The sequence below is a fragment of the Numenius arquata genome, chromosome 7 (assembly GCF_964106895.1).
Source record: "Numenius arquata chromosome 7, bNumArq3.hap1.1, whole genome shotgun sequence".
NCBI lineage: Eukaryota > Metazoa > Chordata > Aves > Charadriiformes > Scolopacidae > Numenius > Numenius arquata.
Genome location: NC_133582.1, coordinates 10,454,421 through 10,526,509, shown reverse-complemented (window position 1 = coordinate 10,526,509; position 72,089 = coordinate 10,454,421). Strand labels below are relative to the sequence as shown.

The 72,089-nt window shown below is 39.0% G+C and overlaps 1 protein-coding gene across 1 annotated transcript; it reads left to right on the top strand.

Moving 5' to 3' along the window:
* The first annotated feature begins 20,184 nt into the window (after positions 1-20,184).
* On the top strand, positions 20,185-69,403 carry FBXL4 (F-box and leucine rich repeat protein 4). The gene is made up of 8 exons (XM_074150651.1): positions 20,185-20,356; positions 21,163-21,752; positions 30,435-30,780; positions 38,589-38,833; positions 47,819-48,032; positions 58,814-58,885; positions 60,182-60,494; positions 68,352-69,403. Exons 2-8 carry the CDS (start codon positions 21,244-21,246, stop codon positions 68,513-68,515), a joined length of 1,863 nt encoding a protein of 620 aa, XP_074006752.1. The 5' UTR covers positions 20,185-20,356; positions 21,163-21,243; the 3' UTR covers positions 68,516-69,403.
* Positions 69,404-72,089: the final 2,686 nt, after the last annotated feature.

Sequence of the window (72,089 nt, the reverse complement as noted above, 5' to 3'; positions counted from 1 at the left end):
ATTCTTCGCTTTCTATGCAATGGTTTATACCTTAAGTCCTTCAAGTATTTACCATGGCATAAAGTACATGCTTCAGAACGATCTCACAACTTACTCTGGATATCACTGAAAATGAACTGGTGTGTTTGCCTGAAACTGGGGATATTATCATGTGTGGTAAATCTAATGAAATATTTACTTTTGCCATAATAACTAGAAGTGATCATACTATACAATTTTCAAGATGAACCTCCCCAGTGAATTAAAAGGATAGGAAATCGCTTAACATATATTGATATTTTTTCTGTTTGAGAAGTCATGTAAGAGACTTTGTTGGAAAGTTTGTCCTGTAACACTTTGCATCTTCAGAACAACCTCTTTCATACGGGACACAGAATGATTTGGTATCTTCTTGTGATAAAACTACAAGCTGCATATCATTGCTGCTTCACTAAAATATGACTTGAAATAGTCAGAATTAAACTGTAAAAACTATGAATTAAATGTTAGTGTGCGTGTTCTCTTCATTCTGATGTGTAAAATGGACTGCTCTGGAAAGCAGTATTTCTTTTAACTGAGCTTTCACTATTCTTCATCGCAAGATAGCAAGCTCCTCTCAGTCTATCAAACATGGAACTACCAGGAGATGTAGAAAAAGTTCTTCGCAATTTTTCATCTCTACATGGCTCCAGCCAATTCTTTTTGTTCCTTAGCTCTATCAGTACCAAATTGGATTAGAAAATTAAAAAAAAAAACGTCAAAAGTGAATTATTAAGGGATTTCTTAATTTCCTTCTGTTGTTGTACTTGAGAAGCCAAAAAGGAAAATGAGAAATAGTCTATTTCATCTAGGTACTGACTACAGATTAGAGAATAAAGCAGGAGGAAATAAAAAATATCACTAGACTAGGCTGGACTTGAATGATCTTGACTGGGTGAAAAAGAAATGTCCATGGACAAACTTAGAAAGCTTAAAGATGGCGTACAATTTATCTAAGTAACTTTATTCACTTGAATTCAGCCCACAAAGCTTGGTGTTTAAATAAATATATAATCCCAAATTTGGGTGTTGTAATGGGCAATTATCCTTGGGTGAATAAAAATGAGGCAGAATTTGTGCCTCCTATTGCAAATACCTAAGTATGAAAGGTTGGGTTCTAAATATTTGCCTTCCTGGCTCAAACAATTATCAGACATTATATTTTAAGGAGTACACTTTATAGCTTGCAAATAACAGTCATGTGTTTTAATGTATTTAATTTTACTGGCCTGACTTTCACATATTTTAAGAGCTCTCTACCTCTCCTTGGCAGCAGAAGAAATTTATCTTGCCAGAGGGATATAAAGGGTCTGTAAATGAAAATCAGGGCTCAGTTATTCTATTTCTGAACATCAAGGTCTCAGGTATTAGGCTGTTTGAGATTATTGTTACCTACCCTACCTTAATGTGAAAGTGAAATCATGCAACGAAGAATGTGTTGTGATGAGTGAAATATTCCCCCCTTCTGTTGTCGTGTTTTGTTTCCTTGCAGTTAAGAGAAGCATAAAATGTGCAATTGAGTCCTGTTTGGTTGATATTAAGATAATAATTCCACACACATACCCATACAGACAATGCTGCAATGAAAATTGAATACATTCCTGCAGCCTATGAACACCCATGGTAAATAGCACTACTCTAAATTAACTAATAAAACTCTTCTAATTACGCACGGTAGAAGGGGTAAAGGAGAATGATAGCAGGAAATTCCTTTTTGCCTCATGCTACGGGTTTGGAAATGTGGTGACATCATTCCTATTGCCAGGCACTAGAGGAGATCATAATGGGATATAATTGTTGCTTGCTCATTTGATTGAACTCCAAAACTATATCAAATAACACTTAATTATACACACAGAATATCATTACAGAAGAGAACTCAGAACTGAGAGCTCAGTGTAAGCAGAAGCATTTAATAATTATACAACTCCTGTAGATGCAAATAGATAACTTGCTGCTAATTAGTCTGGAATTTTACGCTCACGATATCCTAAGTAAATCTAGTGAAAATTAGTCGGGAGCCTGAACATACAGTTTTACTATAGCTCCATCTGGTACGTGCCCTCTGATTACCCAGCACGTTGGCTAGCTGTTTGAGGGACACATTTGATATCTGGCCAAGTTTAAAGGTCTGCTGGAGGTAAAACAATGCCCACCCTTTTACAAGGGGATCATTGTTGCTCAACAATAAAGCTCTCTGGCTTATTTGAATGTCAACAATTCAGAAAAGTTGATGTTTTGAGCCATCAAATAAAATGTTTTTGTGAAACAGTTTATTATTTCAGTGGTAATTATTTGAATCATTCATGGTAAAGGATGTTTGCTAATGAGAGCTTGGCTGCTGTAAATTCCAGGGAGACTGAATGCTCTTTGTGCTGACAAAAAGGCCCAAATCACTGGAGAGCGACTGACTGGACAAATCATTCATCTATGCAAATGCCAGCTGAAATGGTCAGATGCATTTATTACCCTCCTCATTATAGTAAACAAGGCAGGAATCGTGACTGGCAGTTATCAACTTGCCCTGAAGTGTGATTTGTTCTCCTACCACTATTTAAATGAGAGGAAGAAAGGCATGCCACCAGGGACTTTGTTGGTTTATAAAAGAGTAAATGTCACATAGCCCAGTGCTTAAAGACTTTTGATTGACAAATGTTTTATTTGACATATCAAACAATAATGGTTTTCATATCAAATAGTCCATATTTGTTAGCAGAAATTTAACCCTTGGAAGACTGAGAACTGATCTTTCAGCCTGCTCTGAATCCAGACGGAAAGTTACCAGCGAAAAGAAACTCTAACTGGGTGGACTGGAAAGACTCACAGTACTGTGAGTACCTCCTAAAGGTTTTTTAAGGGAGGCTTCAAATGAACTGCTGTCTTAGTTGCACCAAAGAAACATCTCACATTGGGAAGGCTAAGTAGCATATAGCAGAAGAAAATAAAAGCGATTTTTTTTTCCTAAAGGAAATACAACAGTAGTTTGAGAGATCTAAACTGGATCTGCCTCATCCTCAAACTACATTCCTAGGACATTTATTCTTGCATTTGGGCAGGATATAGCCTGATTTGTTTGAGTAATGAATGGGTTTGATAACCAGAAATATTACTGAAAAAAATTAAAACAAACAAAAAAGCAGCAAAACAGAACACAAATGGGAATTCTTATTTGTATCAGCAGTGTGTATTTGTTGCTGACAGAAGCAAAACAGAACACAAATGGGAATTATTTGTATCAGGAGTGTGTATTTGTTGCTGCCTTTCATTTTAACAAGTACAGGATTTTGTGTTGGGAATCTGTCATTATTGAATATGAACCTATTATTACATAGGTGGCTCTAAGACTCGTATAAATATTTACAAAATCATAGGTCCTCTGGTGTTAAACAAGAAAGAAATGACGTGTGATTAAATGATGCTTTGCATCATTTGCTGATGATGTCTTTTCATCTCTGTTAGTTGGTGCAAGGACCAGATGGAAAAGGTATGCATGCTCTACCCAAACGTGAGTGTACACTTTGATCGTTTGCGGATGATCTCTTTCAGCTTTATAGAAGCGGAAGGACAAACCCTGAGTCAGATCCTTTAAACCTTTTCAATCCAGAACAGTAAACTGGTTCTCAAGAATGAGATCCTGAAGCCGAGGAAAAATGAGAGATCGTTAGGTGTTGTAAGAGGAGAATAAAGCTCTTTGATGATGACTTTCAGGGAGGGGAGCAGGGAATGATCATCTAACCTATGCACGCTGTTGAGCTGAGATTCTGCAATCCAGGTACCTGGCAGAGAAATACTAAGTGGAAAAGAAGCTAGAAAAAGCATATTGGAAAGATGCTTTGGGTTATCTGGGAAATATAATGTGATTTTAATAATAGTATGAATAGGAATAATACTGCTTATTAGCTAGCATGATAGAGGGAGGAATTAAAAACAAACAATGTCTATATAATGCTTTATGGCTCTTGCAAATCAAACATTAACCGATTCATTTTCTCATTAGCTCTGTGAAGTAGCATCATTAATCCTCCTTTGTGATGGGAGAGCATCTGCACACATAGATAGGTGGCAGATATTTAAGGTCACTCGGCTGGCTGCAGCAGACCTAGGTGTTATTACCTAGAGCATCTGATTTCCACTTGTGTGCAGAGCTATTACTGCACGCCAGGTCTACGCAGAGAGACATTTCCTACGGGCTGAAAAACGATCACCACAGCATTTACTTGTACTGCATACCTCTGCTATCAACATTTAAAGGTCCCTGCCTGTTAACATCCTAAAAAAGCATTTTGTGTCATGGTAGCTATCACCACTGTCATTAGAAATATAGGATTTTCCATTCCAATCTGAAATAATGATTCTTAATTCTAGTATCCAGTGTCCAGAGGCAGGTCAGCCTGGCGCTTCACAGTAATATCCTTGGCCAGTTGGGCTGTGCTGCCTTGGATATGGAAGGAATAATCCTCCACAGATATCCTGGAACCACAAGGACATCTGGTGATATATATATCTTGCAGACAGAGGACTGCAAACATTCTTGCTGATCACAAAATAATCCAACAGTAGTATTTGATTTTGTGTCATCATACAAAGATATCAGAAGATAATTATTGCAAATATGGGGAAGAAAATATTCCCATTTTTTTCTAACATGGCTTCTATTATTAGATATGTGCCCTCTTCCATTCTGTTCCTAATGTAGTCAGAATACACATATAAAACATGAAAAGTCATTTGTTACCAGCATCCTCCTTATAGGCATTTTGAGATTACCCTTCTGTCTTGGGATCCAGCTAGCTCTTATTTATGGGAGCCTCTGCTTCTCCTCCCTCCTATGCCCCCATATTCCCCTTTTATCATCCTCATGCTCCCGATTTCTTCCTCAGTCTCTCAGAAGCTGGTGTGTTTAAATGCTCCCGTCGGTCCACCATTCTGGCTGCCATCAATCTCCTTCAGAGCTGCCACATTGTTCCAGAGCCATTGCGTCTGCAGGTCTTGAGGGTGCTGCCACAAGGGGCTGATTTAACACGGTGGAAGAGGCAGACAAATGGTTCACTGCAGAGACAGGACAGGCCAATGGAGCTTTGGAAAAGCTATAAATAGCATTCTTGGTTTTGAGGATTTTGCAACTGAAGAAGGCAAGGTGCTAATGAGGCAGGGAGGAGCACCTGCTCTTCGATGACATTGCTGGCCTCCACCTTCTCCACTGGAGAAAAAGTTAAAGGAGTTGATTAATATAGTTCAGGAAGGTTTCAGGATTAATTTTCAGGAATGTGAAGTAATCAACATTTTCTCAAGCAGTTAGTATGTTCAGTCAATAACAATGCCACCTTCAGGACTAACTATGTGCCCAGAATAAGTGATCACCAGGAAGACAGGGCCAGGACAACACTCAGTCTAAAGGGTTATAATAATAGGAGAGGCAAAAATCCAACAATGCTGAACATCTTTCATTTTAACGCATACTGGAAAATAACAGTAGGCAGCAAAAATTTCATTTTGCCAGTTATTCCAAGTAACTTGGTGTCCCCTGCGTGGAGGTGAGTGGGCTGCACACACATAAGCAGTTTTCTGTGCATCCCAAGCCTCCTTAATCCGTGCAGGAGCTGCAGATGTCACTGCAGCTTCAGGCTTGGACTGATGATCCCTAGCTATGCCCTCCAAACAGTTAGGAAAGCTTTTGGTGTCAGGAAGCAGAGAAATCAATGGATTAAAAAAAAACCAAAAAACAAAAACCAAAAAAGATTCAAACCAAACAGTGCTCTTCTAGTGAAATTGTTGTATTTAAAAGCTAAGAATGAAATCGCTCTGCCATGAAAAACATATTCCATATTCCAGTGTTCTTAGCAACTGCACACTGTTACCTTTTTTTTTTTGGATGAACTAATTAATTACAGTACCAGCAACCCACTGGCAAATCTCAGGCATGAAATGTTGGAGGAAAAAGCTCCAGGAAGAACTGACCTACCTAGGATCTTCCTTAAGTGACTTTATAATGGGGTAATTCCAGTCACATCAAAGGAGTTACCCTCATTCAGAAGTGTACAAATCAGTACAGAAGTAGGCCAAATATTTTATATATATTTGTAGTCAAAAACTATTTAACAGTCATAGTTATGTGAAATCATTGGCAGATATGCTGAATAGCCTGAAACTGAAGGGAGAATGGAACAAATAAAACAAACTATGAAGACATTTCTACATTAAAAAAATGTTCCTTACACAGTCTGATCTGTGTCCAATACCAAGATATTAATATCAGTCCTTTCATTATTCAGAACTCTTTCAGCAACTGCATCCAAATTAACATAACCATCTATTTCCATGTAAGCAGGAATTCATGCTAATTGTACATTAATTCCCAGGATGAATAATTGAGGTATCAGATGCAACAGCTGAAAAACCTAAATCTTGTTTAGTGCTAAAGTAACAAGGTCTAAGCCTTAAGTTAATCAAGAAAACTATACTTAGGTCTTCATTAACATACCAGGAATCAATCCACAGCTGATAAAATCACAGACCATGCAGGTTTAACAGTATGTGACTCTATCATACTTAACTCAGTCTGAACACATCTGTGTCTTTAAAGTTTCACAGCGTTGGTTATTTCATAGCTAGGAACCATCACCTTCCATTATGCTATGAGTCCTCTTTCCAAAGTGATAATGATGTGTGGATGTGGAAAAGGGATTATTTTAAAATGATGCCTAGTTTTTTTCTTGTTTGGGATCAGCTAGCATTTACTCACGCTTCCCTGTATTTCTCCCTGGCAATGCTGCACAGAGAACTTATATGTGGATGTCCCATCCATCACGATTCCTCTGCATACTGGTATGACGCTATGTTGCTTGCTATTGCTGCCTATTCACCATCTCTCTGTAAATATTACCTAGATTACAAAGCCACTTCATCAACTATGTAAACCAGCCAATTCCTGCAAGAAAATGTGGTAATTTCAAAAGCTAAACCATGCAAACTAGAAGGGAGCTAGCTAAATAAACTAAGACCCAAGGGTTGGAGAACTACTTGTAAGTAACAGCTTGCTTGTTTCTGACTAGCTGTCAGAAATAGAGCATTCAGTTCACTAAGGTAGAAAATTCCAGTATAATTAGTAGGCAAGAATGAATAAAACCCAGACTCTTGGCTTTTATATTCTGATTGTTTGAATGCCAAAATGGTGTCCGCGCATGCTTCAGAAGTGACTTAGTCCAGTTGTTTCTATTGCTGGAGCAAATTCATCCCTAAACAGAGACTGCTTGGGTCAGACATCTGGCTGTGCTATTTTGTATTTGCAATGTATCCACACTTAACGGGACTTTCACAAATTAAGGAGATCAAAAGCACTTTCTGCAATGGCATCAGTGTGTGTTTGTGTGTATACTTCCTTATGCACGTTGTGCACAAGCACACACAAATAGTACTACTTTTAGCTGTTGGTATCACCGGGAAAGGAAGGTGGCTACAAGCTTCTAGTTAGAAGCTGAAGCTCATTAAGTCTGTCCTGAAATTGTCTGCTAAAAGCTTATATATTTAGGGAAGTGAGAGTCTCTTTTCTTATACATTATCTGCTGGAAACAAAAAGCAGAAAGAACACAACTAGACTTCTTGCCAGTTTTATGCACCCACCCTAGCAATGAGTCTTCTTTCTCAATCCATTTTCTTTGTTTGCTCTACTTTCTGGAAACATGTTTGAATGTCAGACTCAGTTGGATGACCTGAAGTCATTTATCCTCAACTCTGGGAGGACTGAACTTCTGCTGATGAATAGACCTTATCTCTTTGAGAAGATAGGTTTCTTTTTGTGCCCTTGCCTGCTGAAGAGGACTCATTAGGTTAACCAAGAGGTCATTAGGTCATTAACTGCCCAAGTTGTGGTAGATTTCCCATGGCTTTTTAGGGCTTGTACACATTTAGTGCTCCCAGACTTTCCTTCACTAACATTCAGGAATACTTTGTTTTAGAAGAAGGGAATGATATAAGATGCTGAATTCAAATGCATATTCTGAACTCTCCCATCAAAAAATAAGCTTTGCAATGTGTTTTGTATATTTCCTCTCCTTTTTTTTTGTTTGTTTATGGTTTTCTGTTGGTCGGTTGTTTTTTTTTTAAATAAAACACTGCAATCAGTAAAGCCTCCTTAATTTTTATGGATAAATTTTCTAATATTGTCTTCTAATACATCACTTTTTATATTTGTATGATATCTTTAGCAGTGGAGAAAGGTACTAAATAAGCATATGGTTTTACTGTTGGCATATTTACATGGCTGAAAGCAGCTTTTCTGCATGCAGCGGATGCACATGTTATTTCTGAAAGAAAACGTTTGCACCTCTGATCCATCACTTTGGAAGTCTAAGACATCAGTTGCAAAGCACCACTACCAACTTCTCCATTCATTGGCATTGATAACGATGCTCACATCGATCTGATTGGAACAGCGATATGAACTTCACAGTACTTCTCATAGTTCTCCAGGTTTCTAACCCTTGGGCAGCATTATCTTAATGTTTAGCATCTTCAGCTCTGCTGAGCTCTGATTTGACTGATCGTGCCATTATGAAATGTGGCAGCAGTGGATGAGCCACAGGCAGCTTTGTAGCCATGGAACACAACTGACCTATAAAAATACCTCTGGTCATATGAACATATTATAAAGGGTTTAAAATAGTTATGTGATGCTTGATGAGAGCCTAACAATGTCTTTTTGTGAGGCTAAATGACACATCTCTATTGAAATCAATATGGCTCAGGTCTGCAAACACTGAAGTACTGCACTGCAGCCGTACATATTCCCTTGGTTTTTGTGCTAAAAAACCACAGAGTGTGGACATTACACATGTCTGTCTCAAAACTACCAGTCACCTGCTCCTTGCTGCCAGTCAGTTCATACTGCCATCATGCAAGAAAATATGAAAAGGCTGATACATTTCTAAAGAAAAAGTACTAGCATGATAAAGAGATTTGAGCTGATTAACAATTACTACCAATCAATATCATAAACCTGATAAAACAGTCACACTAACTATTAGAACTTCCATGAAATTACAATACGATCTTGTTCAAATGTACCTTGCAGCTCTCTAGTTGTGAAGAAGGAATCAATTGTCCCCGTTCCTTGAGCATACATGCCTGCTGCCTGTGATACTCTCCTGCACTCCTAGCAGGCTGCAAGGAAAGCTTAGAGACTAGAAGCAGCCGACAGTGCACCAGAAGCACTGAGCTTTAGAAATCTGACATTCAGAAGGTGAAAGCAACGGGTCCGGTTTGAAGAAGGTAGGTGCTTTGCCAGAATTGCCTCTGGGAAAGTTTTTATGGCATAGACACCTAGAGCATTTACTTGTCTGCTGGAACAGAAAAATGGAGGTAGCCCAAGGGCTAAGGGAATTTCCTACTTCTTCTTTCAATTGTTATTCAGGTTTCAATGTTACTGTATATCTTGCTAAAGTGTTATACAGGTTTCACATTCCCACTCTTAAATTTCAATTGAATGCAGTAACAAGCTGTGCAGTGTCAACCCAAAAGCTTAATAAGATTGTATCTATCTCTGTCTCTTTAGATCCCTATATGAAGCCTATTGCTGGTTAAAATTAGCATATTATCCTTACTGAATCCTACTGCTGCTGACAAAGGATTCTGATTTAAAACTTGTGTGAAGATTCCTGCACAACAACCTCCTTGTGTACAGTAGATTATACTATCTCAGATTCCCTAATCCTCATTAAAAACCTCACGAAGACTTTAGTCAGCACATCCCTTCCAGGTTTGAGGATTATTGCTCATATTTCTGCAGGAAGACAAAAAGGAGAGAGGAAAGATTTTTAGCCACGATATGTCCAGGTGGTACAGTATAGGTGATACAGTATTTTGATAAATTGGGATTTTCTCATTCTTTATGCTTTTTCCTTAAAGCTTAATTACATATCATGTGGAGCGCTTCCACAGTAAGGGCAGCGCTTAGCCATTCAAATGCTGAAACTGTTATTGTTCTCTAATTTGATAATGTAATTCTAGGTACTTCACAGGAGACATAGCAAGACATTGCCCTTGCCCTAGTGAGTCCATAGCCTAAATTCTGTGTGATCTACCAAGAACCAGTGCCAAGCAGCAGAGACACAGATGAAATACTGCAGTAGTTTAATCGTGCATAAAATTTATGCACATACCTGTACTCTGGCACATCCTTCTCTTTATATTTTAATAAAAATACAGGAAAAGAAAGATAAAATGCAGCAAATATGATTACCTAAGCAACATTTCATTTTCACAGAGCACAGCAGAGAGAGGATGCTACGCAAAATATGGTTACATCAAAAAAGGGAATTAAAAATGTCCCCTGAAAATACAGAGTTCAAGCTGACACAGAAACCAGTGACTTGTTAGGCCTGGCTCATGGAAACACCTACAAACATGTTTAAATTTACTCAGTGAGGAGTTTCATTGACTTAGTATACTTCCTCTTCCACTTCAAAGAATATATGTAATTTCACATATCAAAAAGCAGTAATGCCGGTCCAAGAGGCAGTGAGATGTTTCCCACACTGGGTTAATATCCTGGGATGCAGAGGAAACCAGAGAGAACAACTCACACCAACGGCAATGGTGGTGTGCATACGCATTCAGCGCTGCTTTGCAGTTAACACTTGGCCAAGTTTGTTGTATTAAAAATAACTCACTGATTAAAATGATGCTATTATTTTGGGGGTTCAATTTAAACATGTAGAAATACAAAGCTTTGCAAAGTGATAACAAAATTCAGATCAGTTTCCTGCTGGGAGCAGGACCTGGTGGCTTAGAAGCCAGGCAGTTTTTTGCATGATTTGTTTATTTAAAAAAATGTTTTGTCAACCAATATGTTAGAAATAGCAACACAGGCCTCTCTTTTTTTGCAAACTTAACTAAAGTGTTACCCTGTTTTCAGGAGGAGCTGTCACCTAACTCCTTCCCCACGGCTCAGCTAAGTTTCATTGCTTAATCAGTAGATTCTTCATTCTCACTAAAAATCGTTTTGCTATGTGATCTTTTTCAGCAACCACCTTGCCTGAAAAAGTGGATCTGGACATCTTCTAAGAGTGCAGAACATAACAGACCCTTGGAGATCCCAGCCACAACAGCTAATATGGTGGGTTCTTTACCTCCTTCTATGGAAACTTTCCCTCTGGACATTTTTGTCAGTCATCACAATCGCGATTTGTGGTGACGGGCTAAAGTACCTGACTGTGGATCCAAGACCCAGCCAAATGTCTTGGGAGTCAAAAGTAACTGAAATGTCACCAGTCATATCATTTCCTTATGTGCCTTTTGTGTGGACACAGACATAACTTAATCACATTTAACCATGCCAGTTATATGGCTTCCCATTCCTTATACCTAATTTTGAAATAACAATATTCCTACTGACTTCAGTAAGATTTCCCCCTAATGAGCAAGCCATAGCACCGCTTATCATAATGAGCAAAAGCTGAAGGAGAAGCAGGATGCTCTTAAGATGTGAATTTGGTGGTTACAAAGTTTGATTAACACACAGAAGATAAGTCTCACTGTTATTTTACAAACGGAAGGTTTCCTGTACTGTTCACAGAATCACAGAATCCTCATGGCTGGAACGGACCTTTGAGATCATCGAGTCCAACCACAAAAAAAAAAAAAAAAGAAACCCATACAAACAAACCACAAATGGACACAAACCAACAATCTTGGGCACTAGAGCATGCCCTGAAGTGCCATGTCTACACGTTTCTTAAATACCTCCAGGGATGGCGACTCCACCACCTCCCTGGGCAGGCTGTTCCAGTGCCTGACCACTCTCCCAGTAAAGTAATTCTTCCTAATATCTAATCTAAACCTCCCCTGCTGCAACTTCAGACCATTTCCTCTGGTCCTGTCATTATTCACTTGGAAGAAGAGGCCAACACCCACCTCTTTACAACCTCTTTTCAGGTAGTTGTAGAGGGCAATGAGGTCTCCCCTCAGCCTCCTCTTCTCCAAACTAAAGATGCCCAGTTGTACTGGTGTATTTCATTCCAACAGAGAGGACCCTTTCTGGAACATATTCTACCCTTATCTTTATTGCGGATGTGTATGTAGAAATGGGTATAAAGTGTCTATGTGGAAAATTATCTGCCAGTTCCAGATGTGGATAACTGTTGAATATAAACACAGATCATCAATTGATTTTTACAAAGGCTGTGGAACGATAATTTGACAGTAATTTGGAGCACATCTTGAACGCACACAGCTTGCTTTTGAGACAGCAGCCTAGACAAAAAGGACACTGTCACCCAATGTCCTCTGTCCCCTTCAATAAATACTAGCATGTCCCCGTAGTTTTAAAATGCTACCTGCTGTTGGACAACCTCTGAGAATAACGATGAAGCTGGTTCTGTAATTTGTCTAGCCTGGCAAGGATGCCTTCATCAATAGTGCATATTTGCTGTTTGAAAGCTTGGGGATGGTCTACGCTAAGGGGAGAGAGATGCACCTCCAAACAGTGATATCGCCTGTGTCTCTGAGGCACCTGTCATAGGAGTGAATGAGATAGATAGGCTGGATCACCTGGAGGCAGCCATGTCTCCCCATGGGTTATGGAATGCTCCTAGAAGACTAGATCAAACACAAAGCTAAATTTTACAAAGCTTTATTTACAAAGCTAAATTTTAGTGATAATTCCAGCATTTGTGAACTGGAGAGTGAATGAAGAGAAAAACTTTTCTTACCCTTCTATCTTCTGCACTAACACAGAACTCAATTTCAATATCTGAGCCAGCTGCATGCTTTCCCTGTGTAGCCGATAAACAGAAATGGATACCCTTAGATTCCTGTTCCTAGGTGATATAATTCATGCTAAAGTAGAAGTCTTAAATGGGTTAGGTAAATTGTGCTTTCAAAGCGTTCCCCTTCTCTTAATTGACCAGAAATGGGGCATAGCATGATACTTACAAAAGCCAAAATGAAAATAATGAAACGAAATAAAAACCAAAAACTCAGCTTCATGTCTAACCAATTTTCTGATTCATCAAACTCATTCATAATCTTATTTCAGATTTATTTTATTTTTTTGGTTATTACGAATTCAAATTTTGAAGTGGCCACTGTCTGGGGAAGGGAGTATTGAAAGCACCTTTATAAGCACTGTGTAGCTACCACCCGACTGTGGGGTAGGAGTGAGGCTAAATGATGTAGAAAGGCCCGCTACGCTGCTGGCACTGGAACCCGACGAGCCTACGTTCCTCCTCTGTAGAAGAAACGCCTTAAAAGTTAGGGCTTAAATCGCTGTTTTAAAACGGTACAGTGGCATCTTACGCATATAAAACATGTGTGTACACGTGTGTATTTCTGTATGTGTACACACATGTGCGCGCAGGTATATGAACCACCTATAAACCGGTCCCCCTGGCACGTCTGCTTGTGGAAAGCAGGGTTGTGTAGCGCCTTGTCTGCCACTATGGTTAGCAGCAGAGAAGCACTCTATCCTAAATTATAGATTTCTATATTTGGATTTTATTATAAACATATAGAATTTATACTAAAGCTTTATACAAAGAGTACCTTAGATATCAAGTATTTTGAATATTTTCGGGATTTTTGCAACTATTTTTGACCACCTAGTCGGAGTCAGCATCACTATTTCCTACTGTAACTGAACGGACCCGGGTACCATCTTAATGTGGAGCATCCACGGCCGGAGACGGGAGGAGGCCAGACGGACCGATGGAGATTTTGTTGATCGCGGCAGGAGCTGGAATCGGAAGCGGCGGTTGGGAGAGAAGGCACAAGTGCTTGGGCATGCATAGCAAATTAGAGGATATGGAAGCAAAACATGACACTTCCTCAGCAATATGCCAGTTGGGGACCCAAGAGGCACTACAATTCGCCGGAGCAAGTGCTCATTAAGACCAATTAAAATCAGGGCTGCCCTTACGACACGCCGGGGACTCAAAGCACCACGTTAAAGGCATGACCCGGTTGGGCCGGGGCTTAGGTAAGTGAGACTTACAGAGGAGCTAAAAAGCGTTGGGAGGACACCAGGCCGGGGCTTGCCCAAGGGCAGGTGGGCTTCCAGCGGACGGCCCGCAGCGCTTCCGCGGCCGCTGAGGTAAAGCCACACAAGCCAGAGGGGGCTTGAACCCCAAACAGTGAGGAAACAGTAACACACACACACACACACCCTTTATTTTACTTTTTGCAAGTAAAATAAAGAACGGGACGCGCCCCTTCCTCCCGCTGAAGCCCGCTCGCCCGCCGCCTCCCTCAGCCCGCTAACGGCAACGGCCGCCCCGCCCCGCGCTGAGGCGCGGGCACGCGCAGCTGGCGGCCGCGGCCCCGCCCCCGCGGCCGCCCGCCGCCGCCGCCGCCGCCGCGCCTCTTCCTCCGCCGCTCCGCCCCCGCCGCCGTGTGGGGCTTCCGGCGGGTGCCTGGCGCGGTGGCGGCGGCGGCCCGAGCCGCTCCGCCCTCTGGACGGGGTAGGGTGGCGGCTCCGCGCTGGCGGGGGAGGGCCGCGCCGCTCGACCGGGGCCCCTCCCCTCGGGCCGCGGGAGGGGGACAGGGCGGCAGGTGGCGGGCCGCCCGCCCGCCCGCCCGCCCGGCCTGGCGGCGCCGCCAGCCCGCCGGTTACCGCGGTGGCGGGCCCGGTGCGGGCGCCGGTCCTGCGCGGCGGAGGCGGGGGCCCGGCGGTGGTTGGCGGGGCCGGGGCGGGCTGTCGGGCGGGGAGGGGAGCCGGCGGGCAGCGGCGGCACCGGGGCAAGTCCCGCCGGGCTCGGGGCCTTGGGGAGACACAGGTGCCCGAGGGGTGCGACGGGGTAGGGAGGAGAGGGAGCGGGGCGGGAGGAAGAGCGACGGAGGCGGGGGGAGCTGAGGCACCGCGGGCGGCGCATCACCCCGGGCGGGCCGGGCCGGGCCCGCCTCGGTGGGCGTGAACCGCCCCACGGTCCCCGTGGTGATACCAGGAGTTACACCCGGTTGCCCAGTTGCCCCATCACAACCCGACAGAAGCGGGGGGAGGGGGGGGGGGAGTGGGGGAGAAGCTGAAATAGCAATATGTAATTTTATTTTTTATTTTTTTTTTTATATGTAGTTTGAGGTGTCACTCCACGTGAGCTGTTCCCGGTTGCCAGTGCAGGCTGATGAGGGGGCGGTGGGAGATAGCAGCCCAGGCAGCTGACCAGCAAGTAGGTGTGAGACAGAATGTGACCGTATGGAGAGGTAGTACAACACTGTGAAGAGAAAAATGAGCAGACAAACGCCCTTGGATTGCTTATTGAAAGTAGTGTTGAATAGGGATATATTTATATATATATATTTAATTTTTTTTGGTATGAGGAGCAACAACAGTTTCACCATAGCTGGAAGGGCAGTTGTGCAAAATGAAGTGGTGTAATGCTGGTGCCTTTAGGCTTTGTGTAGAATGAGTCGTTTCTAAAAAGGGGCTGCCTGATGATGGTTTCCCCAAATTGAGAAGCAGTTTCTGTTATGTGTGAAGACAACCTCCAGAAGGCTGGGTGGTCACCTGGAGCGTGTAAGAGATGCCCAAGGAACTTTTGTCTCCATTACACTGCGATGCCAAACCATGCAGAGTTCAGGACCTAGGAAGGAACAGGCAATCACTGGAGTAATCTGAAATTCTTGGATTTTGCCCATTTTGATCCTCGTGACAGCAACACAACCAAGATCTTAAATAGATAGAATTGTCATAATGTTCTGTTATTTTTCAAACTATAAATTTATAAGTTGCAAGTGTGTAAAATGGCTATGTTTTTAGTGCCAGAACACGTTATAGGAATAAAAACAGGAAATGGGGCCTGAGTTTAAAGCATGCTGAAAGAGCTTATTAATTTTTAATTAATATTAGCTTCTAGTTTCAACAAGTTGAATGTAGATGTTGGTATAATCTAGGTAATTAACAGTAAGAGATGCTAACCTGTGGTAAAAATACTGTTTTAGCCTGTAACGTAAGGATCTAGTATTCCCTCTGTGCATTAATGTACAAAGATAATTAAGAGATTTCCCATTTACTATCTTTTATCTAAAATGCATATATTAAATTGCATTAATCTTCCCTCAGAGGTGATACAATCTATTGTTTTTGTCATTTATACATCCTTTGTAATTTGTCAATCTTGCTGTTTCTTTTATAGTCAAATGAAGGAAAACTCTGCACGGTACTCCCAAGTGTGAGATTAGCAAAGCTGGCATAAAGAGGAAGTAGTACCTCTCTGGCTTTAAAAATCAAACCTGGTGTATACATGACTTGTATATACAACATTTGCTTCTCTTGAAATAGACAAGAGTTCGTACTAACACACACATTGCCAGGGATGGCTCAGGGACGAAATATGCCATTTTTTTTTTTTTCTATGTCTAATATCTTTTACTTGTTATGTTTTTACACACATCCTTTGCTTTGCAGCCCCTCCAAACCCTCAGTATTTTTCTGTATGTTTCCTACCTTTTTTTCAGCAGTCTCGTTGGTGAATAACTACATAATTATGTCCTGTTCCTGCTCTCATGGGATGAAATTGTGAATAGGGGGGGGAGCTGCATTTGCAAAACCAACCAAAATGAATAGGTACAGTAATCATTAACAGGATGGTTGCTTGGAAGCTGGGAAATAGATTTGTGTACGTAAACTCCCTGTAAAAAGGGGCAAAATAGACTGAAGAGATCTACTGCTTTTGAATGCTTTAAGTTTAATTAGTGTGTGTTCCCATTAAATCTGTACAGAAACCATAAGACATTTTTGTTTTATCAAGGTTTGTTGTATTTGAAAGAAGGAAATAGTGAATTACAGTCTTAGAAGTCTTTCTGTATGTATAGCACGAAGAGAAGAAGGGGTTAATCATAATAGGAAAGGGAATTTGCCCATATAATTGAAATAGTTGCCAATTAAATAATGATCTGAATAGGAGAGATTGTGAATAACATGGTGGGCTCTAATGTATTTTGAAAGAAGGTAGCATCTCTCTTTCTTAGGAAAGTTTTATTCCAGGACTGGTCCAGTTGGGTTCTCTGAAGTCCTGTCTATCTTGTAAAACCTGAGGTGACATTTCCGTGGCCCTTTGAGCTGGTCTGACTTGGGGCTCTTGCAGTCTTAGTGCCTCCTTCAGCCAGCACTGACTTCACATTAACCGTCAACGAGTTGACCAGACTGAAAGCTACCCTTGCTTGCAGGAGTGGTTGGTGTCTGGCTGGAGAGGTGGCTGTGAAGCAGAGAAGGATGGGTCTGTGCAGGGCAGAGCTCGGGCAGCCCCGAGAGAGTTTGGGGGACGGGATCCAGTCGGGAAGTGCAAATTGGGCATGTGGGCATAGGACAGCACCTCACAACGTCATTGTACATTCATAGCGCGTTGCTTCCTGTTTCTAACCAAACCATCATGCCTTCTGTGCTAGTCTGCGGTGGCTGCTGAAGGTCCTGGTATTCAGTCCGTTAATATGGTCCAAAAATGGTATCTTGACAGAAAAAAAAATATGATATAGAAGAAACCAAATAAAAGAAGTAGAGGGCTGCTGCTTGGGAGAATGATAGTAAGATATGTTTAAAAGAAACCTTTATTAAGCTTCAGTTTGGCATAATTATGCCTGTACAGAAGAAAATGAATAATATACAGCAGGCCAAAGATGCTGCCAGAGACTGGAAAGTGTAGTTGCATAGACCCAAATGGATCTCTTAAAAATAATCAAGCGGTTTTGGGGGAAAGGGGAGTTTTTCATATAAGCTTTGCATGTACATGAACTGCTCTGCTCCAGAGCTGTTTATCTTGATGCTTTGGATAGGCCTGAGTCTGCATTTTTATCTTTTTTTTTTTTTTTTTTTTTCAAAGTTAAATCCCTTTAATTGGAAATCAGCTTGACCTGTGGTAGTTCCTGAAAAAATCTCTCTACATCATCTGGCCCTACTGATCTGTATTTAATACAATTCTTTCACTAGCTTATTATCCTTCAACCTCTTGAGCAATTTTTCATTCGTCTTTTAACTACACACAATTCCTAGTGCTGCTTTTAAAATGCCAAAAGACTTTCTATTTCTACTGCAGTCCTAATAATGCTTATTTATCCTTCTTTTGTAATAGTTTTCCGTTTCCTCTTACTTGTTATAAACTACTAAATCCTATATTGCTTTTAAGTCTTTAGAAGTAATTTTCCTCCACTTGTATTGCTTTTTTAGACTAGTATGTTTTTCTGAAAGCTGTATGCTCTGCCTTGTTTCTTCCTACTTAATAACTTTTGAGCTTGTTGACTGCTGTCAGCCAAAATTGACAAAGCAGCGTTAGTCTCAAGGATATCAAATATTTACAGGTCATATGAAAATCACTGTTTTGGGAGAGGGGGAATGACCCGAATTAATGTTTCTGCTGATGAAAAACCTGCAGTACGTTTTCAGGTTATCTGCTCTGTTAGACCTGACTTAAACTGGGCAGCCACTCGATGTAGGGCTCTGAACCAGCCGGTGGTTGGGCTGCCCTTTGACAAGCTGAGAGGGAGGACCTGATCTTTAAGTAGTCCAACTGAAGGATAGACCTCTACCTAAAATAGACCTCTGTAAAGCCATAATTTCCACGGAGCAGCCTTCGAACCATGTTAATCAGTGAAATTTTTGAGTTAGAAGCTGGTGTATATGCTGGTCAGCGCATGATTCCAGGGTTTGACAGCAGTGAGCTTGTTGAAGTTTAATGTCTGTTGGCGTATTCTGTAAATTGATTTTTTTTTTTTTTTTTAAGGGAAAAATCCAGAAGGAGAATGTATTTGTAATCTTCACTTAAAGCAGTTCCATGCTGAAAAGATAAAATAAAAGTTTTCAGTTTGGAGTTGGTTTTTCAGGTGTTTTTTTAAGGAGGAGAGATTGGAGGTTGTGCTGCTTTTTTCCCCAGTGCCTTTTCTAAAACGTCGTTCAACAGGATGTTTGGGGGAAATGTGACATTATTGGGTTTTGGCATTCCAGGAGAGCTTGAAGTGGATCCAGCCTATCGTCTTATGCATTCCCTTCTGCACCGAATGTCAGGAGTAATTCATGTTGTTGACAGCGATGTCAACATGTGAAACTGAGTGAAGGACAGGAACTAAACAAAAAGCTAATAATAGAAGAGGCAAGAAAGTGAGAAGTGAACACTTCGTTAGTAAACTTTCACGCTGTCACGAGTAAGGGGGTCAAATAGTGCAGCCTGTCCTTATCTGTTACTGCAAGCGCCTTCTTGCCGGCAACGTTCGAGCCAGAGAGAGCTGTTGGTACATCTATGTGCGTTTTGTAAGTATGGGAAACAAGCAGTTTACCCAAGAAACACGCACAGTGGATACAAAAGTCACCTTGATTTGTCTCCATTTCTTTAATTATTTCCCCCACTTTAAGCTTATGCTGCCAAAAACTCTATAAAAGTATGATCTCACTTGTAGCCATTACAAACGTTAAATATATGGTTTGCCTCCCAGGCAATGTGAGGCATGATGTTAGTTGTTGTTTGATGTGTCTTCTGCAATAGAAGAGTAATTTCTGTTGGTTCAGTGATTACCACAGTATGTGGTAACGATGATAAACTAACAGGCAACTCTAGTACAGGCAGTTGAAGAAACATTTAATCTATTTTGAGACATGCTTAGTCATCCCTGTTTTGGCCTCTAACAAGTTATGGGCATCGCTCCTTATTCTTTCCTAGTAAATGCCATGAACAGGCTAATCTAAAGGTCAGTTTGTGAGAAATTGTCTCTGATGCTGGAGGATGGGAGTTCTGGAGTGCTGTGTTATTGCCCAAGTGTGTTGTGTAGCGCTAGCAGAAATCAGAGAATATGTTCCACGTTTCCTTGTGTGTTGGTAAATCTAACAGTTTACACCACGCAGGTATGGAGCGGCTGCTAAATATGGGACAAGCATATGTAAGAGGATCTTTATTAGTAGGCAATATGATACAGCCCTTCTGTGGCCTAAAGACAACATTCACCTAGAAATATTTCTTCACCGTTGTAAACAGAAAACTTTAGTAAAGAGACTTACCTTTGTTTTTTTCTAATAGTTAAACCTGCTTGTTTGTTTGTTTTACTTGTGGATGGTGTAGGCAGTGTAAAACACATTAATAACCTTAATTATTAGCATCTTTTGTGTTGATTTTTTCAGGTGGTCTTGTGTGCATATCTAGTACATTTTGTCTCTAACTGAATTGTTACATAAATGAAAATATTTTCTCTTGTCAGAAGTAAAATGCTTTCTATGGGGACTTCTGCTTCCGATGCCAGGACTCTTCAGAAGGCTTACTTTGTTGCTTGGCTTAAAGGGAGATGATGTTGTTAATTAATTATGAACATCCTTCAGGAGGCTGGTGACCCTTCTGTCGTTGGTAAATGCTGTCATGGACAACTTCAAAGGGTAAAGGCAATATTTTTGTGAGACTGTTTTAAGCTAGTGCTCTGATGCAGGAAGCAGTGCGTTCAGTTTCTCGTTTAGAGTAACTGCCCAAAACTCTTTACACTTTTAAAACCATTCACTAGTTACAGGAACAAATTAGAGGAAGCAGTTTGTTGGAGTAGCTGTCCAACTTTTTATGCAAGCTGTCTTTGAAGGGTGTACTTACTTTTCAGATTATAACATAGTCTAGATATACTTGAACTAGCGTGAAGTAATTCGGGTCCTGGGAGCAGTCCTGTTGCAAAATGCAAGCAGTGAAGTAACTTAGGTTTTGTTGAGCTGCACTGCTGCAGCCTGACTAGGTACCTGAATACTTTGTTTACACACAGTTTTAGTGTTAAGTATTTCTAAACTATACTACAGGTAATTTTAGCTGTACCTTCAGGTACTCTTCCACAGTTGTTTACTGCAAGGGCCAGATTTCATTTCGTACTTGATTTTATTTCCATAAGACAGTGCAAGATTTTTTCTCTTCGTAAATCCCTGAAAACAATACTTAATTTAACCATTACTCTTTTTGTTGCTTGAGGATTATTTTTGGGTAATGTTTCTTCATAGTCTTCTCTTCTTTAAACACAGTAAATTACACTTAGTAGCTTCCAACTAAATAAAATGTAATAGTTTATTAATGTGTCTTAAAATAAAATGTAATAGTTTATTAATGTTTTAGTAGCAGCGTTTTGTTTAAGATGATATTTGAAAGTGTACAGTTTGCTTTCTAAGGATGTTTTATCTGCTCATTATGTTTATTCATTCTGTTTTATCAGCTCTTTTCCAAAACACCGCAAGCAGTTAATGCACTTTATAAAGGACTCCTGACCTTTTGCATCTTCCTAAATTGTATCTAGATGTCACCAGTGTTTCCCATGTTAACAGTTCTGAGCATGTTTTACTATATGTGCCTTCGGCGCCGAGCTAGGACAGCGACGAGAGGAGAAATGAACAGCCGGAGGGCTATTGAATCAAACACCCGAGCCTTACCTATCAATGTTGAAATAGTTCAGTACGCCAAAGAAGTGTTGGATTTCAGCTCTCACTACGGTAGTGAGAACAGCATGTCGTACACCATGTGGAATTTAGCAGGTATTCCAAACGTGTACCCTAGTTCGGGTGACTTCACTCAGACTGCTGTCTTTCGGACTTACGGGACCTGGTGGGATCATTGCCCTAGCGCTCGGCTGCCGTTCAAGAGGACGCCACCCACCTTCTGTAGCCAGGACTACGTGGAACTCGCTTTTGAGGAACCAGTTTATCCCACCGCAGTGCACATTCTGGAAACCTATCATCCTGGAGCTGTAGTTAGGATTTTGGCATGCTCTGCAAATCCTTACTCACAAAATCCACCAGCTGAAGTAAGGTAACTTTTTTTTTTTTCCTCCTTTATGCTTTCCTGTAAGATGTTGAATGCTACAAATAATGCTGTTTAACAAACTTTACTTCTTAGTATTTCTCCATTTTATATCTGACCCACTAATGTTTTATTTATTTCTACGTGTTTTTAAAGCTGTGGTGACATGTTTTTATAGCAACTTCAGAGAAGTGGATTTTTTTGGAAGGAATTAATGCAGATCCTAATATCAGATTTGATTTGTGTAATGATAGTTTTTGTGTTGGAATTTTTATGAGCAATAATTATTATGTATGTACAAAAATCTCTTGTGAAATGGCAGTTTTTCTGAGTTCTTCTTCTGCAATAAGAAAGGCAAATCATGTAAAAAAAGGCTGAGGATTCACAGTTGCTGTATCGTCCTGCTTTCAGGTAGCCATAAACTCTTCCTTCCTTCTGCATGCTTCAGGTTGTAGGTATAGTACAATTAGGCCCTATAACTATTCTCATGGAAATGAATAAAGTAAACATCCAAATTCAAGGAACAGTGATAGGTCAAACTAGTAATAACAGGCCACCTAACTTCAGAAGTAGGAGTGAGTTTGGCACTGTAATACAGAACTTTATAGCATGGTACGTGGTGAAGGCAGCTTTTAAGACACTTGAACTTCAAACCTAATGTGAAATTACTTTTGGCCAATTACTCTGTGAACTTTCATTTTACTTTTTCATTTTATGGTGTAGATTTTGCTTCTTTATTTTATAGTGTAGCACAGATTTATGTAGATTACTTCTGTAAGTGTTGGTAATATTGCATTAGAGTAATAGTAAGTTAGTGTGCTGCAGGGCAATACAAGGATATAATTCCGAGTAATAAGCTAATACTATTTTATGAAAATGTCTGTCTAGGTTTTGGTTCATAAAACAATACACTTTTTTTTCGTTTTGTGTAAAGACCAAGAAGTGTTGAAGGAAAGCTCAAGAAACGTTATGTGAAGGAGCTATTAAGTAAGGTGCACTGAAAAGAGAAGATTGTTCAAAGAGCTAAAAGAAGATGGAAATTAAAATATTAATAGAAAACTTCTTGGGATGTGCTTTATGACTTCTCTTCAGGTGTGGTTAGAGTGAGAGCTCAGACTTTACCTTCTTCATGAAAAAGGATGAAGTTTCTGTAGGACCCTGCTTTGTAGGCAGGAGTATTTTCTGTTCTGCCTACCTAGGTTAACAAAGTTTTTGGTTAGAAGAAGGAAGTTAGAAGGACTATTTTTTTATTTTTTTTTTCTTTTGGCTCACCTTTCCTCAGCAGGACTTGTCTGTTCAGAGCTGTGCATTTGGTTTGTCTCCTCCTTTCTTCCAAAGGAGACAAATGTGTCTTATGCACAGTGTCTTGAAGAGAAGATGAAGGAAGCCTTTCTCTACATGAGATATGCAGTATTTTTTCTTTGTCCGTTTTCTCACCTTTATGAGGGGAATATGAAGAGTTGCAAGAATACTATCTCTTTTCTGCTTTGGTTCTTGGTCCCTTGTTTTCACTTCCAAGAATTTGCTGAGATGTTAACTAAGAATTGTTTTTTTGAAGGTGGAATGCTGCTGATAATATCAGGTGATTCTGCGTTTCACTGATGTTTTGGACTTGAAGAACTGTCATACTATTTTCTTCTGTTAAAAAAGACTGTGTCCTAGTTACTCAAAGGGCACTTAGAACCTTGTTTTCCTCTTCTATTTTGACAGTCAATTTTAAATCTCCTTATTACCTAAAACCCTTAAGGTTTTAAACCCTTTTTTGCTGTGTTTTATCTGCTGACTCTGGATCTGTTTCTTTCTGAACACCAATGTAGAAAGTGCAGGTCATTAGAAAGGTTCCTTTTCACCACTTCTTACTTTGATATGAAAAGGCCAAATTAATGGTAGAGTCAAAACCAGCATTTGACCATCAAAAATGGTGGAGGAAAAAGTCTGTTGAGACTTGTTTAAATGTTACGCTTAGATTACTCAGCTGGACTAGTATAATGCACTTTTTTTTCCCCTCTTTGTTTAGTGTTTAAAACATCATTTCATCCAAGACATTGCTCTGTGCAAAAGTTGCTAACTTACAGGAGGCTCTGTAAGCACTTGGTGCACTGCAGTCCTTGCTCAAGAGGACTTTATATATTCTTGTAAAAAAAAAAATGGCTGTAGCCCACATAGTTGGCTAATGTGTTGCTGTGTTGCTCACTTCCACTCAACGTGGAAGAACAATTTACACGGGTGGTCAGAATAAGGTCTTTAGTCATGTTCTTGTGGTGCTGGTGTGTTGAATACTGCTACCAGTTACAGCTTTGTATGACACTGTCTCAGATGAGGTCTATTCACAATCTTTTTAGAGGTAGGATCAGCTCTTCATGGAATGGGAATAAGCCTTTATTTTTCCAGAATGGAATGTAACAGTTCCTAAGTAATTCTAATGCTTAAAGCACAATAGTTAATTTGAAATTTTTTCATTATTTATGCCAATTGATTTTATTGGCATAAAAATATTTTATGCCAATTATTTATGCCAATTTATTTTTCATTATTTTAACCAGCTTCCAGTCATTTGAAGATTCTCTGTCCTCTCTTTTGCTGCTTTAAACACAGAAGACATCCCTCTCCTTCATAAAACAATTTTTAAAAATCATAAACATCAGAGAAACTGCCGTCTTTGCACATGGAGACCTTTTGTGCTTTTTGGCACTGCCACTCACACCTTGACTGGTGAGAAGCGTTTGGCAGTTTCTTAAACTATGTTAGTGTCCATCTACAAATTTCTTACATGAATTATCTGCTTGCAGAAAATCCAAGCAGAAATTAATAATCTGAAGTTAAGGGAATATTGTAGTATATAGTCTCCGTTTTTATGTGGCAGAGAAATCCCTCCCTTTTTTGTGTTGTGTTGTGCTATGATTATTATACTGGTGTTGCCTTGAGATTTGCACTGGGGTGCACATTCTGTGTACGTAGGGTTTGGTGACAGTGCCGAGTCCCTCTTTGGCCGGTGGAAGAGGCAGAGCTCCACACGGGCGTGATGGGGACACTGCACCTGACGGTGGCATGAGCTGAACCCAACCAAGAGAATTTTATTTGTTCCTCATAGTGTATTAGATTGATGGACAAGATATAGCTAGCTTCTGAGATGAGGAAGATGTTTTGTTTCCTGGGTGTTGTGTTGGTTTTTTTTTTTCCTCCTCATTTACCCAGAAGGCTTATCCTTGGTGAGCCCCTAATGGCTGCTTTGGTGTCAGCCCTTCTGAAACGTCCTGATACTCCTAATAGCAGCTGTCAGAGAGGAAGAGTTTGTGTGTTTTCAAATGGGAGCTTTCAAGTCAGAGATAATATTTTCAGAAGTTTTTCAACTTTCTTCTTTTACAAAAATAACTTTGCTGCTTAAATTTGGAATATAAAAGAAAAAAAATTGGTCTGTGTTCTTCTTCTGTCGTGGTCTTTTTTTAACTTAATTTGACAGTTTCTCTTATCTCATGTACGTTATAGTGACACCACATATTCATATGCTTTTATAAAAGCTCAAAACCAGAGATTCCTAACTAGTCTGGGATGTGTGGCAGTGCTTGGGGTGATGTTTCACAGCATATGTCCTTACTGCTATGCCATGATTACTTCTTTAGTAGATTGGAGATTGTTTTATGATTCTTTTTTTCCTTGTTTTCCACAGATAAAGTACAACACTGATTAGGTTGTTTCTCACAGGTGAGATACTGTGATCATTTGACTGGTTGGGAGCAGTTCCAGAAGTACCAGAGGCAGCATTCTGCCTTTTCTGTTCCCACCGTTTATTTCTATTTAATATAATTTCTTTCATGTCATTTAGAATTTTGCTAGATGCACTTTTGAGCAAAATTCTGGGTTTGATTTGTAGGTGAACAGCTTGGCTCAGTATTCCCTAGCTTAGCTGTGTTTGCTGCTTGTGATGTTCCTTACTCTTTCTGAAGGTCTTGAAGCCTGTAGAGGCAGAAGCTGCTGCAACCAGAGGAGCTGGCTAAGGAAGATGGACAAAGTAAAAGGCTCCCTCTCCTTCCATTAGGGAGTTCATTTTATTTAGGCATTAGGTGCTCTCTCTGGAAGTAAGATCCAAGTGGGAATGCTGCAGATTTGTTTGCTGACAGCCAGGATTGGGATCCAAATGTTTGATGAAAAGAAAATCCTCCCTTCTGATAAAGGGATTGAAGCCAGAAAGGCAGTGTACTGAATATGAAAAATCGAGAGTCTTTTGCTTGTAGAGAGTGGCATTCAGATGGTTCTTCCGTTCTACCTTTTCTTCCCTGTGAATCTCAGATGAGGGCACCCAAAAGACTGCTGATACCCTCAACACATCAGAGTGTGATAAGGGACCTTCAGGGCTGTATCTCACCTATGTGTAACACACAACTTAAGTTCTAGCCGTTTGCATCCTTACTTATAACTTGTTTTGACATCTTCAGGGAAACAGCTTTTTCTTGTCCACATGATTGTCATAGAGGAATGAATTTTGGGTTCATGGGACACAGTTGTTTTTGAGAAACCCTTAAAAAGCTCGTGTGGAAAGGGCAGTTATTTGAAATATCTCTTGCTATTTTAAATGCCCTGAGCATTCTTGGAGTCCTGTCTGCACTCTCTGGTATTTCAGAATTGAACTCTCAAAGTAGAAATGAAAATCTGTGACATATTCCCCCTTATCACCTTGATCTGAATGGTTTTAAAATCGTTCTCGTGATCACTGTTCCCTGCCTTTTGTATTTACAAACTCACAGCTGTGGCCAGGGGTGCGCTTTCCAGGTTGTGTTGAACTTAGGGTGTTGAAGCATCCCTGCCATGTTAGCAGGCAGGAGGTGTTTTCTTGTAAATAATCTACAGATTATTTACAGAGCATTTGCTTGGATAAGAGCGGATGGGATGTATTATAATCACACATCATGATTAGAATTGCCAAAATGGCAAATTTTGCAACAAAGGTGTGGTCATATTATTTTCTGAGTTTCCTTATGTTCTCCTTGTTGGTCTGTCTGAAACTTTTTCTCTTCTTTTGACTTTAAACACAGCTATAAGTTTCTTGGAACAGGGCATTTATTTTTTTGCACTTGAAGAGCACGTAGTGCTTTATTCACTTTCTACACCAATCTCAATTTTAAAATGCAAGAAATCTCAGCAGATTGCAGGCAAAGTTTAATCTTGTCTCACTGGAGAGGAATATGATTACTTTTTCTAGGAACCACTTTTCCAAAGAATTTTTCTTATTATATATTTTCTTCAGAAGTAACCAGGTCTACTCAGGCATCATCTGAACCCTTACAAAGGTTTCCAACAGGATTAGGTGAACAAAAAATTAAACAAGCATTAAATAGATGCTCTCATTTGACGCAAACCTTGCAAACATGTTTCTCAGCCTAAAAACCAGTAGACTGTATTTTCCTTCACAGTGAGGGAAGGAGAATGGGAATAATTTATTTATTTATTTATTTGGCATATAAGCGTATGGAGTCTTTAGTATCAGAAATTTGAGTAGAATGAGTTCCTGGCTATCTTCATGAGGTAGAGAGAAATCTAATAGAAAAACTGAGTCCATTAAAGCTGAATGGAAAAACTTAACTTAAAGTCCTCATTTCCTTCAATCACTAGAGAAAATAATAAAGATGTTACTGCCTCTCATTCAGGCTTTGCATAGCAGTATGAAGACAGAGTTTTTAAGACAGTTTTTAACAGGTTGTTGGTGAAACCTTACCAAAGCACTCTCACTGCAACAACTTTGATCTGTTGTTACTGTGTATCTGCCAGACTTGAGGACAAATGGTGTCCTACCTTCAGTCATTTGATTCAGCTTGATTTTTTTTGAGAGCTACCTAATTAACTTGAAGAGGTGAGAGGGAAGGAGTATTCCTTTGACTTCTCTGTAAGTATTTGTTGGGATTCAGTTTCTCTTTGTTTTGGGTTAAATAGTTATCAAGCATCTTAAGCTTGGAACGAATGCAGGCGCCCTTATTAGGGAAGCTGATTTTGGTACGCACCCTCAAACCAGCACTGTCTGTCAAAATGGCTTTCTTCTGAAGGATTTTGAAATGGATGGCCATAACAAAAAAAAAAAAAAAAATAATGCTTCAGAACAGAAGAAAGCTTACTGAAGCCTTTAGGAAGTTTAGACTTTTTTGATCCAACTGTGGAGTCTTCGCTCCCATTCAGATTACATGTAGCTCATTTATGTGTCAAAGTGCCTCTCCTGGATGAAGTGACCACTTCCAATTGCAGTAATGGATGTAGTAAGGGTATGCCTACACTCGGGAGGAGTATACCAACTCTGACTCAGAGCAATTGCTGTGGCCTGTTCTTGTGTGCGGTGCCACCAAGGGGGAGAAGAACATCAAATCAACCTGGTAGACTTGAGGTTTTCCAGTTAAACCAACAGTGAACTCCTTTAAAGTTAGATTGGTGAACTGTTGATGAAAAGAAACCAGTATGACAAGGACAGTGAAAAATAGTCACCAGTCCTGTTGTTCATCAGCACTTGGTATGTCATGTGGAGTTTCATAAGACTGTAAAAAGTCGTGCTCCGTGTCTTTCCTTTACTCTTCTCTAGTTTATTACAAAAGACTGGGAACTAGAGAAACTGCTTGCTGAAGGAGGTTATTACTCTGCAATTTGATGAACGTAGACCTCCAGTTGCATTATTTTTTTCCAGAGCTCTGCTACTGCTAGATAATTCTCTCTCCAGGGCACCAAAGGAGAAGTCAATAACTGAGACACATTCTGTTAAAAGTTGATGGTCCAGTGTGTGCTAAATTAGTGAAAAAATAGGCTTGAGTTTCCTTAGGGATAGTTTGAGTGGGTACGTGAAAGTGTCTAAGCAAAATGTCAGATGGTGATCTGGATGTGCTCAAGAAAGGTCATGTGCGTTGCCAACACTATTTGCTCAGGGAATCGACCTGTGCGAGAGTGTGTGACAGTGGGACTACATCTGTTACTTTTTGCCATGAGTTGACATTAATTTCCTAAATGAATGAATTCTTCTCTTAGTCGTAAGTCTCTCTTATAAAAAAACTGTTGACCTTAGAGTAGACTTGTACACTCTTCTACATTGGTACTTTCTGATGTGCCATATATTCAGCAGCCTGGCATATTTGGTTTTAGTTCATGACTTTCTTTTTTCCTTTGACAGAAGACTTCTGCAGGCCTCTCATTCTGCTGTAAGGTATTTGTGGAGAGCAGCATGATGTAGGATAGGAAAATTTATCTGTTCATACCTGAAAATGTCCCTCGTGAAATGGAAGTTTCAGCTGATAACGATTAATTTTCCTATCCTTGAAACAGTAGCAAATATCAAGCTTCTAAGCCTTATTTATACTGTGTTTTATGTTTTAATGAAAGTCCTTACATATATTTTACTTTTTGGCATGATGGACAAAGTTTAAGCATTTTGTTCTGGAAAATAAAGCATGTTTGATTAAGTGTTTCTAATTATTATTTTTTTTCCCCTGTGTGTTCTGCAGTGTATGTCAGTGTTGAGCAATACTTGTGAGTTCAGAGTATAGTGGTATCTGGCAGGGAAAGCCGAGATGCTGAGGTACTAGGGAGCAGATACGTTTCTGAGACCCATGTGACAAGACAAGTACCTTGAGAGAAATCCTTGAAGCTGGGACTAGGGTGATTGGAAAAAGATGGAGTAGATGTGGAAGTGTCTGGAGTAGCAGCAGTGGCTTCTGGAGGCTTCCTTCTTTAGGAATTAACTAGACTTGAGGGAGGAGAAGATGGCCATCAGTGGCTGAAGGACCTCTAAAATCCATTCACTGGATTAAGGACTCGTGCAGATCTAAAGAGCATGTGTCTGTTTTTAGGCCTTTTGACAAGTTTGTGAGCACTCAAGACAAATGAATATAAGACTTGGTTCTCCAGATTACTCAATTGGCAGCAGGTTTCACTGTCATTTACTGGAGGAGATTTGAGGTCTGTGTGTGAAAGTACGGACATACGGAAGTTCTCCGTCACTGGACCAAAAAGGAGAAAAACTTTTCAGTTTAGCAGTTTGGAAATTCTAATGTTTTTTTTGCAAAAAGACTCTTTTAAAAATGACTTGATTCTATTATCTTTGGTGATTTGACAGTGAATTACTTTTAAAAGGAATAGTTTGCTTGCCCAGACAGATAAGCAAAGTAAAATTTAGATTTTTTTTTTTTTTTTAAATGATTTGCAATGCGCCAATTTGAACAGGTTTGATGTTAAAGTCTGAGCTGCGGGTTTTTCTCTTTTTTATCTTTTTTGTGAAAAATTGGTGGAAAATAGGAGAGGTCAGCTGACTGTATATATGAGTTACCTGTCAAGACTGTTCCCTGCATACTTACACTAACACGCCATTGTTATGGAGAGGTCTGTAATCTATTTGTTACAATTGCCTTAATTGTGAGGTGTTAGAAAAACTTGTGTGTGAATGACGGTACTCTAACACAAGTGTGTGACTGAGTATGTAGCTTGTTTTGTTAGTTAGCAATGCAGAGAAAATATGCTAAAGTCATGAATTAGTGTGCCCTGTTAAATTCATCCTTAGGATATTTACCAAATCTAGGGGAAAGTAACAATTTTCCTTGTCTTTTCAACCATGTTTCTCACTTGTTAAATACTTCTGACAGAGAAGTGCTCTTGCTGTGTTCAGGAATTGCTTTAGTAACTTTGATTTTAATCCCTGTACTGTCTGTGTGTGCAATTTTTCTTTCACAGGTGGGAAATCCTTTGGTCCGAGGCACCTACAAAGGTGAATGGTCCTCAGGCTCGGCAATTCACACCTTGTATCAAACAGATAAACTTTCCCACAAACTTAATCCGACTGGAAGTGAACAGCTCTCTTCTGGACTATTACACAGAGTTGGATGCAGTAGTACTACACGGTGTGAAAGAGAGGCCTGTGCTTTCACTGAAGACTTCGATGATTGATATGAACGATATTGATGAAGATGAGGATGAAGAAAAGTATGGCTGTGGAATGGACACCCTTAATAAACAGTTCAGCATTGTTACCCTCAGGGAATGGCCGACTAACGGATATTTTGATAAACTGCCTTATGAGGTAAGAAAAATGTGTCTATACTCAATGCCTTTGTCTTGATTGTTAAGGGTGCAAAGGTGATTTATAGGGTACCGGTCAAGATTGTTGTTTTTTCCAGTTAGAGTTTCTTGCATTCTTTTGTGACTCTCCTGCAGTTATGGTATAGTTATACCTGAATTATGTGAGTCTGTCTAATTCCACGGATGGATATTAGCAAGCCGCTTTGGTGGTATCTGCAGTTATTGCACTTCTATATCTCAAGAACCTACCCACTCACACACAGTTTTTACAGCAGTTATTCTAGCCTTGAATTTCTAGCTCTTGAACTTAAAGCTTCTGGTGGTTTTCTGGTAGTTTTAGTCCTCATGCTTGACGAAGAAGATATATAAAAGCAACAGGAAAAGATCAAATCAAGATCTAGAAGTGGAAATAGTTTGTAATGGGCTAAAAGTTTCTTTTTCTGTTATCTCTCTTACAAAAACCTAGAACTTTGTTCTTGAAGCTACCGTAATATTTTCATATTATTATGAAATAAGCTTCTTTCATCCAGCTAAGTTTTGGATCATGGTGCAGGTAAAAAGCTGTACTTCTGTACACCGTCTTGTTTTCTTGTTTGCTATTTTTTTTATTCTATCGTTACCACAGAAAACAGTTGTGAAGAAACTACTCCTTTCAGATCCCCTGGCAGCGGGACAGTTGCGAGTGTGCTCAGTGTCAGCGTAGATAAATATTTTCACTCCTGTAATTTCCATTATAATGAGATTGTGAAGTATGATTGCTGAATATTGCGTGCAGGCCAGGAAATTCTCAGCAGGGTGTAGCCGTCTGTGGAGGCTAGTACCCTGCTTAGAGTCAGAATTGTCAAACGAAGTAATTGTCTTCACCTCTCCTGAAATAAACAGGGTTTGCACGTAGTGAAAAGGAGCCTTTACTTGCTGGTCAGACCTCTGGACTTGGGCAGAGACATGATTGTTCCTGCTCTTCAGTGTCCTGAAGTCTGGCCAAAGGACCAAGTGCTTTTTTACTGCAGTAACTCATCAAATGCTCAGAGCGCTTGTGGCTCCACTCAGACTTGCTTTTGAAAGCGAAGGGAGGATGCCGAGAGCTGCTGTCACTTTCAGAAACAGGTGATCTAATCAAATAGTATTTTGGTTTTGTTACATATTTTGGCTCTAAATTCCCCAGTTCAGCACGTGAAGGCCAAGGTTGGGTGATGGTGTGCCCTAGCAACCTGCAGAAGTTTGCTGTGCTTGTAAAGAGGAAAGAGAGAGGAGGAGAACTTAGCAACTCTCTCCCATCTTTCTCCTGTGTATTATCTTTTCGTCTTGAAGCCTTCTTCAGTTCCTGAGTTTGGGTTGGTGGTTTGTTTTTTTGTTTGTTTGTTTTTGGTTGGTTGGTTGGTTTGTTGTTGCTGCAGTGGAATAATAAATATGGATACTAAGCTACTGAGGTAGCTCTAGTCTTGCTTTTTTTTCCCCCGTAGTCCATATAGTGTTCAATATATGTTTTACTGGTGGTGCTTGTATATCAGGACTGAAGTAAAGAAAGTACTTTGCATATGCAAAGGTGCAGTTGATTCCAGAATATCTTAAAACATATAACTGTGTCTGAAAGTTTGAAAATGTGTTGATTTTAGTCATTCAAATAAATTAATTGTAGAGAAAATGATTTAAGTCTAGGAAGTCTTGTTTGAAAAGGCTGAATAAATTGATTTGTAGTCTAGTAGACTACCAGAAAGATCAATTAATCTCTTTGCTGTTCCATGTGATTATACATGTTAAGATTTATTTTCCACAAATAATTTAGGAAGTATTTGTGTAGTCCTGTTACTCCTGCGAAACTTCTGCCTCCATGTACTTTATTGTGCTTTTCTGCTTTCCTGTTTGTGTACCATCTTTTTTTTATCCATTTTTAAACATGTTTGGTTTCATGAATGCATTTATGTGGTCTATCAATATCAAGCACACTTTTTTTTTCTTCTGCTTTGATTTAAAGAAACTGAAAATAGGGGTGGAATATTTATCAGAAAACTACAAAAGACTATTTCTGGATTGGTTTTGTTGACAGCAGAAATCCCAGTCTCTTACTTTCTTGGTCCAGCTGGAAGGTTTGGGTATCGGAACAACAAAAGTGTTGTACTTTGTAGTATGACAATTTTTTATCAGATCGGATACGGGAGCAGTACTCTGTGTGCTGTCTTCAAGACTGACAAGTGTCAGATTTTCCTGGGTAGCGTTCGAACCTTGTAATGATGAAGTAAGATACCTGCTGACTCCCTCCAGTTTTGATTGATACATTACATGAAAAATTGTATCTTTTATACGTTTTTGTTGATTGTGAATGTGTAACTGTCCTAAGTCTTTGTACATATGCCTATTTTTATTTGAGCTGTTTCAGGCTTTTTCATACTACCCTCCATAATTCACAAAATACACAGGCTGAAAGGTCTTCTGTGCTAATCTTAAAGTAGGCAGCAGCCTACTTGTTTTGCCTTCAGCCTTTGTTTTGCCTTCATTGTCTTTCTGAAACATCCATAGACTATCCTTTCATAGACTTTGTTGTTCCTCAAAATGACATTAGGGATGGCTTGCTGCAGTGTGAGCTCTAAAAACATTGTAAGAGTCTAGATTGCTCCTGCCAACAAAAGAGAAAAATGCTCAAGTCCTGGGGCACAAACTTCCTTAGAAAAAAGTGTAAAATCTTGGATGAACGAGGTGAGAGAATTTTCCTTCCCTGCTCATGGATGGTGTTAACCAGCCCTTAGTAGCTGTGAAGTACTTGTAGTATCATCTGTTCTCCAGAATTACCTTAAAATGGAGGAAGGATTTTCTAGGAGACACTTCATGTCCTCGTCTTTCTTCCCAGTTACCTTTGACTAACGTGCTTTTTGTAAAGTGGAAGAAGTAAGGCCTTAGTCTTAGTTGGCTTTACAGGAATGCTTGAGACCTGAAGGCCTGACCAAGTTAAAAGCCTTTGAGAAAGGTGAGGAATACCTGCCACAGCGTGCCTGTTGTGCTGTTTCAGATTCACCGAGATGTGCCAGGTACCAAGAACCTAACTCTTGTTCTCTGGAGAGGAGAGTCAGGAGAAATCCTGCATGCTGCAGTCAAAAAGATATTTTTTTAATATAAATTTTTATATAAAAAGATATAAATGACATCTTTTTCATTGCTTGAAGCCAGTTTTTCCTAAAGCTGCCTACAAGATTTATGAGCTGTTCGTGTCTACTGGGGAAGTGAATTTCACCGTTAAATGTGGATTTGGCACCTATGTTCCAGGAAAATGGGTCTTGAATGTAAGATCTGCATACCTTAAATGATACTTAGATAGAAGACTTGGAGCAATAAGCAGGAGCATTTTCAAGTGCCATACACTTTTATCCCTCAACAGTAAACTTCTTAAATCTTTCCAGAACAAATCATAGAATCACAGAATGGTTTAGGTTGGAAAGAACCTTAAAGATCATCTAGTTCCGACCCCCTGCCATGGGCAGGGACACGTCCCACTAGACCAGGTTGCTCAAAAGCCCCATTCAACCTGTCCTAGAACACTTCCAGCGATGGGGCATCCACAGTTTCTCTGGGCAGCCTGTTCCAGTGTCTTGCCATTCTGACAGTAAATAATTTCTTTCTAGCATCTAAACTAAATCTACCCTCTTCCAGTTTGAAGCCATTACCCCTTGTCCCATCGCTACACTCCCTGACAAAGAATCCCTCCCCGTCATTCCTGTAGGTTCCCTTTAGGTACTGGAAGGCTGCTATGAGGTCTCCCCAGAGCCTTTTCTTCTTCAAGCTGAACAATCCCAACTCTCTCAGCCTGTCTTCAGATCCTTTTCTGTTCTTTGGATCAGGAAAGGGCTTAAAACCTTTCCAGCCTTCCGTTGCTGAGAAGGTCAGAGCCTATAGCCTGGTGATAGAAAGCCCGTTCCACCAAAGCGTGTTATGTGAATAGGATAAAGAAAAGAGAGACTTAAATGGTTGTGTTTTGTAAAACAGTTGCATGATCTGCTTTTCATGTGTTCACCTGCACTATTAAATGTGTAGGCATTTGCTTGTGCGAGCTATAGGATTGTGGAACTAGGGACTGTGTTTTCTTAAACTGTATTGAGGAACCTCAAAAGCCCTAGAACACCATCTTCTCCTTCTAGCCTTCTCTCTTTGCCTTTTTGTGCATGTATCCTTTGTCCTTCATCCGAGCATGTCTTAATATCAGTTCTAATTGAGTCTAAGCTGTGGCAGCTCAAGCTGCAGAATGAAAGAATTTCAAGTTCTTCATTTGTGTGTTTCTGGATGAGCGGTTTGTGGAGGCCAATGGATTTTCATATTGGAGGGACTCAGCCTGAAGAACTGAAAGAGGAAATTTGTAGAAAGTGGAGATGTTCTAGGTTTGACCAGTATCCAACCATTATTTTCTGACTAAATCAACTTCTGCATTATTGTGCTGTAACCACAGAAAATATTTTATTGGGTACAAATGATTATTGCTTGCTGTTATTCACCAAAAAATACTTTAAAAAGCTGGAGAAACTTTTGGGTAGGTAAGTACTATTAGGAGCTATACCATTGGTAAATTTTTATCCCATCTGTTGAAGAGTGTGATGGAGATCCTGTTTGAGCTTATAAGCCATCTTTGCAGGGTGAGACGTCTGGGTTTTTAAGATGTCATATTTTTTAATTGATAATTCAATATATAGGCATATATTTAAGACTCTGCAATCGAGGACTATGATCATGATAAAACACACATGGATCAGGTATGAATCAGGATCTTTTTTGTGTGCAAACAGCACGCAATGAAATTGTATACTGCTGTTTGTTGTGGAGAATTATGATTTGGAAACCTCCAGTTTTTGGAGTGGGTGTTGATCTATCACATCTCTAAAGCTGGCATGTACCATGTTTGCCCTGGAAATGGGAGAGAAAGTACTTTTGTACTTTCGGTCTATCATAGCCTAAAAAGGCAATCAGTGTTGTAAAAATGATATTTTGTTTTCCTCTTTATATTTCTTTGTGTTGTTTTTCCAGTAAACTTTTTTTTTTACTGATCGATTCATGAGTAAGCGTGAAACAGCAATGCTTGCCATATTTTTTTCGTAAAAGCAGTTGTTTGTAGGAAACTGTTACAAAATTCGTTTTCATACTTGATTCTGCAGGATTCTTGGCATCACCATGAACACAGCGTAGCGCAATACAGTGCATCAGGTCCCATACTTATTATGTATCAAATTGTACTTTATGCGAGGATACACATACCTGAAAAAACAGATTTCTGATGGACACCAGACTCCAGACTAACGGTGATTAATGGTTATTAGCCTGTAGGTTTGGAACCTGTTATCTTTGTTTAATTAATAGCCGGAAAGACAGTGCTTTCTATCTTAATGTCATAGTAGTGACATTTCATTATTTTTTTTTTATTCTAAATATTATGAAGTAGCATAATTTCAGTAAAAAATAAAGGAGGATTTTTTTTTCTGATTAAGACGTTCATGTGGTAAGAGATTTCATCCCAGGTGTGGAAAGATTGCAACATCCTGCATGTTATGAAATATTCATTGAAGTCATCAGTTAGCGTAAAGGGACATTGGCGAGGCATTTATAGATTCATTCACCTTTATTTTACTGCTCAAAAGCCACAACATATGTTTGTTTTCCATTGAACAAAATTTGTGTTACTTTGTTTTTCTCAAACATTATTACACCACATTAATTGTAGACATAATTTTAGCTAACTGTGCAGCTTTTGTTGCTGAGCTCTAGAAAGCTTACAAAAAAGGCATGGGAAAAATCTGAGAGAAAAGACATTCATAAAATAGATATTTAGTTGGCTTACAGAGTGTGAAATAGCTGAAAGATCACAAAATAGCTCGAAGCCATCTTTCAGAATATAGAAAATTATTTAAAGTGAATTGAAGACCTTAGAAAAATAGGTATATGTTGAGGTATCTAATACTAGAATGATAAGCAAAACTGTGCTAAGCAACTTCCAAGCTGGAGTCTGGATCTGATCCAAGCAAAAATCAAGATATTAACTTGGGATTATATCTATGTTAGCTCTGAGTTAATTTCCTCTCTCTCTGATACCAAAATCCCAACAAACTAAATGTCAGTTGGGAGCAAACTTTGTTGATCATAATATATTAACTGCAGTTTTTATATATATAATATATATATATTGCTGTCACATTGAAATGCCTACACAGATCCTGTGCATCAAGCTGAGGTGAGAGTTCCAGGCACCTGCAGATACAAAAAGCCTGGGCTGTTTTTAGGGGGAAGGAGAAATGAGGAGAAGGGAAGAGGGAAGACTTGAAATCAGGCTTGAGAGAAGCTGGAGTATATGCAAACACTGTATTTTGGCATTAAAGTTAGATTTTTTTTTTTTGAAGAGTTGTAGATTGTGTTTGAAATCTAAATACTAAATCTGGAGCTGAGTAGGAAGTAACATTTTTCATTTTGCAGGAAGTTGGATTGTTTTCTTATTTCTTCTTTTCCCAAAGTGAAGGGGGGAGGAGGAAGGTAGCTGCATAAACTGGTACGTTGGAAGCACAATCTGTTTGGATCTCACAAAAAGCTTCATTTTCATTTTATGTCAAGCATTTTATGCTGATTTTTGGCAGCTTTGTCTTATGAATCCTTATAAGACATTAAAATGAAACATTATGGTATTTTGAAAGGGCCACAGGACTCTTCAGTTTAAGCTGGTTTGTGAGTTGTGTTTTTTGTGTTTTTTTTTTTTCTTTTTTAATTTACACTGACTCATTTCAGTGAGTTATTGTTTCTTACTCTGCTTGAAAACATTTAGTCAATTTTAGTTACATAACTTGAGTGCAGGTACTTATAGGTGTTAAAGACAGCCCTGGTAAAGTAAACATTATTTTTTAGATTGCATTTTTCAAGTGTATTTTCTCTCCGTTTCCAAGCTAAAGGAGATCCTTTTTGTTGAACGTTTTTGTTATTTCCTAAAGTGAGTATTTATGTGTCTGTGTGTGCTGTTCTTCCTTCAGAAAGGAAAACAGAATGATAGGAGATGGGATGTTTCTTAATTTCTGAGTGTGGGATAAGTCATTACGAAAGCTTATATAAGTGGTGCTAGTTCAGAAGGGCTGGTCATTATTCTGAAGCTGAGATGATTCAATCTGGTAAAGGTGAAAAGGGATTTTTCCTTTCAGATTTGACTCTGGCGTAAATCAAAAATGCTCCCAAAGTATTACAGCAAGAAAGAGACTACTTCATAAAAGAAGATCTGAATATGTTGAATTTTTTATGTAGTTGCATAGTCCAGCATGGATGGAAGAGGATATAAGGTAGAAGACAAAACACTGATTTTATTTTTTAAAGCAGAAAGAAGATGAATAAATCTGAAATCAGTTCAAGTTACAGGGAAGCTGGGACGTGGTATGGTTTTTCCATGTACTCTGCAAGTATGCTACCATCTTAAAAAACAAGCCAGAGAAGAAAGAGGATGCCAATTCAGTGTTCTGATAAACGGCAGTGCAGACATTGTGAAGGGAAATATGTAAACATAGTGTTTACATATATATCACTGTTTTAATTAGCATGGGTAAAGAAACTTCTAATTTGAAAGCTTCCTGTCACTTTCATATGCTGAACTGCTTTTTCCTTTCTTGTTTCATATGTTGCCAAATTGAGAAGGCAGCACAGTCCTGTTTAATAGTTAATCAATGATTTATTTGAGAAGTTACTTTAAGTAAAAGGATTTACTTTTCTTTGAAGTTAGAACATCTTCTCTTATTCCTTTGCAGTTTTCCCTTAACATTGCAAGTGTTGTATGACCATCTGTGACTTTTTTTTCTGTTTTTAATATAGCTCATCCAGTTGATTTTGAGTCACCTTACAGTACCAGACCTGTGTAGACTAGCGCAAACTTGTAAGCTACTATATCAACATTGCTGTGATCCTCTACAGTACATTCATCTCAGTTTACAACCTTACTGGGCAAGGATTAATGACACATCCCTGGAATACCTACAGTCTCGCTGCACTCTCATCCAGTGGCTGAATTTATCTTGGACTGGAAACAGGGGAGCCATCTCTGTTTCTGGATTTAGCAGGTCAGTGCTAAAAGTACAGAAGTTTTTTGACAAGCTCTGTTTGCAGAGCTGCTGCACGGTAGTTTCACGAAGTATTTGAAACCTTAATAAAAGACAAGAAATGCCTTTGATTTACTCTAAAGGATGTGGTTGTTATGATGTGGAAAAAAACCCAACAGCTAAACCAGTAAGTGATAGTAGATGTAGCAGCAGAAGTCCATTTCAGTATGTAGAGCCTGCGTGTGCCAAACTGCCTGTGACTGAAAGGCTCCTTCCAGGGGGAGCAGTGTTTTGCTTTCTCCTGCACTTCTAAAAGTCTCCACTAGAACCAAGCTGTCAAAAGTCCGTCTCGGGAAGAAAATGTTTGCAGTTGTTCTTTGTACAGATGAGTCATCGGTAGGGCTGTATTAGAATGGCTGTAGTAATAAACTGATTACAGTGCGTGCTTACAAGGTTCGGGCCCTAAGTAATCACTGGAGTGCAATGTAAATGCAAATATTTTCATAAAAATGATTTAAAACATTAGCCCTGTTGGGAAACGGGGGGTTTAGATGTGCATCTTCCACTGAGCTGAAAATATGACTGTGCTGTAGGTCATTAAAATAGCAAATTTGCAGGGATTCTTCTCTGTATAACAGCCGTGTTTTCTGCTTTCTTAACATATCATTTCTTGCTTCTTTGCTCGTTTGCATTAGTTAAACAGCATCTATCAGTGCATTTCATTTAAGCAAAAATTGCTGCTTCAACTAAGGTAATCAGCAATGGCAGGTGAAAGCAGAACTTCACTGAGAAGAAACAGAAATGTTTAATATATCTTAAAAATATTGCCTTAACTCTCATTTGTTTTCTGAATTAAAAGGTTAAATCAAGTATTCAAACATTTTCTTTCCTTTGGTGCCTGGGTGCCTTCCCTGGGGAAATAAAATAATTTGAAGACATACCTCGTCAAGATGAGAATGTTGCTTCCTTTTTTCCTGACTTTCCAGTATAATCCAAGAGCTCTGTGCTCTTTCGTGCTTGTTGGTAGAAAAAGGAGATAGACATCAGCTAGTTATTGAATTGGGTGCAAACCCTTCTCCTAAATTTGGATTTCATGTTGGATACATTATGCAGAGGATAATTATGCAAGCTTTAATTGAGAATTCAGCTCTGAAGTGCTTGCTTTCTGGTGCTTAGCTATTAAATCTGTCTTTTGGAAACTTAAAGTATGTGTATCTTCATGGTAATTTTTTAAATTTTTTTTTTTGAACATTCAGAACTGCTAAAAATTTTTGTAGTCTTGAAATAAGTGAATGTCCAAATTCAGAGAATTATGAATTTTGCAATTACGGCATTTCTGACTTCCAGTTAGTTGAAAATGGCTTTATTGGTAATGACTTTTTTTTTTTCTGCTTTAGTGCTGAACTAATAGCAGCATTTACGTGTAGTCAGCGTTTCTAAAATAATAAATATTCATTGTTTGACTATTAATAATCTGTGAATAAACATGGTCAATTTATATCCATTATTATGGCTGATATTTATTTATAACGAGGGAAAAGTGTTGTTGGACATTGATACAATTCTGAAGTTATCTCTTTCTAGGAAAAAGTATTTCTTGGGAGAGATATGTGCAGTCTGGGAACAGGAGAATGAAGTTCAATCAGATTTTTGAAACAGTTGTAAACTAAATCATTTTCAGGTGTGAGTTCTGCTCAAAATTTTCACTTCTGAATCAAATATTCTCCACTGTAACTAGGTCTGGTTTTCAAAGTTTTCTTTTTTCTAATACAGAAATAATTTTGCAACTCTTTGTTCTGTAGAAGTGTCTTTTCTAGTAGAATTTCCAAACACAAATTTTCCTTTTGACATTCTTCATCAGCAGATTTGTTGAATTTGCTGGCCTCCAGGAAAGGAAAATTTGCTGCTCCTTTGCTATGGAAGTATCTGTTGATACAGGAGACTTATTAGAACAACACCTGCTTTTTGAAAGCATTAATGTAACTTTCATCAAAAAAGTAGCTTCCTGATGAGAAATACTGTTCCTCAAAGGAGAAATCTGTGAAGTAATGTTTTAGTTTTACTGCCCTGGCTGTCATTAAGAAACCACCACCATGTGGATATTGCAGCATCCAGGACAGGTAGTCATCAACTCCCACAATTTTTCCTTTTGGACTTCTAGACGTTTCTTACGCAGCATGAGTTTTGGGAGATATTACGCAAAACAGAGTTGCCCAAGGATGGAGGTATTTTAACTTCCCAAGGAATATTATTTCACGCTTAAATTTTCTTTCTAGTTTACTCTTCAGAATATGAGTCTTGCAGAGGAGGTTCTCAGTTGGCTGGGGAGAGCACATTGCTGCTTTTATCAGTTCCCCCTGATGTTAACTGTTACTAAAAACTTAATCACAATTTCAGACTGTAATTGTCCTTTGCGGAAATTAATTACTTAGATATTTCTCTCTGTCTCTATATTTAACAGTAGAAGACATGTACCACTACATTGATTAGTGTAAAATCTCTTGCACGAATATTTCTGAATCCGTTTGTGGATTTTTCTTTATCCTGCTCTCTTTGGCTCCCTCTTTGGTCTTGGTATTTTCTACTTCTTGCTGCAACAGAAATTTTTAAATAAGGCAGTGAGGTATGCCTATTGAGTACCAAGCTGCATCTTTTATTTTTTTATTTAATTGGTGAAAAAATCTTCTTGTAACTTGAGGTTGAGTGCAAAAGAGCCTAGATGGCTTATTCCAATACTTCAAGTTTATAAATTTTGTGATAAGTTGCTGCATGAGCGACCAGCAATATCTGTTAAGGCAACTACTTGGAGGTGTCAAGAATTCTGCCTAGAAGTTACAACAATTTGAAGGAGTCCCTTATGCTGTTTTTTAAAAGGCCAGCATATATTTGTCAATTCAAGGAGATAAAAACATTATTTGCTAAATGAAATTTGTAAGTAACTTCACAAACACTACAAATTGCTGCAGTGTAGGAACAGCAGAATGCTAAAACCAAAATACTTCATCCTCATAGATAACAGCATTTCACTTTTACAGGGCCTGGTTTTTATTTTTTCTTTATTTTTGCACTTTTCTCAGCATTTGGTGTCACAGTTGGTACTGTTGAATTCAAAACTTAAGAGTTAGTTTCATTCTTACAACTATACAGTCTAGGTTATGATTTCTGCAAGTCAGGGCATGTTTAAATGCTACTCCTGCTCGAATTTTATTTTGGCAAATATCTTTCAAAAATGTATTTATCTGTGGTTTCTTACGACAATCTTAAAAGAAGTAGTTTGTGTGAATTTGTGTTGCTTTAAAAGGTTCCTATAGACATGATTGTAAGAAATAATTGAAAAAAATTATTTTCTTGCAAAAATGTATTAAAGTAGAATACTTTTTAAAAGAGTAATTTTAAGAACTGTGGCTGAAGGCAAATACTGTATTATCATGAGAAGATAGAATGCTTCAGGCATATGAACATCCCGAGGCAAAGCTGAAGGTATTTTAACTTATTGATAACATCTACTCCTTAGGGCTAAAAATTACTATAGTAAATTTTTCATTTCCGCATATAATGTAGATTAACTAAACTTTATCATTTAGATTGAACTAAAAGTATCCGGAAAAGTGAAAGACAAATGAAAAGAGTATCTGAGCAGTCTCAAGTGTCTGGAATGCAAAGTGACAGGGAATAAACAAAGATTTCACAGCGAGCATTGCATAAGCAGCTTTCTCTTGGCATCAGAGGTACGGTGAATTTCTCCATGCCGGGGGAATAGCAGCGTAGGAGGAGAAGACCTATATAGGAAAAGTGAGGGAAGTTGACTGGAGGTATGCTAAATATCGAGGTGCTCTGAGGTTTAAACAGCTCAAGGGCGATGATAGTTTAAAAATCGAGTTCTGCATGCAGATTCCTTTATATCCGTGATAATGCCATCAGATTGTTTAAACTCTTTTGCTTTAAATATCTGATGTATTAGGATTTTTATTTACTTCTAACATTTTGTACTGTGAAAATGCATTAATGGTGTTTTATTTTCAGATTAGTGATGCAGTGTTTGCATGTCAAAGGAATATTTCTTTAACAATTTTGTTGCTGTTAATATTTGAAGGTTTTAGTCGTTGTTTAATAGAGGTGTATTTTGCCAATGTTTAACTTGGTGAGGCTTTGCTACAAATCAAGCTAGCAGGAAGGTCAGAGAAATTACTGAAACATGCCTCAAATACTCAGTCACAGAAAATAGGAGTAATGTGTGACTTGACAGAGATTCTCAATTTAAAAATCGCATCTGGTTTTGTTGTTTTTTTTTAATTTCCGCATTTTTTAGTAAAACATAGGGTTGCTGTAACTGAGATTAAGTAATAATGTTTGTTTTGCATGTTTTTACTGAAATAGTTTGATCTGTGTTGAGAAAAGCACAGGATCAGGGATTTAATATTCTCCTGTTATGTTTCAATGTTTAAAACATTTTATGCAATGTTTTAAGGTTTGCTGACAAAAAAAAATAGTTAAAAAAGCTGGAGTAGGAAATAACATTATAACAATTAGAATGTCTTAGAGGAAGGGAAGGTGACTTCATTTTAATAACACAATTACGTTAGTCTCTCTCATGCGTGCGTACTCGCATGCTCCAAGACAACCAATATGTGTCCAAACCAATTTATCCAGCGTGTAGTGTTCCATTCTGTGCCACCTCCATCCTTCTGTCTCCTAATGTGCGTGTCCTATGAAACTGCACATACAAATGTTCAAGGATCCTGATGACCTGCTGATCTAACTTCCACAAACACACCGTTCTACCAGCCCCTGCGTTGCCCTTGTTCTTTCTCGTGCTTCTACACCTGTGTGTACCCATTCCTCCTCCCGTCATATCAATCTTAACACTTTATTACAATTATCTGTACTACGTGCTGTGGCGGTTGTGTAACACAGCAGTCCTGAAAAGAGAAATGTGAGTCTAAAAATATCTGGATGTGACTTTAAGAAATATGTTAAAATATAGTTCTATAAGCCAAATCTCATTTTTTAAATTAAATAAGTAAATTTGTCAAAGTTCCTTTAGGTCCTCAGTTCTCTGCTGTAGGGCTGGTGTAGCATGTTATGATCCAGAGTCAATTAGGCACTTGGAATTTTTTAATATTTATTGCACTATCAGTGCAGAGACCATGATCCCAGAAGTTGGTGTCTGCTGATGAACGGAGGTATCAACGGCCACCGTGCAAATACACAATCACCACAGCTTTGGAAACTACCTAGAATAGAAAAAAAAACCTCACCGACTGAAAGGGGGAGGAATGTGCCTCATTTTTTGGGGGGAGAAAACGGAAAAGTGCATGAAGTCTAAATTTACATAGAACATTAGGTGTTGATTTTATTCAAATACATAAGCCTTCTCTGTAAAGTAAGTAAACTGTATCTTTAATTATGAAGACTGAAGGGAAAATGGAAGAATTTAGAACAGTAGAAGCTGCCAGGGATGCAGGAACCTCTGGTATGGCTTTGGATTGAATGCAAGACTGTAAGTAGAGAGACCTGAGTAGCCGCAGGGAGTGTGTAATTGCCTTGAAGCAAACTACAATGATTATTTTAATGAATTACTGATTCTAGAAGGGTGACAACAAGGAGAGCTCGGCAAATGGGGCAATGCTGTATCTGTCAAGCAATGGAGGTAACATTTCTGATTTGTATACTAGTATAAGGTAACACTACAAGGGAAAGTGCTAAAAAAACTATCCAACCCTATGTTGTTCACAAATGGAAGTTGCATCCCCCTTGCCTCCTTGGACACCAAATTCAGTGGTTTATATGTCACTGACTACAAAATGATTACCAAAGATTTTCATTGAAAATATATTTGGTAAAATCAGCATGATTGAAACCTGTTGGGATAATTGTACTAAAGGAATTCAAAACTAGGTAGCTATTCATGTTTAGGAAGGATGAGCAGATGAGGGAACTGGACTGTGATCCCTGCTTGTTGTAAGCTTTCAGTAGCTTTGAATGATGGGTTATCAAGCAAGTGGGATTCATTACGCTAACGGTGAAGTGTAGGTTTTGGATCCAGTGCAGTTCCATTAGAAACCATTGGAGCAAATGTGATGTGTTCAGTACCCTCGTAAGTATATGTCTAAAGGTATTTTGAGGATTTTGTTTGGGAGGTCTTATGCAGCGAGTTCTGACGTGAAGGGTGCTGTCTCTTGTACCTTGATATTTTAATTTTGGGTCATCTTTGTCTGGTGGGGTATGCTTACAATACAGGCATAAATTGCAAGATTAAAGTTTTTAATAGACTAAGTGACCCCATGACCATGATGGGTTTAACATCAGCGTGAGTAAATAGCATCCTAACTGCTTATAGGTAGGCTTGAAGTTTCAGAAAGGTTTCACTAGGACTAACTTACTTCCTAATAAGGTTTGCCTGGAGTCTTCTCTTCTCCAGGCTGAACAACGTACATGGTCACATTATTCTAGGTTGTTTAGTCAGTCGCATTTCATAACAAACATGAAGGGAATGAAGGGAAGTCACTTCAGAAATAGTGTGTATAAAATATTGATAATAAAAGCAAAACTAAAGGGGTGAATGACTGTAGAAAGGAGGAGAGACTGAAAACAGGAACCGGTCAGTCCTCAGTAATTAAAGGAGGGGTATGTCAAGAAATGTTGATTTTGGTAAAGGTGCTTTTTTGGGAGTTGTTAGTTGTCAAATAAGGTAAGTCAGAGCCAGGCATCCAGTGTCTGTTAAGTCTCGGAAGTATGAAGGCAATGCCACAATTTTTCTAAAAGCATGAGAACTGGTGTTCTACCTTGCCATATGGCTTTGGAGATCCATGTGGAAAGATGTTTGCAAAAGCCTCTGTCCTGAGCAGCCTGTTAAGTGCAAACAAAGATTGGGGTGCTCTGATCGTTCGGTGAACTCTGCAGTTCTCCCTGATGTTCTCTGCCCTGTGCTGGTTGGTGATTTCCTCAAATTCCTCCTCCTGTTTCTGTTCCTGTCTTTACCCTGTCAGCTCTTTTTTCTACCCTGCTACACATCCCTTATCCCCCTTGCCTTTCTGTTTAATGTCTCCTAAATAACCTTTTCCAAAAAGGCAGCAAAGCCATGAAGTGCAATGCTCATTATGCTCGTTGCTATCGCTGTGTTTGCTCTGCCTGTGTATTTCAAGCATAATGAATTTAAATAAAACATTATGAGTATAATAACTCCTCAAGCTGGTGAGCCTGGAGTTCTTCTCCAAGTCTAGGGGGTTAAATTAGTCTTTCCTTGACCTGGTAATGTTAACTTTTAATAGACCCAGAAGGAGAAAAGTGTTGATCTCTACCAACATTTATAACAGCCAAGGCCTGTTAAATTATGTGGCAGTTAACCTAACATCCATTATTGTAATGGAGTAATTCATAAAATATTTATCTGTTAGCAAATTAAAAGCTAGAGGTATAATAAGTGGCGATTGACAAGGTTTTATGGAAAATATCACCGTTCAAACAAACCTGATAATTTGTTGATGAAAGAAGCTGTGTGAATATATTGTTAAAGCACTCATTAAATAGAGGAATTGGGTAATTGGTAACCAGCAATGAATCCATATGTCTACTCAGATTTCCAGGGGATTTCTATCCTGTGTTTCTCTGTGGCAGTGTTGTACTCTATTGCTAGCCTAAAATAGCAGTCTGATGTTTAAATATGTGATGTTAATTGTTGTGAATTGTCATGTCATTTCATCTCTGTCACTCCCATAAGAAGTCTTACCAGTCTAGGTGAATTCACTGTATCACAGTATCACAAATAAGTGCTTGGTGTTTATAAACTCTGATTTTACAAGTTAAAACAAATTCTAAAGAGAGACTGCAGAGTTAGACGAAAACAGTGGAAGAGTAGACTTGAAGGCCATACTTAGCAGAACTCTGGGGCTTATGTCTCACCTTTCATGTCTCAGACCCTCTCTTTGTTTCTGTTTGCATAGGCTCATAGAAGTGTTGGATATTAGGGACTTCTGAAGGTCATCTACTCCAAGCTCCCATTTGAGGTATCCCCAGTGCTAGATCAGGTCAGTCAAGGTTTTAGGTGGCCGTGGGAAACCTCCAGGGATGGAGATGCCACCCTGCAATCTCCCTTCCCCTCCATATATTAGTGACATGGTTTAGTGATGGTTTTTTATCAGAGTTAGGTTGATGGTTGGACTAGATGATCTTAAAGGTCCCTTCCAACCTAGACAATTCTATGATTCTATATTGTATAGGATCTGCACAATCAAACCAAGGCCACGTAATGTGCAAGATGAAAGGAATAAGGAAAAGTGATGATGAATGGCAAGTATGACTTGAGTGGTGAAAAAAATAAGCAAAAAGAGAAGGTTTTGAAAACCTGGATCTTGAAAGACGGACTTCAAGTCCGGTGCTACTACTGTTAGTGTCATTGAGGAGTGCTTCCCTGAATGGGTCTGCTTTTAAGACCAGCAGCTATTTCTCCTGAGTTTCAGCAGGACCAAAGTCCTGGGAAGGCTAGTACTTGTTAAGTTGTAGCAATAAGAGAGTCATGAGTCTCTGGCGTTTCTATTGTATCAGTTAAACCCAAAAAGTAATCCTAACTTTGGGGTGCATGCGTCGGAACCTAAGGCTGCTTGGTCTGCATGAAGGTTTTTGTGGGATAGAGCTGGTAATAGAGCAGATCAGAATATTTACTATGAGAAACTCATTCGTGCTCTCTCACAAGTAGCTCCACTATTCTAGGAAGTAGCAAGAGGAATTCATTGCAGCCTTACTTAACCAGCTCTCTTACTGGTTTGGTCTCTTCTGGATTTGTACAGATTTAATTCAGAAGTAAGTTCTTCAGAGTGCTTATGATTAATTTACTTTAACCTAATCATGTTTTCTCTTAGTTAACTGAGGTGACATAAGAGCTGTGGTCTGTAGGGTTCTCATTGCTGGAAGGAACTATTTCCTGGTTTTCGTGCTTAAGGTTTTGACAGTATTCAGACTCTCACCTGAAATTGCATTTATTTTCCACGTAAAATGTGTTTTTTACAGGTTCTTGAAAGTTTGTGGCTCTGAACTAGTACGTCTTGAGTTGTCTTGTGGCCATTTCCTCAATGAAACGTGCTTGGAGGTCATTACTGAAATGTGTCCGAATCTGCAGGAATTAAATCTGTCATCTTGTGATAAAATACCACCTCAGGCTTTCAACCACATAGCCAAAGTGGGCAGCCTAAAGCGTCTCATTCTCTACCGAACAAAAGTGGAGGTAGGAACAAGTCTTTTTAACCTTTGCAATAAATACTTTGTCCCAGTAATATTGTATTCTTTTTCATTAATGAAGAAATGAATTAAAATTTTGTATGTAAATTCAAATGTAAATTCAGAAAACTCAAAGGTAGTTTCAAAAATCACAGGGTGGTTTTTTTTGTTATTTTCAAAATAGCTTCTGGATTTAACAAAAACAAAATAAAAAGCCTACATGTTCTAACTTGCATGGAAGATTGGTGACTTTTCACCAGCTGGTTTAAGCAATGTAGTGAAAGCACAAATGTGGAAGCTTTCCTCTTGTGCTGAGGTGTACTCCAGACAGACTGTATTTGGGAATATAATTGGGAAATTGTCCTGTTTAGTAACTTACTGTAATTCTCAACATTCTAGCCTTTAGAATGACTTACTAATTACTAGATCCCCGCTGTTTTTGTATATTAGCAGTAATTGAGACGTGAAACACAAATTTTTAAAAAATACTTTGAATTTAGAAGTGTAGAAATTACTTCTTCCTACAGTTATTCGACTGCCCAAAACAAGGTTGGTTTGCTGCAACGTATTTGCCATCTAAGATGGAATGGTTTTACGTGCTACAGTTGTGAAGGCTGTTGTAGTTTACTGCATTGTACAAATGTTGTGTCCTAGAGAATTCAGCAATTCCAATCAGAAGGACTTCCATCTCCTTCTCCCTAACTACGTTATCATGTGTTACAACCTGACTACTCTGTTTTACATAGGAACTCTCTTAAGAAGGGTCTGCTTTTGTGTGTTGCTTCTGCTTGTGTTTTTGGCGCGCAGAAGTAAGGTTATGACACTGGATTGTGTGGGGTGTTACCTGCAGTGGAATAGAAGAACTGAAGCTGGAAGAGTAGGTTCTGTCTAGTAGATGTCTAAGGGGCAAACAAGAAAAAAAAATTAAGAATTGTCTTGCATCACTACACTTCTCTCCACTAAATGCAGCTCATTTTTCCAGTGCTTTAAGTTCATTATTAAAGATTTCATTCTTAAAGGTTCTTCAATTCTGTATATGCTTGAAATAATCTGTAATGTGCTTTGAGAAACTAATCCAAACATTTTATAAATGTAATTTCTGCTAGCTCAAGACTGCTATTATACTTGTTGGATTTTTGTGCTGGTGGTTTTGGTATTTGCCGTTACACGACTCCTTAATGTTTATTCATTGAGAGTGTATTCATAGCATAATTTAAGCACTTGTGGCATTGATAAATTTAAAGAATACAATGAACAATGAAGGTATTATTATATACAGTAATTGGTAATGCACATCTTTATGGTTTGAGTATGAATATTATCTTGATTTAATGCTTATTATGAAGTATTCTATCCATATAAACAATGCAGCCAAAATTGTATTTCAAAGAAACCAAAGCCACAATTACAGCAGAACTTGACAGTCTCCTTATTTCTGAATGTAAATTTTAATGTAAGATAACATGTTTCATGTTGCATCATATTTTGAATTCTTTATAATGTGTGAAAAAAATTTTTTTTTAGTTTGTGTTACTATTATAATTAAAATACAAAATGAACTAAATTTAAATCAAATGACAATGGAGAAAGGACTTGTTTTGCACACATTTTAAAGCATGTGTTATATTTATAAATTATATCTGATGCCTTTGACCAAGAGCAAATCCAAAGCTTTAGCAGCTCTTAAGAGAGGACACTGGAACTCTTCGATACCAAGAAGAAACATAAGAATCTTTGCAGTAAAAGTAACAACTCTTATTTTCTTATGCCAAGAGCAATGAAAGAGTTAATGCTGCCGTAAAATCATTCTACAGGTTTCAGAAATGACCTGCTATGGGTTATGTTATACTCCTGAGAGCTATTGTCCGAGGTTTTTCAGCTTGGACGGAACTTTGTTGGCTCAGGCACAAATCTTTAGGATTAAGAGTTGCAAGCAAGTAGTGGAAAAAACGTGAAAGCCTCTAGCTAGAAAATGGGAGGTTGAGTCAGTGACAAATAATCCTGTGATACAGGACCTTGTTGGTGCCTTCCGGTCCCTTGTCAGGCTCCTGGGGCTGAATTTGGTCATTTGAGCCCATAATGTGAAAAGTTGGGGGGAAGAAGGAAGGCATAAAACAGATTTGCAGACATAAGGGAGGGCATAATTTGACCAAATGAAGCAAAACCAAAATGCAGTAATTGAATTAACTACAGAGACTATTACTTTCATTGAATTAATTCAGTAATTGCCGTGTTGCTGTGTCCTGGTCCCTGCTGTGTCCCTGGCACTGTCAAGTAGCTGTAAGAGAACAAAAAAGTGTCCCTGTATGTTCTGAATCCTAGCTTGCAAATCACACTGTGCTGATTTGTGAGGAGGCAAGTGTTTTGACTTTCTTCTGCACTCAGTAATAAGGTTCATTCCATTTTCATTTCCATACACTCTCTTTCTGTCTTACCTGATGCTCATATGGTGTTCATATTGTATCTGTTTCTAAACCTGTATCATAAAGTTTTGGAGGCAAAAGTTTTATCTCTGTCCAGTTCTTAATCTCAAAAATGATCCAATAGTCCAAGTGCATTGCAGGGGGGGGAGCTGATTTTTAACAACTATATTCCAATTTTCACCCTTTTGATCATGTTTCTTTCCATGTTGTGTCTTCCAAGGTGATAGCTGATGGATGCTTGAGGGAGAGGAGGCTTCCTGTTCTAATGTCAGTTTATACTGTAGAGGAAAATGGTTTTGCTGCCATATTTATTTTGAATCTGTAAATGAAAATTGTCTGCATTAATGTTTTTATCCAGAAGGCATCACTTAAATACACTTGTGATTGTGGTAATAAGAACAGGGCGGGGGTCCCCTTCTGCAAACATCGGTTAAGAAGGTGTGAAAGGGGCTGGCTCTTGTATCTGTTGACAGCTTTTTTTCAGTCTGGTTGAAGAGGCCATTTGAGCTGGAGCCAGGTGGGCTGGGCAAAAACAGTCTCCAGAAGTCCCTTCCACCACTCAGACCTTCTGTGAGTTGGTGTTGATGGCACTAATTGAGGACTTAACCTGTGACCTTTGTTCTCCTGACCTGTGACCAGTGCCCAGATGAGATACACTGTTTCTGCATGCCACATTTTTCCCATCAGTAAAATTTGCGTAATAGTAACTTCCTCATTTTGTAGCTGTGGCATGAGGATAAATGTACCAGGACACTTGGAGGTTCTTTGATATATATATATATATATATATATATATATATATATATATATGGTACTACATAGGTTACTCTACATAGGGCTGTGTATAATGACTTGAAATACTGTCATGTGATAATGTGCTTTTCTAAATTGCAGGAAGTTCCATTAGTTTCAAAGCTCAGCCTTTTTCCTCTGTTAAAATTGAGAAAAGCATTGCTAGAGAAAGCTTGCTTAAGAGGTGGAAGCATTTCTGTGAACTAAACAATGGCAGACTTTCAGTGGTTATCTCTGTCTGGGACTACATGGGTATCTTGTTCTTCCTAAAGACCACAAAATCTATCTTGTGATGAGGTGACCTCTTCTGTTTGCTTCGTCATGCAGTGGCACAAGTTAGCTCAGGGAACCGAAGGACTTCAGCAGAAAACAAATTTGGCCACCATTTAGCTCTAATTTGGCATATGATTCCGTGCCATTTTCAGCTTGTAGCATGAATAACTGAAAGCTTAACACACAGAAAAGTGAAAACAGATGAAACCAAAATCAGGGGAACAAATTGAATAGCTTTGTAGACCTCTAGATCCAATTTAAGTTTCCAGAAACAGTATTATTATGCATTTCGTGTGTTATTGAATGTTTGTTCTGTCAAAACTAAAATACCAAGGATATGCATTTATCCGTAGAACTCAAAATCTTAGAAGTAGTCTGAAAATGAGTGCTTTCTGGGAAGCCAACAGTTATTAAAACTTGTCCTGAAAACTAAAGCTAGCACTGTATAAGTATCTAAAATTAATTTTGTGTTCTTTTTTAACGCTGGTTAAACCAATGACTTTTGTGTTTATAAGCACACGTAGCATCTCATCTCTCTAAACCTCTAAAATTGCCTCCTATCTTTAACAAAGTTCTTTTAAAGTAGCGTAGCACCAAGAAGTGCCTAACTTCAAAATTATCTTGATGCCTTAAAATCCTGTTGGGGGGGGGGGGGGGCCAGGAGGCAAAAATCAAAAGATGACCAGAAGCATATTTTACAGTTTCTTTGCTGGAGCAGGTTTAGATGAGAATTGTATTTCACCATTACTATACCTTTCGTTTCTACATTATTAACATGTTACGTTCTTCTTTCTGTGAGAAGAATTGCTTTTTGAAACTATTGTAGGTTGAGTGTAGGTTGCTTTTAGATGGAAGGGATCAATATCTTGAAATTCATTAAGTAGATTTTTTTTTACCTTTTCATATCCAATATTGATTTGCCCTATTGTACCTTTCAAAACAAATGGTTTAATAGAAGTTTACAGAATTCTGGCTTTTCATCTGATGTGTTTTTTAATTGTTGTATTAAAATAGCAGATGCCAACTAGTTTCTGACATAGTTCTTTCACAGACTCTGCCAAAAAAAAAACCCCACACCCAAAAAGTTGATTTTTTGGCTTTCTTCTTGTGCTGTATAATGCCAAGGGGGTGGGGGGGAAGTATTCCAAATTTACATAAATTTTTAATTACTTTTGACAATCTTAACAAGATTAGCTTTTACATTTGTATGAAGTGTTTGTAATTACAAATATTTATAGCAATAGCGTCACTCAGAATTAAATAAAATTGTGTCCCTTCATCTGCGGGTTTTTCTTGGTTAGGTTTTTTTACCACAGGTAGTTCTAGTATGGTAAGACTTTTTTTGGTGCAGTACCTATGAAGTAGAACTTCACTGGCTTAAGATAAAGACTGTGATAGATTATAATTGTAGTTTTTCAAATAGTTGATGGAAAACACCAACATCAGTGTTTCTGCAGTATTTTTGCTACTAGACACCAAAATTGGAGGGAAGAACTTTGTTGCTGAGCTGTGTTATTGCCAGGGAGGATTGGGTTTTTTTAAATTACTTTTCAAGGAATCTTACTAGAACCTCCTTTATGTGGTTTTACCCATGGAAATCAATTTGCCATTCTGAAGTCCATATAGTAATAGCTGTAGTCTTAAAAAAATGAATCCAATGATGTGCTGTCATCAAGATTCCTTATCTCCAATTTATGCAGGAACACAGCAGCTGCGATTCACTAAGGTATTTCTGGAAGTCCTAAAGCTGAATTAACATTTAGTTAAGTGTTTCAATTGGAAATGATAAGAAAAAAGAATACAACTTTCATTGTCCTCTCATATAATGCAATTGTGTGTTGGGAAAGAGTAAAGGAATTTTTTTTTCTACCCCTAACTTGCATTTAAGTCTTGCATAATTCAATTTTTTCTTGGATAAAATGGTTAACTGGAGAATTAGTAACTCTGATTAAAAACATAGCAAGCAAGGGAAACTAGTATTTAAAGAAGGGAGGAAGCAGTCTTTAATGAGACTTTAAGATTACTTTCAGTACTCAGTTCATTGAAAAATTAGAAGAAAAAAATTGCAGTAGAATAAAAGTCTTGTAAAAGATTTGGGCTCTCAAGTTGTTTCATTGAGAGGCTGGAAGAATTCCCAACTTATGTCAGACACAGTTCTTCTGAGAGGGGGAATAAAACAGCCCATTGTTTGTTCCCAGCATATAAAGTAACAATTTTAAAAGCAGTTTTTAAGATTTCTCTATAAAAAGGAAGTTTATAAAAAGGTGCAGACTGTTTCTTCCCTATCCCAGCCCTAAAGCTTTGGGTTTTTTTCTAAAGCTCTTCGTTTAAGTGCACCACAGTGGGCCTCTGGAAGATTATTTTCATGCATTTTATTATAGTGCAGCCATTATGTTATAGCTGTATTATAGTGCATCATTTGTATTTTTAAAAACCTTTCGTATTATTATTTTTTTTAATCTTGGACTACTTGACGATGAAACTGCAATGAGTGAATGATCAAATATTCAAAGTGCATCTTTTACAGGTGAGCCACATCTGCTACAGACAGAAGGGTTTTCTGTTTGAACAGATATTGAGCTCGGGCTATCTGTTGGATGCTTTCCTCATCATGCTAACATCAGAAGTGATTTGCACTTCCTGCTGGATCGTGAATGCAAAAAGACCTGAAAAAAGTCAAGCAAGATTCAGTCTTGCCAAGTGTATTACTCTGGCACCAGTATTTGGGTTCTCCACTCTTCACTTGTCCAAACCAGCAACACTCTTGCAACATCTAAGTCAAAACTTAAGTGTAATGTCTAAGGTCTTTACAAGGACAGGTAGGATACAGTTAGTCCAATAGTTGAAGTATACACAACACATAAATGTCTTCCAGGCTGGCCTGTGTTGCAGAGTTGAGGACTTCCGTGTTTGGGCAGACCTCTCAGCTCTCTCATGTGGAGTAAGTTAGGATTTCCAGCAGTAATCTCATCTCTTCTATTGTCCAAGGCGGGATCATCTCCATTGATGTCCTTTCTGATAGATGTTTGTCTGACCTGTTCATAAAGTCTTCAGAGACTCTTCAGGCAGCCTGGTTCCCTTTTCTGAGGTTTAGGACTAACGGCCATGCCTTAAAATATTTCTGTAATCTGCTCTGTAAGGTTGAGTTTAGCAGCAATATCATATCCTTCTAATCAGTTTGATGTCAGTTTTCTCTCGTAAAGTAACTCCTGCATGGTCTCAGCTGTGTGTTTTCCTTACCTGAAAACACTTACCTGGGAACGGAGGGATAGGGTAGACCGTTTTATTTGGCCCCTTTGGACTCTTCCCGTTGTCTGTGCCATCTTATAAAAATTTATTGTTTTAGTAATTTTTGTTTTGTCTTGGATGGCAGGAGAAATGTAGACCACTGAAGCCATGCTGTACGTTACTCCACAAAGAAAAAGTAATTCTTACCTTAAGTTTGTTTCCAGGGTGGTTTGGTTTTTTGTTGTTTGTTTTGGCTTTTTTTTATCATCCACTCTTTTCTCAATCTGTATAAAGAGAAGCAGGTATGAAGCCAAACCTTACCTGTGAAACAGGGAAAACTCAAAAAAATCTCCAAACTACGCATCTTGTAGGAATTTAGGAGGCCTTTTAGCTCCTCTTGCAAAGCACTCTAACATCTGAGGTTTGGCCTGTGTTACAGCTTCAGGGTCGGATGATTGCCTTGCTCTTCTCCTTTGCTTAAATAGGAGTGTCATCACTCATTTTGTATTGCAAGTCAGAGAGATGAATCGTACAGACAGATGGCTTGAAACAGACAGGTTATTACAATGATAGTCCTTCTATATGGAGTGCATATGGATTCTGTGAGCTGCCATTCTCTCCTGCTATTTTCATGTCCTGTGCCACCTGGATTCTCAGTTGACTGAGGCACAACCAGGCATGTACAAAGGGTTTTTTCTTCGTTCTTGACATACGCAAACCCCACCTCAGTTACCGAAGAACAGACACTGCTTCTGAAAGAAGTCTGATTTGTTGTGTGTGGGCATGTATGCACACCAGAAGATGAATTAATATAGCTGCTATAATTAATGTTGAGTAAGTAGTTGTTTACTCTTGGGCTTGACTTGCATGATTTGTGATGGTATAACACGGTGTTCTACCAAGCTCTCTTCTACGACCCATATTCCTAGCGCTTTTTTTAAATTGTTTGGATTTTTTTAAAAATTGTTTAAAATAATACTTCAAGTTTCACAGGTTGTGGGAGGACCTCTGAAAATGTGGACTCGGTGCACATCAATACAGGAAGGACTGTCTTAAATTAGAGGGGAGCTAAAAAAGGTATTCTGAAAGATGCATCAAATTCCTGTTCAAGTTAACAAAAGTAGCTCAGTTATCTAATCAAGATAACTGTGAATGTTAGTCTTCCTACCTATCTCACCCTTCTCTGAAGAAGAGGAACTATGGAATTATCTCACATCCTGCAAGCTGGCCAGAGTGACTGTTCACTTTTGCACTGTTTATGTCAATTAAGGAAAGATATTGCTGCTTCACATCCCTTCAGGCCAGTGTTTAAATTCCAGTCTGGAAACCATTACTGAAAACCATGGGCGAACGTGTCAAGGTATTTGGCTTTCCTGTGGAGTCACCTGCAGAAACCCTGTTTAGATCTGTGTGTGCAGTCAGAGACTGATTTATTTAGCTCTGATATTTAAGGTTTGTAGAGAGAGGTTTGGGGATTTCGCTTTTAATTTGTGCACCTGAGTAAGTTCTAAAGCTCATGGCTTTCACTGAGTTGAATAGTAAAGACTGTGTCTCATTCTCTTGGAGTTACTCGTTTGCTCAGGTTTAATGATCCAAATGAAGCATTTGCTTTTTAGGTACATTACTTAAAACATATTGGATATTTACACGCTTATTAGCTTTAAAGTGTTCTTCAGTGTTACATCTCTAATAATGACTTTTTAATGCCCTTGTGTTTCATTTCCTAGCTACCTTTTTCTTTAAAAACATGAATGAAAGTAAAGGAAGCAAGTGGTCGGTGGCTTTTTAGGACCTCTGTGAAGATATGTGCTATGCTGCACCTTGTTCTCACCAGCAAGGAGGGGCTGGCGGGGAATGTGAAGAGCAGCCTTCGCTGAGTGACCCTGAAATGGTGGAGTTCAAATTCATGGCTTTCCCTGCCATGGCTTCACAACAACTTGCTCTCCTCTTGAAAGAGAAGATCTTTATGCAGCCAAAAGGGTCTCTGAGTTAGTCCTTTGCTCCAGAGCTTTGGCATTGCTAGTTCAAACATCTTGGGCTGGTGCATCACGGTTAGGCTGGACTACTCAAGGGCAGTTCAGTGGCTTTAGTGTCTTCTACTGGTCCTCAAATGTTTCTTGTAGGGCTTCTTGTGCTTCTCTTCTATTATTTCCTTTCTTCCTTTTTCTTATAGCAATCTCTTACACTAAACCAGTCCAGAGGAGGGCCACGAATATAATCAGAGGGCTGGAGCACCTCTCCTATGAAGACAGGCTGAGAGTTGGGGTTGTTCAGCCTGGAGAAGAGAAGGCACTAGGGAGACCTTTTAGCAGCCTTTCATTAGTTAAAGAGGGCCTGCAGGAGCCATGGGGAGCGACTCTTTATCAGGGAGTAACAGTTGGGTGACGGATGAGGGGGTAACAGTTTTAAACTGAAAGAGGGGAGATATAGATTAGATATTAGGAAGAAATTCTTTAGGGACAGTGAGACACTGGAACAGGTTGCCCAGGAAAATTTTGGATGCCCCATCCCTGGAAGTGTTCAAGGCCAGGCTGGATGGGGCTTTGAGCAACCTGGTCTAGTGGGAGGTGTCCCTGTCCATGGCAGGGGGGTTGGAACTTGGTGATCTTTAAGGTCCCTTCCAACCCAAACCATTCTATGATCATTCTATGATACATGAGGAAGGCTTACTACAGCATCCACTTTTGGGCTACCTTTGGGAAATCAAATTTTAGAAGGCCAAGTTGGAAGCTGAGGCTCCATACACGTCTAATTGCTCCTTGGAGACATCTAAATTACATGTCTGAAGTGAGCTTTGTGAGTACCCCACACTACGTCCCTGTTCTGTGTCTGCCAGCCTTTCAGTGCAAGGGACCAGATATTTCTTCATGGTGGTAGGACAAAACATCATGTTCATGCCAAGTTTCATTAGAATATAAAAAACTGAGGAGGCTAAAGGAAGCGTTTTACCCTAAACTTCCTGAAATAAACTTTCTGAAAACAAGTAAACTTATATTTAAATGTGTGTATATATATATAAAAATTATACTACTCCTGTGTACAAATATTATTGACTAGTGTTCTTGTAGGACTTCACTTACTAGTAGTAGATTTTTTTGTCCTTTCTATATTGCTTGGGTTTTTTTGTTGTATATCCTGTAGATGTCCACAGACTCCTATTGTTACTACATTGTGAAACTTATTCCCAGTTTCAAGTGCATACAGATTTTGAAGCCCTAATGAAGTGGGGAATGTTTTAAGTATGATGCACAGCTATTAGTGAGGTGAATCCCAGACTACATTCTTCCTTGCACTGTGTGTGTATTTCCAACTACAAAACAAAATATGGCTACAGGCAGTGCAGATGAGTCTTTTCTGTATCTTAGAAACACAAATAAAAACCCATGAAGTTTCCCTTATTGTGGAACAGAACAGCCACGTACTTTACATTTTGTAAGATGCATCTGATGTTCCAGTCCAATTTCAGGCTGAGCAATGTGCATTACTTTCTGAAAAGAATGGCCATGTTAAATGGCAGGAACATGACTGTAAAATACACATTATATCTGTTTCGATCTGCATGCAAGCAGTGACAGGCGCTCAATGGTTGTCAGCATCCTTGTCAGCACGGAGACTCCTCTGACATTAAAGTCACCGGCTCGGTCCTGATGCTGCGCGGCTCTATTGGCAGTTCCATCAGGCTGCAGCCCGTCAGCCAGTGTCAGAGCCTCCGCTGGTGTGTCGCCAGCCCTCTGTGTTTCCGGGCTGGCCTTGCCTGTTGTTTGAACTTGCCACGCTTCTTCAGCAGCTTTCCTGTGGGAAATGAGCGGATAGGTCATGGGTGTGTAGGTATCTTCAGGGCAACGCAGAACCACATCCAAAGTGACTTGCATAAAGGTTTGTAACGATTACCGTTGCTTTAACCCAATCAATGTGTAGAGTGCCCAGGGACTCATTAAGTGGCATTTGTGGTGTCTGTAACAGAGTTTTGAGCTGTATTTCAGGAAATGCAGTGACAGCCTTTAATGTCTAATTGACCTCTTCTCTTTGTTTCACTTTCTATATTTCCTTCTGATGTGTTCCCCCGTGGCAGCAAACAGCCCTGCTCAGTATTCTGAACTTCTGCTCGGAGCTGCAGCACCTCAGCCTGGGCAGCTGCGTCATGGTGAGTACTTCCACCACACAGGGGGTGTGTGTGTGCCTGCTTGCTTTGGAACTAGACCTAGGCTTACGTTTCACAAAGGCATGTGAAATGCTAGGTTGACATTACGCTATACTCTCTTGAAAGGTCCGAGACGAATGCAGCTTAGTTACATGCTAGTTTAGTAGGCCTAAAACATAGCTTGTAGGACTTCTCGTAGTTTTTCAGCCTTTTCCTATATTTTAGGGCCTTCTTTATATGCATAATCACTTTTTCTTTCCAAAACTATTAATCAAGACTTACTTATTTTCATTCAGACCAAATCATCATTCCAAGCAGATTAACACTTTTGTCTGACCCTACAGTAGTAACCACGAGAGAAGTATTTTCAACCAGAGTCGTTTGAGTCGTCGTCTTGCTGGGTACACTCATTGATATAAAGAAAAAGAATACAGGGACAGCAGCAATTCCTGCAGGGCACTCCTGTGAGCGGTACTGCGTGTGTGTGCCAGAGCTCTGTGTAGAGGGGTTCTGGCTTGCTGCTGGCCCTGGTGGTAGATACAGAATCATAGAATGGTTTAGATTGGAAGGGACCTTAAAGATCATCTAGTTCCAACCCCCCTGCCATGGGCAGGGAGACCTCCCACTAGCCAGGTAGACATGCCAGGTAACTCATCTAGGAGACCTAGCTGACCTTCCTCGTAGTTGAAGAAGCAAGCAACTAAGCAGAATTTGCTCAGCCTTCCCTGCTTTGACTCATGGACAGAGGGGAAGGCAGCATGACTACGTTTTCCCAACAGTCACAGTCTTCCTATGGCTTTTTGATAGTGGATTTCATTCCTTTTGCCTGTATAGTGGGACCCTGGTTTAGTCTCCTTGGATTGCCCAAGGTAACTAATAAGGCTTCCCTAAGAAGATGCAGTGACCGATCAACCTGGAATGGAAATAAGCACATTCTTCAATCTGCATGTGCTTATGGCAGCAGTGCCTGTGGTCATGAAAACAGTTTTAATCACATTTTGAAGGAAAAACAACTGTGCAATAAAAAGAATGAGTTTTCAAAGAAAATGAACTTTTCACTGATCTTTAGAATTAAGTGAATTTAAAAACACTTTTGTCTAGAGGTTGATAGGAAATTTATTTTGGTTTTGTCTTACAAAAGTAGACCTCACTGTGCTCTACAATGGGTAATTTTCAGAGCTCTTCAGAAATGACAAATGCTGAAGACATATCTGTAGGTGTGTTAGCAAGCAAATCTTGAAACACCTGTGTATGTCTGGAAAGACGGTTTACATGACAAAGTGTTTGCTTTCCTTGCAGATTGAAGACTATGATCTCATAGCAAGCGTGATGGGAGCGAAATGCAAAAAGCTTCGCAGTCTGGATTTGTGGCGATGTAAAAACATAACTGAAAGCGGAATAGCGGAATTGGCTTCAGGCTGCCAGCTTTTGGAAGAACTTGATCTTGGCTGGTGCCCGACGTTACAGAGCAGTACAGGCTGTTTCACAAACCTTGCACGTAAACTCCCGAACTTGCAAAAGCTCTTTCTTACGGCCAACAGGTCTGTGTGTGACACAGACATTGAGGAGCTTGCTGCCAACTGTACGCATTTACGGCAGCTGGATATATTGGGTAAGAAAACGTAGGGCCATTGATATACTACTTCTTATACTTCTATACTTCATTGGTATACTATGTCTCAACAGCCTTGCAGCTAAAAAGTCCTTAAGACAGAACTGTCTTCTAGACATATTTTTCAATATATATTTCTTAAAATTATGCTTTAGCATCTAAAAAACAACAGAGTGCTGTGGGTTTCTGACTCAGAATTCAGTGGATTTACACCAATGATGTAATTTGACTGCTTAGTATGAACTGCTTAAACTGAGATTTAAGTGCAAGATTTTTCCAGTGACTTTGACTTTCATGGCCATTAGGGTTTTTAACTGAATATATTTCTCTTTTGGCTATCAGAAGATCCTGTCTTCTCCTTCTTTCTGCTTTTGTTTATTATTTTTTACTTCTGTGAAGTGTGACAAAGTAGTTTATAGTGCGAGTCTGTGATCAATAAACAGATTTCTGCTTTTGTGCAGTACAGATACACAAAGCAACATTGAACTTCTTTGTCACTTTTACCAGGAAGTGAATTTGACTCATAAAAGAGGGAAAGGTAATTAACAGCAAAACTTAAACTGGACTTTTTACTAAGGTGGGAAAGAAGAGATGAGTGGCAAATAGCATAGCAAATCTTAAATTTCTAATCCTCTACAGCTTCTATAGTTAAAAATATTTTTAGAAATTTAAAGTAAATATACTTTGGACTCTTGAGTAAGGAGTTTAAGGAATGTAGCTTTGCATGATATTGAATTTATTCTTTTTAGGATGGAATATGAGGTTTTCTTTTTTAAATAATATAGGACAGCAGGGATATTGGTGACATCAACGTGGGAGAAATTTCTTGATGCTTTTGCTCACTTATTTTCACAGAGTTAGTTGAAAAAGGAAGAGTTAAAGGGAAGAAAGTAGCTGCACTTCACATTTTTAATATTTAATAATTTTAATGAAAATATTACATTTAGGTTAAGAGAGGTGCTAGAAGGAACTGAGAGCTCTCAACTTGAATAATGTTCCGAGCAACTTTAAGGCTATCAACATTACTCATTACAAAAAATTTACCACATGGCTTCAGATTGTCACTCTAGTACACACTCTTCTATCATGAAATATGGTTTCACTAATCTCTGAGAAAGTTGCCTTCTGACCAACATGGAAAAGGGGGATGAACAGATAAAAAAACTTAACTCCTCCTAGTAGAAACTGTAGAGACTTGATGTCCACCACAGGAGGTAATCTTTAAGGGACTCTATTTTGTAGCTAGATTGTCAAGGGCACACTTCCCTAGTCAGACATGAGAAGTTTCCAAACAGCACAGTGAATGAAGTCTTTCACACGTATGTTCTCCTGACCGCCCACTTCCATGTACTTCTGTGATGATGGCATTGTGTCTGCCCGCAAAGTGGTCTGACCTTTTCTCTGCACCAGGGGCTGCCCGGTTTATTGTAGGGTTGTGTTAATCCTATGGATAGTTTGCTACTTCTCTTGCCTCTCTGCCGGTGGTGAAGGTTTGTTGCCACACTTCTCCTTTAGCATTTGATTTTGCATTTGAATTCAGTTTAACATCTTATTGATGTTTTTGTGGAAAACTAACATGTGAATGTAGAAAAGGAATTCGTTCTGTTCCCTGGGTGCTTACCAGTATTTCTGAGTCAAGTGGATTTGTAGTCAGCCTTTCCCAAGTGAGACTGCGTGTTTGGTTCAGATAGGTGCTCTCCGGAGGATATCCAGTTTTATCTAGAATTATCTGCAAGATACCACCAAAAACCTTAATATCTACCTTCCAGACCTCGCTTTCTTCCTTCAGGGAAATACTTAGTAGGGGAAGGAAAAGGTTGTCTTCTGCTGTAAACGAGTGAGTACAAGGTATGGGAAGGAGTTACCCAGCTTTGAATATGGGAACCATTACAGTCTGCGGTTAAAAGAAAGAGCTGTGAAGTAGAACCACATCGGGTCATCTGGAGGTAAATGGCCAGACATTCCCATGTAAGTGCAGAAGTTGCTGCTGTCTGAACTAAAGAGCTGGTCTCTCCCAGCGCGGGAGTACCATGAAAGTCATAGATCTCTGTATGCGCTCTAACTTTTGGCGGCTGATGTAGGGCCATCCTGTTACTGTCAGCTGTATAAATGCTTAATATGTTTTTGTCCTTTTGAAGAAGTGTGACAACAGGTCCGAAGCTGTTAGAGTCCCGAGGTCAGTGCTCAGCTTTGCAAGAGTAACCTTGAACAGTGGGTCTTCTCTATGATGTGAATGAACGAGAGGTACTCTCATTATATCCTCTGTCGTCCCCCAAGTACAGAAATGCCTGGCTTGTACATGCATTGTGAAGGGTGTAGAAGTATTGCTGCGAGGTTAGCAGTGCATGCTGTACGGGAACTACTTTTGCTTCAACAAAGCTGTGTAAAAGCTTGAGCTTTTTTGCTATACACAGGCACTTACCTAAGTAGGGATCAGAAGATCTTACCTTGCACTGCAGTCACCAGTGTTGACAATACTATACTGGATTCTCTCTGGGGTTGTTTGAACTTACGAATTTGTCAGGAAAAGCTTGTTTCAGTTATAGATTATTTATCTCCACAATAGCTTTAGGACTGGAGGAGTCTAAGCCGCTGAAAGAAACCTAGTTGAACTGCGTGTCATTCGTGTAAGTGTTACGAAGTGAATGTTGTGTGTACCCTGGATGCTATTTTCAGGTGGTAGGTCCTGCGGCTTGCTACCCATCTGTCCTTTACTTTGTCTCTCCATTATCATTTAGCAATTCCCTTGTTACAGAATCAAAGGACTCTGTAGAAGATGAAAATTGCCAGTTTTCAAGGGCTCCATACACTTATTGGCCCATGTAAAGCATTGTTTGATGGGTGGCTGTGTTTGTAGTGTGTAAAACACACTTCAGAAAGTAAATTCCTGTTTAAAATATGAATCATGAGTTGGATCCATATCTGCTGTATTATAATACAATTTGGGAGAGGAAGCATGATGTAAGTGTGTCACTGAGTACATGAGGGTGTCCTTCTTGAAGTTTTGCTTCTGAGCTTTCTTGTAAGGAGGCAGCTCAGTATGTAATGGGTACAAGTATCGTTTCCTTCTCTGCCCACATCTTTTCCACTGACTGAGGTGGTGGATTTCCACTCTGCAGTAGAGTGGTCCAGCTGTGATCATCTGGCACTTTTGTAGTGGTGGGACACATCATCAAGTGCTATCAGAAGTTAAGCGGACACCTCTAGACCTGTAGTTAAAAACTAGTCTTCAAACTGCGATCAGTGTTGAGCAATGTGATGAGTCAGATGACAACCTGAATTGGCAGTGCCAAAAGCTTTTCTTGTACATCATATCAACTGCTTAGTTATGTTGCTGCGGGGCTACCAGTTGCTGTCAAGGATGAAGAATAAATTGTCTTAACCTTGCTCCCCAAAAGTTCTGACTGCCTCTGTCCTGCACAAAAAGAGTAATGAAAAGTAGACACCCTTGTTACCGCAAAATTCGTGTGTTCCTATCTACATACCAACACCTCCTACACCTTCCTGAGCAACAGAAAACCTAACTGCCCCCTTGCCAGCTGTCAGGATTTTCAGCTTTAGCTTGAGAGCATCAACACGTAGTTAGTCAATTCAAACATGAAAATGTGTAGCACGTTAAAATTTAGAATTTGAGTTGTGTGCAATAGATTGAATAAAATGCAAAGAATAAAAGGCTAATCTGGCTGGTCTAGAGGAGGAGAGGAAGTGTAAGAACATTTGAGGGAATAGTGCCAGTTATTTTCAGGGTCTCTACTCTTAAATATTATTTGGTACATAGTAGTATCCATTGCCCTAGAAATTGGGGCTCTGGCAATTTTTATAGCCATCACACACAGGTTTCCTGAACAGCTCTTGAATTTGAAGACTTGGATATATGATAGATATAAATGAAATAATTTACAGTTAATAAACATAATTTTTCCAGCAAAGAAGTCATTACTCAGAAGTGACTTTTACAAAGGCGATACCAGAGAATTTTTCCAGGGAATGAACTGAACAACAAAATTAAATAGCAGATTTTTAATGTGCCAGTTTTGTATTTATTCTGAGAAATAGCCGATTAGTCTATGTAGGAAAAGTTGTAGTAGGTAACAAAGGTCCAAAAGCCTTCAAACTCTAGAAAAATGCACTGTATAGGTAACTAGCAGGATGCATTGTCAGTTTTTCAAAGGCAAAGGAAGTTGTGCCGTATTGCACTTCTGAAATGTTTTTGAATGTGCTTTTAAGAAATATATATCAATAATTGTACGTTGTATAACTAAAAGTAAGGCTGCAGATGATATTTGCTTATCCTGTGGTGTGGATAACCAAACCCCAACTAGATTGCTGGCCTTTTTAGCTTCTAGAAAAAGATATTTTCCTAACATAAAAATTTAAGTCGGAGGAGGGAAAAAGAAAGGTGCAGTAAAGCATGCAATTTAGGATGGCCTATTTAGTTACAAATCCATTAAAAATCTTAGTCTTAGATGAAACGGTAGAAGAACTGTTGAAGTTCAGGTAGGAAGGAATGAAGAACATCCTACACAAAAAAATCTCTGGCGAGGCATCTAGATCTTGCATTTTGGTAGAAACGTACATTTGGATCTTGAAGCAGAAAAACTGTGATGCCTAAATGAGACTGGTTTTAAATGAAGGTGCTGATGCAGTAGCAATTTTAAGGTTGTGTGGAAAAAAAGATGAGTATCATAATGGGTTGTTCCTAGAGCTTCAGTTGGAATGGTAGAGCAGATCCTGCTGGTAGGACAGTGGTGCTCTGGTAAAATTATGGTCAAGTGAATAACTGAAGCCTATTACAGAATTTCTGTGTATGGCCGTAGGGACTGTTACATCGACCACTAGAGGGTTGGGGTGACAGTAATTATAAGGAGTGAAAAATCACAATAATGATGAGCTTTGATTACCTCTGCGTAGATGAGGTAAAATTTGGGGGCATGATAGCAAAGATTGTTAAATGATGTCTCAGAGCAACTAATCCAAGAGCATACTGTAGGAGAAGTGAAGACCACACTTAGACACCCCCTTGCTTATGAAGAATAATAAAGGAGACTACTGAAAACAGAGGCATTTTTTCTGTCCTGTTCAGAGTCCTGTTCAGAGAAGGAAAATGGGGGGATGAACTCCAGAAAGTGAAACAAAATCACAGTAAGGCAGAATGAAATATTAAGGAACTATTGGCTGAAGGTAAATGCTAAAACTGTATTTCAGATATGTTAGAAGAAGTTTACAGGAGAGTTACTGGGGTTGGCAGATACACCAGATGTAAAGGATCGCTCAGATAACGATAAAGCCATTGCAGGAGAAATGTTGTCTGTCCATTAGTGTTCATGGCGAGGGGGATCGAGTAGGCTGCCCTGTCAGAGCCATTCTTTCCAGGAGATTAGCCTGGAAAGCTGCCTTAAATTGGAATGCCAATACAGAAAGCTTTTGAACAGATCAATATATTGAACAATAATAAATTGCTAGGACTAAATGATATTTATGCAGCCGTTCTAAATGAGGTAAAATACAAGGGGGTGGAAATTTTATTTCTGGTGTGTGATCTGTCACTTAAATCAGCCTCAGGACTGGAGGAATGAAGGGTTACAGACATGGCACAATCTTCTGTAAAAGGTGTAGGATAGAAGCTACAAAACAGTATGATTGTCTTTTGCTCTGTGTAAACCAGTTGCAACCATAAGAAAGTCAGTCAGCCAGTGGGCATGAAGGCCATTACAATATTTTGAAGGAGTGCTACATCCCTGTGAGGATAGTATAGTTATGCCTCTCCAGTCTTTTAGAGTTCCTTGGAGTTCTTGGTGAAGGTTAGCACTGATCCAGTCCATAGAAGACTGGATTTTCAAAAGTTTTAGCCGAGGTTGCTCGGCTTTTGTAACTTAGCTGTCTTCTCCTGGACTGTAATGAGTGTTTCAATGACAAAAAAGGATAAGAACATATAATCTCGTTTCACAATGAAGTTACGTCAGTACCGTGGTCATCAAGGGTCTGTATTGATCTGTTTATAAGTAATCCAGGCAAAGGGGTGAATAATGCTATACCACAGGGTGATGCACGGATATTCAGGGTAGAAGAATCTTAAGCTGGAGAATTTAACGCTGAAAAATTGCAGAATGATCTTGTGATAGTAAACAGATGATAAAGCAGGAGGAAAACTGTTCCATCAAGTGCAAAGTAATCACATGAGGCAAAATAACATTAACTAAGCATATGGCTTTGTATTAGTTACTGTTTTGTAGGAAAGAGATCCTGTGAACAATTTTCTGAGAAAATCAGCTGATTGCTCAGCAGGATTTGAGCCAGCAAACAGGTTAGGGTTTCTTAGGAAAGAAATGCAGAAAACGCCGTAAGCCCTCATCGTGCAGTTACCGGCTTTGTGCTCGGTGCACTGCGTAGTTCTGGTCATCCAATTTCAAAAGTACTAAATTAGTGCAGAAACAAGACAACAGGGGTCACCTAAGATACAAGAGAGTCTGGAAATCAGACAGCTTTGAGGGAACAGAAGAGATTATGGATAACGTGGAAATAGTGAACTGGGTTGGATCTCTCACTGCTTCTTTGTCATTCATTGCCCCTTAATTATTGAAATTAATAGACAGTGGGTTTAAGGCTGATTTTTTTTTTTTTTAACATTATATAGTTAAACTGTAGAACTCGTGAAGTGGCAATAAGTATAAAAAAGTTCAGAAAAGTAGTAGCATTCATGAAAGGTAGCTTCAGAAATCCCTAAAATCACCATTTTTTAAAAGATACTTTAAAAATATGCTCTTGCTTTTTTTTTTTGGGGGGGGGGGGGGGGGGGGGAGGGGGAGGCATTAATGGCTCTGGCCATAGATAGATCTTGGACTAGATGGCTTTTAGTGGGAGAAGTTCAGTTCAAGATGGAGCTGTGTAAGTTGAAGTGTTTACCAGCAGGTGTCAACAGTCACATTGGATGTATAAATTCTTTTTGGAGTCAGGAGGGCTTGATGAGCGATTTTAACCCACTGTAGACATCCAGATTTGGTTCTCTTGCCCAAAGGAACCTGCCTGGCTTCCAGCTGCTCCGGTAAGGCATGGGTTTCCTCCTGTGGGTCCAGTGTCCTGTCTGCCAGCTCTGTGTGGATGTCCTACACAGTGTAAGGAACCCTGAGGGGTGCTAAGAACTTGAGGCAGCTGAATCATGTGCGAAGCACCATGGACTATACTAGATTTCCATCAACTATGATGGGGTGTGTAGATACATGCTTAGAAACACCTATTTTTCTGACCCTGTGGTGACACTGAAGAGTTCAGCCACTGTGGTCACATTTATAGCAGGGGTAAATGGTGTGTGTTCTGTTACAGTTAGTGTCTAGGTGTGATTGGAGGTCACTTGAAGAGCTGCCCCTGCCTGTGCGTAGTTCCCATGCTCACTCTGGAGCCCCAGAAGCCTGGCTGTTTTATTTGGAGTTGGGGTAGCCACTATAGCTCGTGTGCTGGGCTGCTCATTGCAGTCAGGAGAGTCATGAGAACGTGTGACATACTGTGTTGCTTGTTGCCAAAGCCTCGCATCTGGTCACAGGGACATCTTGTGGCTATGGGTACTTTGGGTCGGCTTCTGTAGATAGAAATTCTCCCAGAAGTTGTAAAGTTGCCTCCCAATAGAAAATGATGGAGTTACTTAAGCGGTTGGGTTCGGAAAATACAATAGGCTGCTTAAAGGCAAAAATTCTGCACTGGCTCTGAGTTTTTCAGTTGAAATCTAATGGAAATAATCTAAATAAAAGTTGCATTACAGTAGAATTTTTTTTCATGACACATTATTAGCAGCTTTTAAAAAAAAAAAAGACTACTCAATAACTTTACAATTTGTTTTGTTTCTTTTTTTTTGTTTTTGAACAGGAACAAGGATGGTGAGCCCTGCATCTTTAAGAAAATTGCTGGAGTCTTGTAAAGATCTTTCTTTACTCGATGTGTCTTTCTGCTCACAAATTGATAATAGAGTTGTCCTAGAACTGAATGCCAACTTTCCTAATGTGTTCATAAAAAAGAGTTTCACCCAGTGACTCACTACATATGCTGCTGTGGAATTCGTTTGATGGAGTTGTTTCCTGTGAATTTGTGCTGACTCTTTTTAAGAAGAATATAGATCCCCTATGAAATAGTGGAGAGTATTAATTATCTACACAAATGGGTAAAATAGATTTAAATATATTATGCATTTCTTAAAGAGTTGATATTGTACCTAAGAATTTATTTACTCTGTGTTAGTTGGTGGCACTGCATGTTTTTAAATGACAGCCATATGTGTGGCTTTAATGAGAAGAAAATGAAAAATATCTTCTTAAATGTCCCTTTATAGGGTGTTACACACAATAAACTATGTTAATATCCAGGTGAAAGCAGAAGTTCAATATTTAGCAGTAAGAAAAAGATGGGTGCTTCCTTTTTTTATGTATATGTGTTTGTATGTGTATATATAAATGTATTCAGATGTATTTGTATATACATACACAGATACTGTAGCATTCTGGTTTGGCCTGCAGCATAAGATGTTATGATCTGGCCTATAATTAGTTGTTTGAAAACCTGTTTACGCTTGTATAAGAATGGATTGAAAAGACACTTTGTCGTCTTTTTTTTTTGCAATGAACTGTATCTGATACATTTTTCTCCCTTCCTCCACCTGAAATAGCTGTAGTGATGTTTTACAGTCCAGCCTAAGCGACACAGCAGATAAATGCAAGAACCTTCCACCTGAATTTAGAGCAGAAACAAAAGAGAAAATTACCAGCTGCTTCTCTGGTGTGGGATATAAAGTTTGAGACAGGTACTTAGTGTCGTAACTGGTAATGTGTAGAAAACTCCAGAGCAATTTTCTTTTCAAATTTCTGTCATGGCTAAGACTTGATTTGTCATACATTTGGTTATCATGCAAAGTACTATAAAAATCTAAAAAATAAAATTAAAAAATAGAAATAAAAAAACCCCAACCACAAAAAATAGAACTTAGGGTCATGCATTAGCACCTGTCCCTTACACTGGCATCAAATCCACTGTCAAGTGTAAAAACAAACATCTTTATTCAGTGAAACAGCAATGAAAATATAGCAGGTTTGAAACAAGGGAAATACAATCTGGTGATGTAATAATCACTAAATCTTAGTATTGGATTTGCTTTGGTTTTGGGGTTTTTTTTGTTTTTCTAAGAGGTGATCGCTCAAAGTACTGTTGCACTCTCTCTCTTTAACACTGTTTAGCCTCTGGAGAAGGAAAGCTGTGTCAGTGTTCAAATTCTAGAGGTTTCTTCCTTTTGCACTTCCTTGGATTAAGTTTTTCTTTTTTCTTTTTTTTTTCCCTTGAATACCACTACGAGGGTATGTTGCTGTGTATAGCCTGAGTTTAGAATTTTACCTTTTTAGCCATTGTCGATGAATATGGACCGTGAAATACAGCCTGTCGTTTGATATTGGCTACACTATTATTGTATTGATGGCACACCTACTGGAATAAGAAGGAAAATATTTTGTCCGGCAGAAGTACATTATTGCACCGAAGATCACTGGCAGCGAGTACTTCAGCTCATGCAGTAAATAACCAACCGCTACTAGAATCGTTAAAGGTTTGACGATCTCTGTGACTCCTGAATGAACGCTTTGAACTCCATGTGCTGGTGCCAATACTTTACAAACCATGTCATCAAACAGCTACAGAACATTTATCTGATTTTATAAAAAGACCTTTTTCTTCAGATTTTTAAACTTTACAGAATCTTTTGGAGATTCCGGATCCAAAGAAGGGCATGCACGGTTGGCTTTTTGATTTATTTTTTTTTTCCTCCACACAGATGGCACTGTGGGATTTCCAACTAGGTTATGCCATTCCAGTTATTATTTTTTTCCCAGAAAACTGGACATTGTCAGAGATCTTTAGATTCAGATTTATTTATTTTTTCCATGCTGACAGATGGCAGCTGCGGTGTGACTCTGTGCGAGACCTCATTTCATTCAGTCAGGTTTGGGTTGATTAATTTTTCTGGGAGCTTAACTTTTAACTATTTTTTTTTAATCTACAGGTAATATTTTTCATTGTAACTGAGTATTAAACATTATTGTGTGAGTTATAGGAGAACACAGGTTCAGATAATGGGAGTTTACAAAGAACAGTATTTCAGAACAAACTTTTTGTTGTGAAATTTCACTTCTCAGGGTGCATCTGTGTTTATCTCCTTTTTTTTTTTCTTAGAGATCCTTCTTGTCTGTTTTTCACTGTAAATAGAATGGGATATGGATGAAGTGATAGCCATTGTGCCTTCAAACTGGTAAACTTGGTAAATGATACAGTTTCACTTCTACAGCGTCACTGAATCAAATAAGTGGTTTTGTAATTATATATGTGTAAAGGATTTCATTCTCTATTGCTTTTTAGGTAGTATAAAGGAGGTTTAAGTTGACAGTTTGTTCATACTGAAGGATTTGTTTTCTTATGTTATGCTTTCTGTTTGAAACTGTTTTTGTCAGGAATCTTCTATTGTCGCTTGAAAGATAAATTGAAGTCTGCTTTTTATTTGGACTATTTAAAACTTAGCTATTACTAACACAATTAATTCAAATAGCTGAGAAATAATTGGGAGAGACTTCCATCTATAGTAGTAGACTTTAACCTTCAATCAGCAGGTAAGAAGCTCTTTTATCTATGGCTTTATACGTCCAAGAAGTCTTCCAGCAAAGAGAGGATAGACCAGATTTGATGTTTTTAATATTTACAGGATAAAGAAAATAACATGCTTTCCTTATACATCACAAAGAAGGAAGAATGGATCACTGTCTTTTTAGTTCTGCTATTTTAGACTTATGTGTGTATATCTATTTATACATATGTATGTATAAATTATATATATATATGCGCATAAGTTTGTGTGTGTATATATGAAAATCTTTTGTATGTGTGTACATACTTATACATATATGTCTAAATCTCGCAGCTTCTCCTGTAGGAATTACTTTCATGAAGTGAACGTAATAGCAAAAGGTGTCTCACAGCAGTTCTGTTTTCAACTGGTGTTTTACTATACCTGGAGACCGAGTTCCTCTCCACCCGTGCAGCAGGAAAAGCCTGGGCAGGAGGTGTGCTGGATTTCCTCTGTTGCTTTGCCCAAGTGCCTTTTGGTTTGTCCACACGTGAAAGGTGTTACAGGGTATGGTAGCGTGTGAATGCAAAGTCTGATAACTACTGTGAACTGTCTCCTTGTGAAGCAGTCATATAGAGGGAAATTTATTCCAGGTTCATTTAATACAAAATAAATGATGGCAAGTCCTCAGTTGGAGGAATTTAGGTATTCTGGAATTGGGTCATCTTCAACACTAGACCGTCTCTCAGTCATGTTATCTAAATTCTGCTTTTAAGGATATCCCTTTTTTTTTAATCATGTAGTTTGATCTTGTCTGTCTTTCTGAAGCATTGTAAAAGATGTGCTTTGGCAAGAGATGTTAAAAAAACATTGGCAACGTCCAAAAAAAGAGGCTTGCTCTGAAGTGCTGCTATTCTGACACTAAAGGGGGGCTTCCATATTATCTGTACGAAATAGGTGTGGGATGGCATGTAGGTAGATACATCAGTCTTTTGGTCACTTTAAAAGTT

What these genes read in the sequence shown, in the direction of transcription:
- FBXL4 (XM_074150651.1), top strand. Translation starts at nt 21,244, where the DNA reads ATGTCACCAGTGTTTCCCATGTTAACAGTTCTGAGCATGTTTTACTAT. An exon ending in TTGATAAACTGCCTTATGAG is followed by an intron (nt 30,781 to 38,588) that starts GTAAGAAAAATG and finishes TTTTTAATATAG; the next exon opens with CTCATCCAGTTGATTTTGAG. An exon ending in GCCTGGGCAGCTGCGTCATG is followed by an intron (nt 58,886 to 60,181) that starts GTGAGTACTTCC and finishes CTTTCCTTGCAG; the next exon opens with ATTGAAGACTATGATCTCAT.